This window comes from Camelus bactrianus, chromosome 3 (assembly GCF_048773025.1).
Source record: "Camelus bactrianus isolate YW-2024 breed Bactrian camel chromosome 3, ASM4877302v1, whole genome shotgun sequence".
Taxonomy (NCBI): Eukaryota; Metazoa; Chordata; class Mammalia; order Artiodactyla; family Camelidae; genus Camelus; species Camelus bactrianus.
This window is the reverse complement of record NC_133541.1, coordinates 140,035,422-140,097,535: the sequence shown is the minus strand read 5'-3', so window position 1 is coordinate 140,097,535 and position 62,114 is coordinate 140,035,422. Positions and strand designations below refer to the sequence as shown.

The 62,114-nt window shown below is 38.9% G+C and overlaps 1 pseudogene; it reads left to right on the top strand.

The window, feature by feature from the left end:
- The first annotated feature begins 10,840 nt into the window (after positions 1-10,840).
- Positions 10,841-39,905, top strand: LOC141577166 (large ribosomal subunit protein uL16-like; annotated as a pseudogene).
- Positions 39,906-62,114: the final 22,209 nt, after the last annotated feature.

Sequence of the window (62,114 nt, the reverse complement as noted above, 5' to 3'; positions counted from 1 at the left end):
ATCTTTTGAAGTGCACCGTGCTTTTCCCGATTAGGAGGGTCGGGCACATTCACACAAAGGAACCAGAGATTATCCAATCTGCAGCAACTTTGTAATCAAGCCCAGCCACTAGGCCCTCACCGAAGGCAGGGGAACATCAGCCCTCCTCAGGGCTCTGCGGGGAAGACAGTTTTGTGGCTCTGGGCTGCCCCTCCAGTGACACAATCACCACCGGATGGGGCAGCCGAGGCCTGAGCTGACAAAACCTGCCTCGGTCTTCAGGAACTTTCTCACTTACCAAACATCAGCCTCTCCCCCTCCTTTCTTGTCCTTCCATGGACCAGAGAGGACCGGTGGCAGGGCTGAGCCATCAAAAGACCACGAAGGGCGCCCATTCTTTCTCCCAGAAATGACCTCCTGGAACCTGCCCAGCTCTTATCCAGCTACTCCCTAGTGTTTCTGGTCCACCTGACCCCAGTAAAGTCCATGCAGATGCCCTCCAGGCCTTGAGAAACCCCCAACCCCCTCCTGTGTCCACCGCTGACCAAAGTGTGCACCTGAGACTGCAGACTGTTTTTTGGGGATTATATGTATATATATATATAACCCAGAGGTTTCAATCTTTAAAGACTAGAGAGCTTTTCAAAATAGAAAAGAAACCAAAAATAAAATAGCCTTTTGTTCTTGAAGAGTTGCCAGAACTCAAAATGTAAACTCCAGTTTTGCAGTATATTCTGGTTATATGATCCAGACCTTAGAAGACCGTTGGGACAGTTCGCAGAGCCGCCGTCCAGTGGGCAGCCCGTACCCCGAGCTATCCGCCTCCCCCCGCCCGCCAGCCCGAGGCCTCCCGAGCCCCGCCTGCGGCCCCAGCAGCAGCGCCGGGGAACACCTACATCCACAACCTGCTCGTGGACGGGACCTGTCAGGATGCGGCCATGGTGGGCTCTAAGGACTCGCCCCACATCTGGGCCGCCACCCCAGGAAAACCTTTGCTAGCATCACACCAGCTGAGGTTGGTGTCCTGATTGGCAAAGACTGGTCAAGATTTTTCATGAGTGGGCTAAGGCTTGGGGGCCAGAAATGTTCTGTGATCCGGGACTCACTGCTGCAGGATGGGGAATTTCCCATGGATCTTTGTACCAAGATCACAGGTGGCGCACTCACCTTCAACATCATGGTCACCGTGACTGCCAAGACGCTAGTCCTGCTGATGGGCAAAGAAGGTGCCCACGGTGGTATGATCAACGAGAAATGTTATAAAATGGCTCCCTCCTGTGGTGTTCCCAGTACTGACTTCATCTGTCCCTTCCCCTACTGCTCCCCACTGATTTTGCACCCCTCTCCTTCCCCCCCACATACACCATTTTTATTTTTGGGACCATTACCCCACACCCCTTTTTGCTGCCCAAACCACATGGTCAGAGGCCAGGGCTGGATGGACACCTCCCTCTTCTCATACCCTTCCTTTGTGTGGTTGGATAACTTTTTTGTTTTTTTGTGTATTTTTCCTGAATAAAAAAAGATTCTACCAAAAAAAAAAAAAAAAAAAAAAAAAGACTGCTGATCTGAGCCAAAAATATATAATTCTCTTTTAATGTCAGATGCTACCTTTTCAGTAGCCTTCCCCCAAGTTGCTTTCCATTCAATTGCCTGCTGACCCTGCCAGCTCTGCCTCCCCAGTCTTGTGATTCACTTACCTGTGGCTCTGCTGCACAGGACTGGGAGTTCTCAGACCATCCAAATTTCTCCTCCAGGATGACAGACATCTCTGGCCATTCAATTGCCATATTCCTTGATGTTTGGGTTCAAAGTATATTTGTGATGGTGGCGTTTCCAAGCTCTATATAGGGTCTACCGCCACGCTTAAAGTCATAGCTGGGTCTGCCATGAAAGTCCCCCTTATAAGCCTAAGGTTTCTTCTTAGATTTACACTAAATGTACATTTTTGTTAATATATGACTTTACTTCTTTATTTCTTGCAGTCTCCATGTTACATATTTTTAGATAAAAGACTCAATTTCAATTAAAATTAACTCAAATATATCTCTTTTATAATAGTATCAAGAGATCGGAAACAACCTTGAAATATGGCGGTCATAATCTCATGGGTTTTATTCTCTTTTTTTAAGCAAAATAAATCATTATCTCCTTTCTTCCCAGTGGGGACACGGGGAGGGGAGCATTAATCCTGAATGTTTACTTATGTTTAAAAAATAGCTTTTCAGAGTGGGTGAACAGCCTAAATGTGTTTATTTTTTATAAGAGGTAGGAAATTAAACTCCTGAAGACAGTTTCTTTACCTTGTTAATTTAATTTATAAAAAAAAAATGTGGTGAAAATTGCAAATCTTCTTCAGACTTCTCAAAGATATTGGGACAGGTACCTTATCACATAGGTCATCACCAATGGTCTTTCTGATTCTAGAGAAGGAACCCTATTGTGAAATAGTAAGCAATTAGTCAATATTATTAATTTATTCTGAACCTTTGAGAATTAAGACATAAAATGAGAACAATTTCCCTTTGGTGCGATATTTATCCATAATGAGAAGATACTCATCCATCCATTTACTAGACCCTGGGATGGCGGAGAAATGTGGGTTGACTCTGAGTAGCTGCTGAGCTGATGGAAATGATGCTACAGTTCCCACATGTCTCACTGTGCTCCCCCTAGACATTTGGTTTTCATGGCTCTCTCTGAAGTTAGAGAAAGTCATAATGGATCATCACCGCATTTAGATTGTGATTGTGATTCTTCCCACCTAGAAATAATGTGGCTTCCCAGGCTCAGGCCAAAGGACTCTCTCCCCAATACATAGTGGTAGGTTAGTGGGGGAGTGGGACACCATTACCCCATGCATAGAACAATCATTTAAGAAATGTTTTAACTTATAACTTAAACCATGAGATAATAAAGTGTAACTGAAACATTAAAGCCAATGGTTTCAACAACTAGCTATGTAACACTGACTAGTGCAAAACATGGGTCTTACACAGAAAACTGATAACACAACACCCACCCTGAAAGAATTTATGATCTAGTAGGAGAAAGAGAAAGAGCAGGTATTCAACAAGTAAGTAAGCATGTAAGTAAATACATAAATACTGAAAAAATGAATTCTCTACTAGAAAAAGAAACAAAGAAGAGCTGGCATTTCCAACTTACAGCATAAGAAGGCACTGAAGGCTTGGGGATATGAGCATGAAATAAAGTTGAATTGGATGTTCTTTTGTCCCTTTTGTAGTTTTCCCAAATGTAAATGGATTCCTTCCATAAGGCAGTGGTGTTACAGTACTAACGCTACTCTTAATGTCCCTAATTATCGAATGTGGAACAATGCAGATGGCAGGCTATTCAGGATTTTTCTTCCTTTGTCTTTCACCATGAGAACCAGCTCACTGCTCATTAAAACATCCTGCAGAGGGCAAACAAGGGAGGGGAGGGAGCTGAAATTACTTTTGGAAGTTTTTGGGAAGCATTGGTGAAAGTTTTGGTGGAATTGTAGAAACAGTCTCTTTATACTGTCTTCTTCTTTCAAAGAAATCTTGTTTCCCATCAGTGAGATTTATGTGGAGAGTAGAAAATGCCATGTGTGCTTTGACTTTCTGGATAATGGAGTCTTCAAAGAAGGACTTCAAGAAAATAAAGTTTTCTCCCAATTCATATCAAATATTAATTTATATTTTTCCTCTTGAAATTGATTTTATAACCTAAAACAAACCAAGATAAAATATTTCTCAACTAACAGAACACATCAGTATTCACAGAAGTAGCAGAATCTGTTTTTATGTTAAAATTGATGGACCTTAAATTTACTAAAGAAATAAACAAGTGAGAGAAACAAAAAAATCTAAAAGTAAAATTAAAACAACAACAACAACAACAACAAAGTATGACTTTAGAATAGTGACTCTTATCAAGAAAGGAGCATGAATTAAAGTGAAATCTGTGGTGAAAATTTCTGAAGTCCCAGATGCTAATCGGCCTCCTCATCCACTGCACCCCCACGGTCATTGCCTGTAACACGGAGAACAACTTCAGACAGAAGCAGGCTGCACATGTAAGCAGTATGGGTGCTGCCAGAACTTTATTTAAACCCAATAAGATAGAACTGATTCAATAAAAGAGGACAAGCAAGGGGAGGGACACCTGTACGGACATTAGTGAAGACTAAGTTTTGGCTGTTTAAACAAATAGCCCACAAAAATGAATTCTTCTTTGAGATAAAGACTTCTGTTTTTATTACTTTTAAGGCTTTTTGATGGTTTTGACGTCCCTGGGCTTCCAAGATACATACGAAAAGTGTCTTTTTATACACTAGATTGGAAAATAGAACAACTAATAATGATGATAATAATAGGTATTAAATCTGGGTACTAGGCGCAGCATACGAGGAAGTGTTTCACAACAACAACACGAGAGCTAACGGGCATTGAGCATTGTGATGTACAGTCACCGATGAGCAGTTTTAAATGTTTTAATTCATTTATTCCTCATGACAATATGGTGTGGATTCTTTTGTTACACTTGTTGGATCAATGAGGAATCTTGGGTAGATGGTGTCACATTTTAATCTAAATTTCTTGTGTAAGTCAAATACAATTTCCCCCTACCAGGATTTTGATTGTCTGATGTCAATTTATATGCACAGTATTTTTTATCTCCCATTTAAAAAAATAGTGGTAAAATACTCATAACATAAAATTCACTATCTTAACCATTTTAGGTGTACAGATTAGCAATGTTAAGAACAAGTACATTGTTGTAGAATCTTCAGAACTCTTCAAACCTTGCAAAACTGAAATCCAATACCCAGTAAATAATGCACAGACCCACCATTTTCCTTTCTGTCTCTATGACTCTGTCTACTCCAGATACCTCATACAAGTAAATTCACACAGCAGTTGTCTTCGTGTGACTTCCTTATTTAATGTGTCACAGAGTTTTTGAAAACATATGAAACTATGATAATGCAAACATATTATTTTCATTTTATAAGAAGGTTTTTAAAATTATTACTATCTCCCAAAAAGTGTCATGACAAGTGATGACTTCTGTGCTTTTTTTAAACTCAAATAATGATTTTAACTCACTGTTATTTTTTAATTTCTAATCATTTACTTAGAGCAAGAAAGGTTTTAAATCAACACATGCTACCAATAACAAAATATATATCAATACTAGACACTTATATTAAAATTTATTATCAATAAGATATTTGATACACTTTGCATTGTCAGTTTCTCAAATGAAAACTTTGAGACACACTTTATTATGCTTTATGAAGTGGATATTATTTTCACAAAGAAGTGTATTCCTAAATATTTCTAAGTATTCATTGTATTTATTTCCTTTCTTTTTTAATAAGTGGGATAATTTCCATCAATTACAGACCCACAAACCCAGCTGAAATAAATATTATATATTCCCAAGACAATCAGTCACCATTTTGCATTTACAATTTTATTCTTAAACTAAAATTTGAAAGAACCAAAGTCAAATAAGAACCTCATGTTTTTGTAATCTATCAGTTAAGTTTATTATTAAAAATTATTTTTCTTCCTTTACATATAAAATTAAGTAGACTGTGGCTCTTCCTTTGTAAAAAACAAACAAACAAACAAACAAAAAAACCAAAAAAAAACTAAGAATGTTACAGTTCAGATTTCAAACTTCAGCTTTTTCAACAAAGCTCAAATTTTCTTTTCACCATTTTTCTTTCATGACCTCTGATGGTGGAAATGTAAATTGACATTACAAATATCAACAGAAATAATGCCACAAATTCCATTTACCTTGTTACTGAAGATCATTTCCCTTCTTTTCATATTTATTTACCTTGAGAATGTAACGGTATTAATTATTCAACAATATAGAAAGAGTGTTGGACAATTTCATACTACTTCGAAGCATAAGAATTCCCTCTTATTCACAGTGTATAAATCTCAAAGTGTATGTGTGCACATTACATACAGTAAAATGAACATTTTATTGATATAACAACTTACTCCTGCAACTACTAACTTTCAAATGGAAATTGAATAAAGTTTGGCTAAGTTGAAACAATTATTTTAATTTACAAAACCATCATTTTTCCTAAATCCTGTACATATGAATAAGGCAGCAAAATTGTATATTAAGATCTGAATTATTTGAATTCATTACTTCAACTTAGTTAATAAGACTACTGTCTTGACATGAATTCCTCCCAAAAAGGCCTCCTCAAAGGGAATTTATCTGGGAATGTGACCCATAGAGTAGGAATAATGAACAAGGCGGTGAAAACAGGGAAGAAGGAAATGCTGAAGTATGGATATGTTATCACAATGACCATGGTCGACCTGTGCTGGAGTCCACAGGCTTTCTGGGAGGCCTCATGAAAGCCAGGAAATGAAGAGAAGGCTTTTCCCACAGGCTTCCACCTGCCATGGATTTAGTGGCCCTTGGACTTTGACTATCACATAAGCACTTGTAGGCTGCACATTCCGCATCCTGCATTTCTTGTCAGAAAGCTTCCAGGAAAGGAAAGGAGAGGCTCACGCCTTAGCCAGAGTAAGGGACTCCCCAGTTGCACCTGCAGGAAGCTGGTCAAAGTCTCCAAGAACTGGTAGTAGGACAGGTGCCTGCAGTAGGACACGGGGCCAGGAGGGTGCTAAGTGATGCTCAGAGTGGGTGCTGGTGCACTAGAGCCTTAGGACTCCTCAGACCCACCTTTTCTCTCCCTTAACTCTAATCTGCCCCTGAGTCTCCTTCCAGGTGCTGGCCAGCTGCAATCTCTATAAGAGGGTTTGTGGAATATCCTGGTGGCTACAGCTGCTCCCAAAGCCTTGCTGAGAGTCAGCATCTCTCCTCCCCACCACTAATTCTAAATTTCTCTCATCTTTGACCAGTGTCTCAGCTGATCTAAGGTTGCCTGCCTGGTAGAGTGAGCCAGACCTTCTTCATCTAGGTTTGATTTGCTTTACCTCCATGAGGACATAGTTGCTGTAAATGCCAAGATACCATTATCACTTGTCACAAAACACCAGGTGATGCATCAGTGAAGTTTGTGACTATTCCTTCCTGCCTCCACTATACAGCAGTGACCCAGGTTCTTCACGTTACTAAGGGCAAGTTAATCTTGAAAATATATTAACATATTAATTCTCTTTTGTCTGATGATCCAGGAATGAGAAGGCCAATCACTGGAATCAGGAGCCCAAAGTGGCTAGATGATAGTCAGTTCCTGTGGAATGCTTATGTTGTCCTCTGGTGGAAGTGTTTTCCTTCTTGGAAACCAAGATCTCCAATCCAGTAGAGCCTAAAGCTTCAGACACAGGAAGCATAAACTTTGAAATTGAGTCACTAGGAGTAATGGTAAATGGGGCCATTTGTACTCTCACCTCTTGGTTCCTGACAGGACAGCACCATATGTCAGCCATCGATACAGCACACATAGCACACACTTTCCCCAACCTGAAACTAGAGCTGAGCCATCAACAGCTCATCCAACCACTATATCAGATCAACTCCTTCTAGGTGATGAGACAGATGGTAATCCCAGTGGAATCTGTGCTCATGCACCCCTGGTTTCACAACTTTTGTCATAAATTAATCCCTCAAACACAGTGTTGTAGAGGATGTTGTGCCAATAAATAAGGCATTTTGTAAGCCCCAAATTCATGGTGCTGGTGGAGGCTTTGCTGGCAGAGAATTAAAATGCATTACCATTGTAGGTTTAAATTCTAGCAGGGATGAACTGTTGCCATCTCTAGAGTGGAAGGGATCCAATAAAGTTAATCTGACAGCAAATGGCTGGCTGGTCTCCTTGAAGGATAATATATCACAGACTCAGGACCAGGCTCTACTGTTGACAAGCTGGGCACTCAGAAAGGAGCAGGGTCTAGATCTGCATTAGGGAGAGGGATCCCAGTCTGCTGTACCCACGGCTCTTCCCAGCCATGGTGTCATATCTGTTCATGCACCAATCGTCCAAACAGGGGACCGCTAAAGGTTAAGGATGGAGTATAGTTCACACTCACAGAGCAAACTAAGCTGTCCAGTTGATTGCTGAGAGTCTTCTATTCAGAGAGTGCTCTTTGGTGGGCACTAACAAGAGACAATGATCTGCATGCTATATATCTGCCCCCAGAGATCCATCCACTTGCCTCTTTCCCCAGATTTCCTTGTCTCTGTTTTCTTTTTTTTTTTTTTTCTTGCTTTACCAAAGCCCCTGACAAAAAGTCATTTGCTACTTCCCAGTAGTCTATGCATATCCATAGCTCAGGCCACTTCTGCCTCCATATAATGTAATGTATGAATTGTTCTGTTTGGAGCTCTTCCCACTGGGAGGATGTCCCTTTAGGGATGCGTTCCTTTAGGGCGAGCTCTGAGTGCAGCTGTAGTGTGACAACTGTTCACTTATGGCTGCCATCAGTTTGCCACCTTAACCCACATGTGAACCAGGCCAATATTTTTTTTTTTCTCTTTAATCAGCACAGCTATTTCTAGCTACCATCAGATCTGCTGGTTCACATGGCCTGAGATTCCAGGAAACTTGCACAACAGCCTTGGCCTCCTGAAGACCTTTTTATTTATCTGGGCATCATTTAAGTCCAATAAGTATTTGGTACACTTTTCTCATAAGGCCCTTTGTAGAAGGGTAGGTAGAATGTTTATAATTATTCTTATGTCATTAAAGAGTCCTTTCTCACGGGCACTCACCCTCCATTTTAGCCAATGGTATCTGGGTCTGTTCAAATTAAATACATCCAGAAATTGGGTGCAGGCCCTGGGTTTTGCATTGTGACAGTTGATGTTAGGAATCTGCTCACCATGTATTTACTGGGGAAAAATCTGTGTATATATAGACCTTCACAGTTCAACCCCTGTTGTTCAAGAGTTCAGAGTATTGACAAAAGACCACTGGGAGGATGAGAGAATGGAAGTTGGATAAGCAAGGAAGTGAAAACAAACTTTGAATTCTGGTTCAGCCACCATGTCTTTGAGCAAGTTACTTAATTTCTGTGCTTCACTTTATCTGTCTGTAATATGGGGGGATAACAGAGACATTGTGCAACTTTGGGTTTTTCTCACTGAAAGTGGCCGGTTTCTCTTCATCAACCTTTGCTGCCTCATCCTTTAGGTGCTTTAGGTCAAATTTAGCCTTTGTTTCCTCTAGGAAGCTTTCTCCGTCCTCCCAGGGGTTGAGGTGGCCTCCAATGTCTTTCAGCCACATGTACCTCTCCTACAGTAGCTGTTGTCATACAGAATTGCAATTGTCAGATCACTTATCTATCTGCTCCACTAAGACCAAACACTTTACTGGGGCAGGGATTATGACTGTCCTAGCCCATTTAGCACATATTGGAAAAAGTTTATAAATTTCATTGAACTCTCTTGTAGATTGTAAGGGTTAAGTGAAGTAATGTGTGTACAGCTCCTCGCAACTTAAGTGTTCAGTAAATAGTAGGTTTTAAAAAGCTCCATTATTTTTCACATCTTTATCATACGGCACAGTTCCTGGCATGTACATATTTGTATCTCAGTAAACACTTGCTGAATGAAAAGTTCAGGACAGACATGATAAGGTCCTTAACTACGTCTGCCAACACTGATTTCAACTGCTGTCAATTTTCCTTTCAGTATCCTAAATGCTGTCCTCTGAAACTCCAGTGTGTATTAAGTTCTTATTTTTTTAGAGGAAGCAATGGCAAAAATAAAATAAAAATCCAAGAAAATAATTGTAAGATGCCACTGTAGAATGGAGGAAAAGGAGAGGTAGTGGGAAACCATAGAGGTGCTGTGAGGTAGTAGGGCTTGGGGTGTCTGTATTTTCTTTCTTCCTTTCTTCCTTCCTCCCTTCCTTCCACTATTTGTTTGTTTCTTTCTTTTTTTTTTAACTTTCACTTAATTTTATTTTGTTTCGGAGTTCTACTGAGTTGTCTTCAGACACCTTCCTTTCATATCTTAAAAATTGTATCATAAGGATGTTAGGAGAGAATTCAACAGCCTAGGGGGTCTCAATAAAATAAAGCACATAGTTCATATGATACGGAGTACTTTCTGAATTTAGAAGTTATCCCCCCGGGTGAATGGAGGAAAACTTACACTTGAGGGTCCCTTTGAATAAATGGAGTTCAAAACTTCTCAGTCCCTCCGTCTTTGTTCCTCTTTTCCTGGGTTCGGAGGCCACCTCTACCGCAGGGCGCACCTGCCACTCTCACCGCCGGCCAACCGGCGGCTCCAGCCCGCAGGCGGCTCCGCGGAAGGAAGAAGGGAGGGGCTCTCAGCTGCCAGTGGGCGGGGCGGGGCGGGGGTGCTGGGGGCGGGGCCAACGGGCGCGGGCGGCTGTGCGCGCTGCCGCCGCTACCGCGGCACCGGAGTGCGGCACGTGTCCGTGTTTACGTCCAAGTGGAGCCTATGTCAGCAGCCGACTGGCGACATTGTGACAATACTGAGGCACAAAGTTTAGGAGACGCGACCCTCCGTCAAGCCAGCTCCTGGCTGCCGGGAAGAGGAGGAGGGGGGGCGGGGAGATCGGCCTTGGTACTAGCGGTGGAGACACACACACGGTTCCCGACCACATGCCTGGCCCCACGGAACCGCGCCTCACCTCCGGAGCCCCGCAGGTGCAGCACCGCGGCCTCGCCCCAGGGGGTGGCTAGGGCTCGCGCCAGGCGCTGCGGCAGCTCGGGGCTTGTAAACAGATACCCCTTGCACGTGACCGTGTGAACTACATGCTCCTGGGGGCGTGTTCTCTTTCCCGCGAGCTGCGCCACAAAGAAGCGGGGCGGTCGGAAGGCAGAGAGGCGGGCGAGCAAGCAGGGAGAGCCCCTCAGCGTTTTAGGATGGCCGAAGGCGCCTGGCGAGGGTAAGCGGTGGAGGGCGGGGGTGCTGTTGGGCACGGCACAGCCAGCGGCTGAGTCCGTTGGCGGGCAGGGCTGGTGACCCTTTCCCCGGGGCCTGGCCCTGGAGCCACCATGTTTTTGGCGCTCAAGGAGAGACTCCAGTTGGACTGGGTGGCCTGGAGGCTGCATGTGTTCTACAAGCGGAAGAAGCACAAGTTCATCTTCATCATCTCCTGGAATGAGATTGAGGGCAAGTTTGCCATAACCTGCTAAAACCGGATGGCCCAGAGGCAGAGGAGCGGCACCAGCGGTCAGGTGGGTGCGGGATGGGGCGCCAAGCCTGGCACACCCATGTCCAACAGGACCTGCAGGCTGTGCAGCCCAGCAGGCAGGGGTTGGCCTGGGGCCACTGCCTCAGTGACCCAGGGCAGAAGCCCTGGGCCCCAGAAGCTCCCGTCCTGGACCGAGGGTGGCTTTCCATGGAGCATGTGCAGCCTTCGAGGGGACCTGCTGCCCTGAAGTTTGTCTGGAAAAGAGGTGGGAAGCCCTCTCTGGATCCCAGTGTGGGCCAAGTCCAGCCCGATCCTGAGCACATCTGCAGGTAGAGATGTGCCTCTGTGGCAGCCCCCTTGGCGCCTATGGAGGCCCAGGTGTCCTCAGTGTGGATAGTGAGCGCCTGCAGAGTGGTCACCTAGATTGAGGTGCTAGAAATGTTGAGGGAGGATGAGGCGGATCCGGCATACCCGGGACTCACAGTCACGGAGCAGCGGACGCCCGCTGTGGAGCTGGAGTCTCCGCCAGGGCGTGAAGCTGATCCGGGCGCTTCTTCCAGGATCTGCGCTCAGTGCACCAGCAGCCAAGCCCTGTGAACTCGCAGCTGGAGCCGTGCTTGCTGATATTCCCCGAGGAGATCTTGGGCATGTGGACAGTGCTGTTTGGGGGCGTCCCGGAGGTGACTGAGCAGGAGATCGCCACTGTTACTGTTACTGGGAAAAGGGAAATAAGAATTACCTCGTTTCTTAGTCATCCCTCAAAGAAAGAATTTTTAACGAGAGAAAGAAAGTGTGATATGTCAGATTTTTATTAGTAAAATGAAAAGGTAGTAAAAAATAGTACTTTCCCAAGAATTGGGAGCTGGCCAATCCAAGAGAGGAAAAATGGCGCTGCTCCTTTGTTTTTCTGTCTTATATCCTGTCTTAGGGGCATTTGTGTGTGTGTGTGTGTGTGTGTGTGTGTGTGTGTGTGTGTGTGTGTGATTGATTGATTAATGGCTCAGGTTCTTTGAGTTAACAAGCTGATTGACGACTCAAGTTCCTTTTGCTCTGGTTGATTGACAGCTCAGGTTCCTTGTGCTCTGGCATGCCCATCCCCTTTTGGGCAGGTTTTTACCCATGAAGCACATAGACAAACCAATGGGAGGGGGCTCAGACTGTAATGTTAATTACGTTACAATGAGCATTGATTCAAGTTACACCGGGTCCTTCTCTTATATGCAGCTGCAGCATTTTGATTTTAAGTGGCTTCTTTTGCTGGCCCTCATTTAGAGAAAGCGAAAATTTCTGGAGTCCCTTATCCTGAATGCATACATACTGTTATTTACTGGATTGTTCCTTCCCCCTTCCTCTCCCCCTGCCCAGTGCTCATTTCTATCTAACTACCTAACATCGTCGACTTCAGGTCTACTTGGGCCACGACCTGGACACCTGCGGATGGAAGATCCTCTCCCAAGAATTCTTCACGGAAACCCACGACTGGGAGTATTATGAACCCTTAGCGAGCTGCAGCAGAAGGACCAGGAAGCACATCCAGGAGGTAAAGACCTAGTCTGGGCTCCAGTCATAGCTTTTGGTTACTCACTGCCGAAGGCTGGAGCCTAGGCCTAGGCTGTGCGCTTCTGGGACACTTGTTTTTCTAGACAAGGGAAAAGGAAAACCTGCTTGTGTGTTTTCAATTTCTTGTCCACTAGATGGTGGATCACAGTCCCTTATCCTAACAACAGAGTTCTTTCTCACAGGTTTGCGTTTCTCTCACAAAGCCCACACTGGGCTTTACACGTGGAAAGTGCAAATTGGAAATCATCCAATAAGTTACTTTTTTTCCCCAGGCTTCCCCTTGTAAGACAGAAAGCTGAAAGGACATTAGAGGAGAAGGTTAGGGAGAGATGAGAAGTGAAGAAATACAAGGTTTAGGGGAGCTAACCTGCACTTCCCAGGAAGCCATGGGTGGGCCCACCACACCTGTCACTCCTGCTTTGGCTCTGGTGACCTTGTTGTCACTGCACTACTCCCAGGAGCACAGAGGAGAAGGCCACGGAGCCTCCACCAGGGCAGCGGCGACTGCTCCTACCCGCCAGGTTGCCCTGGGAAACCATGGCCACTCCAACCTGTGCTCAGAGAGGTGAAAAGACACTAACCACTGTCCCCGGTGTCCGTGAATCATGTGACCATAGTGGGTCATGTGACAGCCTGGGGGCTGAAGTCCACCCCTTAGACCTTCTGGGAAAGCACGAAATTCAGAGGCAAATGTAGGTGAGGCCTGGATGCTCGCTTCTTGCTCGGGACAGCAGGGCCAAGACTGTTCTCAGACCCGCTCCTCAGGGCTTTAAATTTGGGGTCACTCCCGTCTGCTGCCCCTGCTCTGCTGTGGGTGTGCCTTTTTCCTCCCTCCGAATTGAGAAACTGCACTTTCTGGGGCAGGGGACAGTTTGCATGAGTTCTGCCTTTGGCCCAGAATTTGGGGCCAAGACCTTAACTGCCCCCACCCAGAACAACAGAAATGCAAATGATGGGGGTTGTGGGGTGGGTAAGGAGTTATTGTGCAGATCGGGCGAGGTATAGTCCACGTCTCCACACCTCCCACCTCTGAGAAAGGGAGCTAGTGTTGGAGCTGCCTCAGGGAACTATAGTCAGGTTGGTAACTCAATCCCAAATGGGCGTTCAAGATTAAAAAAAAGTTCTTTATATTCTAGTTGCAGTTTTCTGTAAGTTTCAGATTGTTTTAAACTAAATAAAAATAATTTGTGGTTGTAAAAGGGAAATTAATCATCATTCTTACACATGGGTCTAAAAAAAGAGCTTAAAATGTCACTAATATGATGTGTTTTGCAATGATAATGTAAGAAATTAAAATCCAGTCATCTAGAGATCACAAATTAATTTATTAAAAATGATCCTGGAATTACATAGCTAGAAGTTTTAAACTTTAAGAAGCCAAAAAGAAAACTCTACATGTTACCAATATTTGCATACCAAATTTGTTTTAAATTGCTATTTAAAACAAAAACTATGGTAGAAATGTCTATGGTTTATAACACTGGCAATTCATCTCTGGGGTAGACCGGCTTCTTAAGAAAAACATCTTTAAGGGCGTTATGGACTGAATGTTCACACGTTGAAATTCTATTCTGCCCCTCCACCCCCCTTCCTTTTCATCCCTATGAGATGCTCAGATGTACTAAGAGGTGAGGCCTTCGGAAGGTGATTAGGATTAGACGAGGTCGTGAAGGTGGAGCCCTCCCGAATGGGATTAGTGTCCTTATAATTGTCATCAGTCTGCACCGCTTTCCCTCCTCCCCTCTCTCTGGAGTGAGGCCAGACCCAGGCACTGAGCGAGCAAGACTGCGAGCTGAGATTCTGGAGCTGCTGCCACCACCGCCAGCATGAGAGCGAGGGAGCACCCGAGGGACCCAGCCCCTGTGCGCTGGCCCAGCCGAGACCTGCGCCCAACCTGGGGCCAGCGGGAGCCACGGCCTCCCGTCTCCCCACTCCCCTCCCCGCCGGCAGCGGCAGCTGCACACGCCGGAGCCCGAGCCGGCGGCCGGGGGGGGCCGGGAGGCGGCTACCTCGGGCGGGGCTCGTCAGCGGCTCCGCGGTGAGAGGGCGCTGAGATGCGGCTGGAGCTTCTGTCTCATCCTGGGGCCTGGGGCAAGGGACCCCCATGGTGGAGGGAGGGGGTCCCAGCCTCAGCGACACCTGTGGGAGCCGGAAGCCAGGGTGGCGCCGAGCGGAGCTGGCTGGATCCCCCACCTCAGTGCCATCTCCGCCACCCTTCTGCGTCTATAGCATCTCCACCCTGAGTATATGAGCCGGGACCCCATGTTCGGCCACCACCCCCCAGCCAGGGGTGTGGGCGGGGACCTCAATATGAAGTAGTGGCCCGGGCAGCGGGATCAGCAGGACCGGCGCCGCCATCCTTTCCTTCTCTCGCCCTCCCTTCTGCCCCCTTGGGGGTCTTCTCCCTCAACCAGTCACTGGACCCTGGCTCCTCGGCAGGACTCCGGGAGGACGTCTTAGGGCCCCACCCCCCCCAGCCCCGAGGGCGGCGGGTTTGGGGGGACCTGGAGGGCCGACTGCAGCCTTCACCCAGAGGGAACTTTATTAAAATCAAAATACAGAGCATCCCAAACCTGACTGTCCATGTACAAGTGGACCAGGCCCGGCAGAAGACCCAGCCTGAAGAGGCCCAGAAAGAGAAGAGGAGGGAAGTGGGACCGTTGCCTCCTCTGCTCTGTTGGTGTTGAAAAGACCTGGGTGGCTGCCCCGCTTCTTCCTCAGTAAGGCGCGGGCCCTGCCGCAGCTGCCGCCTCCATCCCGAGGAGGAAGGGAACCAGCCCACCTACAGAGCTCTGGCTCTTCTGTAAAGTGTGAGTGGCTCTAGGAAGGGGAGTTGAGGGATGGGGAGGGCGAGGGTGCCTGTGCATCCTGCGGTGTTTTGCAGATGTTTTCCTGGAGTTTTGGGAGCATATAGATGAGCGGGGTACCTGAGTCCTCACTGTGGGCAGAAGGTATCAGGCAGTCCCGTGTTTTGTAACATTTTAGTTCTCTGTGTGTGTGATACGCAAGCCTGCAGGTTTCTTTTTGTGGAGTTCTGTCTTTCTGCAGAGTGGACACTTGCATGTTTCTGGCCATTAATTGGTAAAAGGAAACTGAGGAAGCCAGAGCATATGTGCGCACAGAGGACATCTCTGTGTATGTAGCTTTTCCTGGTACATCGGGTGGGAAACAGCGCTCTAGGTTTTGTTTCTGGGCAACTCTTATTTGGGTTCCCAAATGGAAGCCTCTGACTCTGTGAGGCCCTGAAATTAAAATTTATTTTCTTTTCTGCATTCTTCCTTGAGAGTTTTCATTTCGGCACAGGAACTTTTTACCTTCTCATTTCCTGGGTGCAGTTCCTGCGTATCAGCAGGACGTGGTAACAGAGATCAGTTACTCAGGAAACTTGGGGTTCTTAGGAATCATAACTGATTTGGGGGAGAGCATTTAGTACTTTAACCAGTTTATTAAAAAGGTATTTCATTTTTCCTTAGCCAATTTTTTTTTCCCCTGGGTAACATATGTCCTAATTGACAGCATTTTTTAATTGGTGGAATGACTTGTGACTTATTTCAGTTGTCTTCTCTATCAAATGAGGATGATTTTTTATCCCCCTTTGTTACTTTAAAGGAGAAGTCTATAGAATCTTTGATTTGTATTTTAAGTATCCTCTCAGAGTGGCAAATTAAGGTGCAGGAAGATAATGAATATTTTGTATATTTACGCAGACTTTAAGGGTTAGGCATAGGTGGAATTTTACATAACAATGCAGACAGTACCATACTGAGGATCACAGGCCCCTGGACAGCTGTGTGGGCTTAGTCCTGAAGCCACTGCTGAGAGAGGCTCTGTGGAGTGAATGTAAGCCTGGGTCATCTGTGTTAAATTTTCCATTCAGGACCTTGATCAAACTTATTTAAAACTTTCTCAAACACTTTTTAGCCTGTACTTTTTTCTTCTGAAGTGACAAATTCTACAAGTTTATTAGCCCTCATTTTTATTAGGAATTCATTTATTTATCCCAAACCTGTCTATTTAAAGTTCCAGGACAGATCCTGAGCGTGTGTTTTGAGAAATGCTAGAACGAGCTGGAGTTCATCTTTTCCTGGTTTTATAGATTTTCACTGTTCCTCTTTACCATCATATTTCCTGACTCTTTTTGTCTGTTTTACAATCACTTTGCCCTCCTCTGGAACTTCTGCAGCTGTTTTATCCTTATTTATATGCCTTGTTCTTGTTATGCCTTTGTTATGAACCTTAAATTCTGTCTATTTTAAATAGACACTGACATTAAATTATTGTGTAATGGTTGTAATATTAGATGTGAGATCGAAGACACCTGTTGCTTTATCTGTTATTTTGTGACCATGAGGAAGTCATGTATCCCATGTTTCACAAAGATAGGAAGAGAAATCTAGTCCTGCATAGGCTGCTTTTGGGAGGGAGGAAGGGAGGACAAACCAACAAAATAGTTTGAGTGTAAATTCTACTCCATCAGAGTTGCTTACTAAATTTAAGACTTTTATTGCTTTTACTATAGATTGGCTAAAATTCATGTCAGTGTTTTATTGCGTATTTATTTAGGAGCAAAGAAACAACAAAGTAATTGGGGGTCCCTGCCTTTGAGATGCTTTTACTTATGAATGGCAGAGACAATGATACACAGACTGCACAAAACTGTAGGGAAAGGGAAATGGACCAGTTTTTAATCTGTGACCTCTATATGACAGAAAGTGATTGGTACATTATAGATGTAAGTGTGTACATTTTTCATTGGGGAAATGTTGATATTGGACTACACAGAACATACTGGAGTGTCTGAGCCAGTGGAAGAAAAGAGCAGGTGGAGATGAAGTGTTAAGACTTTTGGAACTGGAGGATGTGGGAAACAAAAGTAATTAGGAAGTTGGTTGATGGGAAATCACAGGGAAGTTGTTGAGTAGCTTAGGGTCTGTTTGTGCTTGTGTGGGTATGTGTTTACAGCTCAAAGAATCAGTTGAGAACAATATTCCTGAGATGGTAGTTTTAAACCATAGAGGAGAAATTGTATTTTAAACCAAGGCATTATACCTGGATTCGGATTTTGTTTTTCTAGGGAACCAACATTTTTATACCATGGTCACTGAAGAGCGATAGAGATGGAGGAGTGAAAAAGTGCTCCCAATATATTAGCATGGTGCTAGTGGTTTCTGATACAAAGTAATTCAGAAATGGGGCAGTGGACTTTGTTTTGGACATTACATTTTCGAATTGAAGTTGGATACTGATGAAATCTCAAGACAGTAAAATTATGAGCAATATGCTGAAAATGTAGAATTGGGAGTCATTATCAAAGTATTAAAGTTTCTCAAGAGTGCTGATGGAGAGCAAAGAGCTGACAAATGGGTATTTTTACTTGGGAGAGGAGAATCTGTTGAAGTTAGCAAAGGTATAGTAAGAACAGAGATGGATGAGACTCTCCCTAAAATAGATGTTCTTAAAGTGAGTACAACTTGAAGTGGAAAAGGGAGGAACAGCCAGTCTCAGGACACATGATTATTTTTGAAACTACTGGCAAGCTTTTTGTAGGGTATGTCTCTTGAGGTTAAGTTCAGAAGAATATGTAGGATTTCACTGTTAAGGAACTTATACATAAAGGACAGATCTGTTTTACCAAATTCATGTTTTTAAAATGTGCCTTTCATTATCATACTGAGTTTAGTCCCCAACATGATGAAGTGGGGCTAAAATATTTGGCAAAGAAGGCTGCTTCTCCTGCTGGTAGGTGGTGTGTGTCTTTGTGTCCCACACAGTGGACGGGACAGCACTTTGCTGGCACAGCATTGCTGAAAATGCCTTTACAAAATCTTTTTATTAAAAAACTAACAAATATAACCAACTTGACACTTAAAAAACCCTGACATTTTTGAAGCATAAGATGCTGGAAGACTGATTTTTTAAAAATTTAAAACAATTTAAAAATTTTCGTTGTGAAGTGTGGAATTTACTGTTGATGCCAACAAGGATTGAGGATTGTGATTTAGGGACTCTATATAGCCACACTGTCTTGTGTTCCTTAGTTTGAATTCACCAATTCCTTTGTAGCTTCTTTGGCCTCTTCTTAGGAGTGACTGTTCCAATGGGAAAACATCCAGGGTAGATCAATTTAGATGGGGAGTTAGATCTAAGGTGGTTTCTGGAACAGATGCCATATGGGCAACTTCCTTCCTCATCCGCTATGTTCCACAACATTTTTATGCAAGTGAAATCATGGTTTGATGAACTTTAAAGGGCAGTCTTTTTGGGTTAACATAGTTTACTAGTAAAGGCAGTGGGAATGGTGGGACTCTGGTAGTTGGAAATGGTAACGTCATGTGCTTTGCCCAGGCAACTTTGGGATTGATATGAGATGATTAAAAAGACTTAAAAGTGTGCATTTTTGTTTGTGTGTTTGACACCAGATGAGCTAGCAGCCCATGCCTAGGCTAGCATCAGTCCAATGCTTGTAGATTGGAGATGGTACTTGGAGAAGTTTTGTGCTGCCGCTGACATCTCGTTGTGTAGAGGAGGGGTTGGCAAACTGTTTTTTTTTTTGTTTTGTTTTTTGTTTTTTGTTTTTTGTTTTGGTGAAGGACCAGTTAGTAAATATTTTAGATTTTGTGGACCACATGGTCCTGTCACAATGATTCATTTCTGCTCTTGTAGTGCAAATGCAGCCACAGACAATCTGTAGGTGAATGAAGGTGACTGTGTTCTAATAAAACCTTATGCATAAAAACTGGAGGTAGTATGGGTTTGGCTCATAGTTTATGGACCCCTGATGTAGACAACTGCCAAGTCCACCTGCATGCAGTCTGAGCATCCCTCTACTGCAAAGCTGAGATTGGCTATTTCAGGTGGCCTGTTTTCTAAGTGAGATATGTTCCTTGGGGGCTGTCTTAAAATGATTCTGCACAGAGTCTACTGTTCAAGTTACTTTTGCCTCCGTTGTAATGAAAACCATGGACTGAGGAACATGGGCAATGCCATCTATGAAGGGATGCAGCCAAAAAGTAGGGACACTTGCATTGCTTGTTCAAAGATACCATAATATAAAAGGTACCACATAGTGATATAATGGCTGTGCATCATGGCCAGAAGTGTCTTTGGAGTATCTGAAGAAACTTCTGGGTATAATTTTGAAAGATTCTGAAAATAAGTTGTAAAAAAGCACTTACTTTAGATGTGAAATTAGAAGTGCTTATGGTCTGTTTGAACCAGATGGGATTATTCATCAAACTGTAAGAACACTGAGGTTTGATACTTATGCGTCTTAGAGCCTTGACCTCCTGCAGCGCCCGGCGCGGCGTGCGGAGTCCCGCTCCGCCGTCCTGCTACCGGCGGCTGCTGTTTCCTAGGCGACCCCGCACGGCGTGTGCGCGTGCGCGTTAGAGCCCTGCCACAGCCTGTGGTGACGGCAGCGCGGGGCCTTTATTTCCTAAGTGACTGTATCTCACAAGTGTTGTTTAGAAAGGATAATTCACTTTGGTCAATTTTACATCATAGCTAGCACCACAACACTTTTTTCATATGTCAACGAATAGCTACGTTGGATGATGGTATATTTTTGCCTGGTTTCATAAATCTTATTTATCTTTGGGTTCCCAAGTTTCCGTCAGGGGAAAGGATTACTCTTCCAATAGTGACACTTGTTAGTTATTGTCAAGCCTGCTTTTACTTTACATAGTATTTCTACACATGTAATAGATACTTCAATTCTTCTTCCTTTAAGAAAGGTGCCTGACAGTTTTATATAAACTGACACTTTTAGTATACCTTTTAGAAAGAAGGTCACTGTAAAGTTACTTTCCTATTCATTAGGAGATGATTCTTTCCTTGCTCTTTTTGAAAAGCTTTCTTTCTTTTTTTTTTTTTTTGCCTTTTTAGGTAATTTGTCATTCTCAGGCTTAAGGATGGGTGGCAATTTAAAAGACACAAGGTGTTTCTCTCATATCTGCAAATATCCCAAATAGAAATGTTCCATATTGTTGACACTTTCAGTGGACCAGGGAAGAGTGGAACATTGGTTTATTTTTTCTTTTTAGTGTAGTTGAATTTTCATTACAAACAGATGAGTAAAGTTGTTTTCAAATAATGAACTCTTGCTTCTAAACCTTTCACCATTGAGACTTTTTCCCACTAAGTAGAAACCCAGCCCGTCTTATGCCTTCATGTAGTTGTAGGTTTTCCCTGCTTTCTCCTGACCCCTCCTGGGCACTTTCTCATGCTCCCTTTCACATGTGTTTAGAGTGTATTTCCTAAATCAACATGACATTTCCTGAACACTATGGGATATATATTTTCTAATAATTATACTTTTACCCACAAATATATTTAAAATTTCCTCCTACTTTACCTTCAGAATTTATGAATTATCATGAGGGAACATCTGTCCTTGATCTGGATCCTGAGAGAAAAACCAATGTATGACAGTTTTTCTAAAATATTCCCTTAAAAAGTTTTGAGTAACAATTGATTTCTCTAAAATTGTAAGTTGATACAAGTAAATACAAGATCCTATGTTTGTGTTGTGCTATCCTGCAATGCAGGCTTTTGAAAAATAATACAAATGCACAAGAGTCCTTACTGCTTGAGTATCTTATATTTTGCTTTTCCCCTATCACCTAAGGGACAGCTGCCAGATCAGTCAGATAGCATGAAGTGTCTGTTGCTTTGCTGTGTGGCCTCTGCCGCCTTTTTTTCCAGCTGAAGTTTGGCTACTGGAGACCTGGGTGGCTTCAGGCAGGAGGCAGCACGTTCTGAGCTTGTGTCTGTTGGAGCCTGAGTCATGCTGAATGCTCCTTTCTGCATGACGGCTATGAAATTAGGGAATATTAATGATGCAGAATATTTTCCTGTCACTTAGCCTTTCCTCTGAGCAGATCACCCTATGATAATACATTGAATGCATCAATATTTTGGGCCAAATGTGAAGTATCAAGACACATTGCTGGTTTATTTTTGGAAGAATGTATCTATCTTATGAGACTTTTAAAATGTCATGCTTTTTAGGTCAGTTAAGGGTCTAATAATAGACCTTTGCATGACATCCTGTATGCCTGAGAAGGACTTGCCTCACTAGTAGTAGTGGGTAATTTGCAACAATCTCGTGGTTGGAAGCACTATGCGTACCTGGAGCCAGCACCGTGTTGCTAGTTCACTTCTCATTTCCCTCATAAAATATATTCACACTGTGGAGGCAGAAGATTCATTAGTAAGGCAGTGTCATTTTTAGCCATGTGGCCTGAAATGAGTTACTTATCCTTTTTCACTATGGGCCTCATCACATGTGGATGTAAAAACCATGTCCTTCCCAGGGTTGTTAGGACTAAATGAGATAATATAAAGCACATGCAGAGCTCTCCCAGCGCCGCGCATAGGACAGCGTGGCCCCGCACTATTAATGTGAGTTAAAAGTCTTTTACAGTGCGACGCAGACAGAAGGCTAAAGTCAGGCTTTATGTTGCCCAACACTTAAACTCAGCCCTGGAGCTTGATAAATTAAACTGAAGTAATTCTGCAGTGTTTTCAAAAGCATCTGTGCTAGTGTGTGATTCATTAACATATTATTTAAAAATCTTAAAAAGTGGAGAAATGACAGAACTACTGTGCTTATTATTTACAGAAAAGAAAGACTGATTTGAACATAACTAGAGTTTGAATTCATCTCCAAAGACCTCAGTATGCTTAGATCAGAAAGGAGGCTTTTTGATGAATTCATTGATTAGCTCTGAAAGTGACTTTGATTTAAATTGTCCGTTTGGAAATATCAGGCTGTAATTGGGTTATCAAGTTTTTTAACATCCTTTGGTTTAATGCTTGGAAATGAAAAGCTTTAAAAAAATGAAGTTTAATAAGTTTATTTTGTATCATTACATCTCAAACTATGATTGATGAAATTTTATTCAGGTGATTTTGTTGTAACTGAATTTTGTTTTTTCTCCTTTTCCTAAAATGATGTGAAGGTGACATGGACATTCCCTTTTCATGCTTAATATTTATTAAATACAGGATCCGTTTTCAGAAATAACTTTCCTTTCCTTCCTTAGGTTTGGCATAATCAGTTTTCAGCTGACCAATTCAAGAAATAAATGCTTCTTGATTTTTTTTTTTTTTTTGTATTTGGGAAGTATTTCTATTTTGAGAGCAATATGACTTTGCTTTCATAGTCTGTTTATTTAATAGGGTTCTATATTTAAGATAAGTGTATGAAAAATATCCAAAGGCAGAAAGAAAAGATTGAGATATGTTTCTTAGTATTGTTTATCTTGCCAACTCTTGTCCTCATTCTCTGACTGCTTTTTTTTTTAACATTTTTCATTTTTTATTGATTTATAATAATTTTACAATGTTGTGTCAAATTCCAGTGTAGGGCACACTTTTTCAGTTAGACCTGAACATACATACGTTCATTGTCACATTTTTTCTCTGTGAGCTACCATAAGATCTTGTATATATTTCCCTGTGTTACACAGTATAGTCTTGTTTATCTATTCTACAATTTTGAAATCCCATCTATCTCTTCCCACCCCCCACGCCTTTGACAACCACAAGTTTGTATTCTATGTCTATGAGTCTATTTCTGTTCTGTATTTATACTTTGTTTGTTTTTTAAGATTCCACATATGAGAGAGCACATATGGTATTTTTCTTTCTCTTTCTGGCTTACTGTCTGTCTGCTTTTAAGGCACATTTGCTTTAGATTTTGGTGTAAGTGCAGAAGTTAAATTAGCTTATGTTTTAGTGCATCTCTAAGTAGTTAATTTAATGAATATTCTAGTTTTTTAAGGAAATTCAATATTTTAAATATTTTTGTTTGTTGGTAACGATTGCAATCATGCTTCTGGAGTTACACTTCTTTCCATTTTAGAGATTTTCAGAACTTTGCAGTCATGGATGTGTTACTGGACTGATGGGAGAAGAGCAGAGTCTGTCTAGTGGGTTTAATGTCCTCCTGTGTAGTTACTATTTGGGTAACACCAGAAGGCTACATAAATAAATATGTGGGATGTCAGTTTTAATTTGTTTGATTGGTGGTCTCTTTAGTGACTACTGTGTGAATTTGATAATGTGCCCTTTGGACTGATGCTGCAACATGCAGAGAACATTTTTCTACCTGTCTACAGGTAGACTTCTTTTCATTAGAGAAATATTACAAATTTAACTTACTAGATGAGAAATTTAGAGCAGGAAACAAAAATTTTCAGAGTGTTTGTGAAGGCCATATAATGGGAGAGAGGAGGTGCAGAGGTGGGGAGAGACACGCAGGGCATAGGAGGGAGGGAAGAGGCAGACATGGGGAGAAGGGCTTGGGAAGGTCTGAGGTCAGCCTTAGTCTGAGGTCACAGCCGTCATTTCTTTGGTCTGTGGCCCTGGGGCATTACCACTTGTTATCTACCGCTCTTTGAAATGTTGATTAGATGCTTGACTCTAGTTCCTGCTTTTCAGTATCTGGATTGTTTAAACCACTGAAGTTGTGCTGGGCATGGCGTAGTCAGGGTACCCAGGTGGGGAGATTCCACAGTAGCCGCTATAGGAGAGGGGCGGACCAACGGTTTTTGACTACATTGGAGTTTCTATTTTGTTTTGTTTTGTTTTGCTGTTTTCATTCCTCATTGGCCACTTTTCCATAGCTTTGCCTAAGAAGAATACTTGTAGTTCTGTGTATGTGATGTAGTAGTTGAGAGGCAAGCCTTGGAGTTGACAGACCCAGCTTCCTCCAGCTGCACTGCTTTGTGACCTTGGCCAGGTTATTTATTCTCTGTGTGAACCTGTAAACCTGGGATCATAATAATACTACCTACTTCTGTCACAGGGCAGCTAAGAGGATTGAGATAATGGATCACAGTGTCTTCTCAGAGTTAGTGCCCAGTAAATGTTAGTTGTTGCAATAAAGTTGAATAGGACAATAGTCTTCTTATTTCTGTGTGTGTGCTTGCTGGGTTTTTTGTTGTTGTTGTTTGTTTGTTTTTTGTTTTTTGAACGCTGAATACATTTGTGGCCTTAGTTTCTGAATAGGTGAACTGTTTTGAAAACTGCCTTTATTCAGCAGCAGACATTTACTGAGCACCTACTATGACAGACATTGATCTAAGTGAACAGGACATAAAGCCCCCTGCCCTCTGGAAACTTACATTCTGCTTGGGGAGACAAAATGCATAAAGCAAAGTAGATGACCCATCACCCATCTTATGAATTTTGGTGTTTGACTCCATATGTCTAAGCTTCCACTACCAACCATTAGTCTTCACCTTCAGCCCTTTTTTGTTCATTCCTGTAGTTATGCCTTAGAGTGTTTGTGGCAGGAGCGCCCTAAAAGCACAGAGCTAGTCTCATCTCCAGCTACTGCTCCATCTGAATTTTAAGGCACGTATCACTCCTCATCATTTCCCTGAGTTGCTGCTTGCATTGGCTATCACAAAGCTTACATTTCAGTCCCCACGCTTCTGTTTCTTGTTGTTTTCAGATGTGTTTCTCCTCCTCAGTTTCTTACAGTTTGCTCATGCATTTCCTTTCTTAAGAGAGGATACTAGAAACCCTTTTTAAGAACTATTCCCTGACTAATCTAACTGTATGCTTGTTGCCAAAAGATTGGCTCCCGGTCCCTGACAAGCCAAAGAATTCAGAGACTGGGTCTTGGAGCTTAGAATAAAAGAGGCAGCTTTAAAGCTTTGTCAGGCAAAGGGGATTCACAGCAGGCTAGTGCCTTCCAAACTGTGTACCCACCTTGGGGATGGAGTGGGTAGGGTGGTTCTAGAGCCATAGCTCAAACAATAAAGCATTGACAACCATCAACACAATCATTTTCTCATCAGAAAACTCAGAATGGTGTTATGATGCCTTCAGGTGATCAGTTCTATGGAGGGTAGTGGTTAGATTGCTTTATCTCAAGGTGTGGTCTTCTTGGTAATTCAGGGTATTTTATAAGGTGACAGTCCTGTGACTGGACCTTCTTCTTGGAGAAGGACTCAGAGACCCAGCATGATGATGACTTTCAATGACTGGAATAAGTTAGAAACAGTAAGATCAACAGCTTCAGTTTCAACAATGGGTCTGTAACCATGAGTAGCAACCGGTCAGTCAGGTCAGTTGACCATTTTAAGGGTGAGCATAAGAATAAGTAATCTGTTAGCCTAAGTGAGCCATTTTATTAATCCTCCTTCATACTTTCCTTCTGCTCATTTTTATTTCTCACCCTCTGTGTTGTTAACTGAGATACTTAACTTATTCTCTGTCTTTAAAAAAACATTTTTTTGTGTGTTTGTGTCTCTTCAATTGAATTGTAAGCCTTCTTAGGTCAGGGACTACCTTTCTATTCTGAGCCTTAGCTTCCTCATTTGAAAAAAGTAATGTTAGAGCAGGCAGATAGCTAGATATAAGCAGAGAAAGGGGAACACAGACCAAATGGCAGCAATTGGGCAGAAATGAGGGGCACAGGCCAAATGCAGGAAACCACATATCATGTAAGAACCAGGGGTCCATGGGCAGAGAAAGAAAAGCAGGAATCTTTAAGCTCATAAGTGGTCACACATTTAGGGGTGATCAGTGGCCTGGAGACCAATAAAGGCGAGAAAAGGCAGGAACTTCCAGTGTCTGAATGAAACTTTTTCTCATTATGCCTTCATTTCATTAATATTAGCCTTGCAGATTAGAAGTATCCATCATGCACTGATGCCATGACACTTCTGATCCAGACTAAATAAGGACAAAAATCTCTTTTCTCTTTTGGAATGTGGATTTGGGATGACAATCAGGGAATCTGACCCCAAACCCTTCCTTCCCTAATGAATAACCCACCCATTCACTTTTACAACCTATGTAACTAACTTGCCAGAGAAACACAAGGCAGCTGCTCATCTGAGCCTGCTAGCTCTCCCCTTGAGAGTGTACAATCCATCCCTTAATAAGTTCTCACTTTACCTTTTTTAAACACTACATCTTATCTCAGAATTCTTTCTGGGATGGGACAAGAACCTGGTACACTGTCTACATCCACCGACGATATTAATACCAACCTCACAGAGATGTTGTGAGACTTCAGAGAGGTAATGTGTGGAAAAGGTCTTGGGCCAAATCCTTAATAAATGTAGTTTTTTTTTCTTTGAATCACTCTAGTTCCTAAAGTTGGTACTGGGCATACATACAGTCAGTGCTTAAAAAATACTTGTTAGTTTATCCTGAATTTAGGTTGGGAGTCTTTTAATTTAAATTCCTCTTGTGTGGATAATTTTACTTTTTTATTTTCAGATAAGATTCAAAATATTACTTTTCAAGTGTCACATGAAAAATGCTGAGGTATTAAGAGACAACAGAACGGTGACTAGAGCAGGGACTGAAGCCCCGTTGTGTGGGTTCGGTACGGGCTGCCACACTTGTTGGTTACGTGACTCTTGGCAAGTTGTTTAATTTTCTTGGCTTTAGTTTCTTTATTTGTTAAGCTGGGGAAATAACAACTATTTCATGGACACTATGTTAGGTGAAGTGAGATAACCACTGAGAAGCGCAGCACGCTGCCCGCATGCAGCAGTGGCCGCAGGGGGGAATTTGGCAACATCTGCAGATGTTTCTGATGGTCGCAAGTAGGGGAGAGTTGTGTGTGAGGGTGCTGCTGGTGTCTAGTTGGTAGGGGCCAGGTGTAAACCTTGTACAGGACAGCACCCCATGATGAAGGATGATCTGGTCCAAAAGGTCAAATATACCAAGTTTGGGAAATCTTGCTCCATCATTAAATTCTCCGTTTCTCATTTGATTACTTCCTTTGTAGTATAAGGTACTTTACCAGTTATATTGTGTGTAAATACTGATTATTGATAAAGATAAAGCATAGACATGGATAAGCCTCTAACCCACATTTTAAAACATAGACATAAAGGAAAATTAACAGATTTCATGATTTTTTTTTACGATGATAAGGCAATTACTCAAAAAGTAAAAGTATTTATACTTAATATTCAGAAGCTAGGAAGGGTTTCCAGGAAGATTTTACTAATTTTTATACAATTAAAAAAAATTTATTCACCCCATCTGCCTGAATTTAATTTTTTTAAATGGCAAACTATTCACGTGAATGTATAGCAAGAGTTAGGGGGCTTACAGAATGTGAGTACCATGATATGTAAATATGTGTAAAGTCAAGTACACACTAATGGAAAAAGCAAGTATCAATGTTAATAGAATGATCATTGGGAGAAACCTTGCATCATGTCTGATTTCCCTTTCTTCCTTCAAGTTTTATTACTCTCTGAGGAATTAATTTTTTTCCTACTGTTTAAAATTGAACCCTGTCCATTTAAGGAGCTTCTAATTTGATACCCTTGCTATTTTCCTTTATTTTCCAACCTGAATTGATGCTTTGCTTAAGGGAGAGCCTTTTCTAGTCCAGATTTAACCTAGCATTCAAACCTCCCTTTATTTCAGGGAGAGAATTAAGTGCTAATGCTCTAAGGCTGGAATTGGAAGGAACTAACTTTTCCCTTATATATATATTATTAGCTGTGTACCATCTTTGGGAGAATTGGAAAAGTAGGCAATTGCATCATTTTCTGTGTTGTAATTCAAATGACTGCTTCCATCTAAAAACTGACTGTATCTCCATTTGTATGTAACATGTATATATTTAATGCAGTTTGTGTGTGTGTATGTGTGTGTGCATGTATATAGTTTCATGTATGTATCTGCACCTGGCTATTTCCTCTGTCTGGAGTACTGTTTTCCTTTCTTCTGTGAAACATTTATCCCTTAAAACTCTATTTAAATACCATCTTCTTTAGAAAGACTTTCCTGGTTAATGTGAGTAGAGTTAGTTGTTTTTCCTCCTGATTATGCACAGTATCTATGTGGCTTCATAGCACTTAACATAGGTATTTGTATTTTTCTCTTCTACTAGCCTGTCAGTTCTTTGACGACAGTGGTTCTATCTTATTTATCTTTTTAGTGAATCTCTCCTCCCCTAAATGCCTAACATTTGCTGCCACATAGTGGCATATAGTAAGTCAACCAATGAATGAGAGAGAAAAAAAAAGGGAACGATTTTCTAATAGGCTCTGCAAGAGGAGAATATTATTATCTTGTCACTTTTGTATCCAAGTGCTTAGTGTAGTGTCAGTCCAAAGGTTTTCAAAAAATATTTATTAAATGAATTAGAAGACAGTCACAAAAGTTGATAGAGATTTCATGTGAACGTTTCCCTTCATTTCTAGAAAGTATAAAACAGCCTATTCTTTTGGTACATGTGATGCATTAAGGTGACCTTCTTCTTGACTCAGCAATGAGACTTTTGATCCAACAGGTACTTCCTGAAAGATGCTTTTGGTTGATTTCTTTTCCACCTAAGTCCCCATTCTCATGTTGAATGTGTTGGAAAAATGAGTATATGGTATCAGCCTTACACCGTGGGTGAGCTATCATTAAGTACAGGTGTTAAATATGGCCTCTGATCTCCTCTGCCCAGTGTGAGCAGGTCTTTATACTCAAGTTTGGATAATGACTAAGGCTGTTGAAACATGGGAGAGAACAAGGGTGAGGAAGGTGCCTGCTACGTCTCTTTCTTATGATGATTGATTTTATACCTCAGAGCTGCCCCTAGTTATTTATAAAGAATTAACTAGGAGAGGGCTGAGAATCTACAGGATAAAAGTGTAGATTTGATCATTTGATAAATTAATAATTTGATCATTATTTGTTTTGATTATCATTGTTACCACTTATTGAATGTTTGCAATATATCAGACCCTCTGCTAAGGATATATACATACGTTATTTATTTCTCACAGCAGTCCCTATGAAATAGATACTAACAAGCCTTTTTTATGGGAGAAGAGCTGATTCAGAGAATTTTCTAAGAATGTATAGCTAGGAATTTGAATTCACAGAACTAGGATTCAAATCCAGATCATCTGACTGTGGTTTATGCTTTTAGTCACCGTGCTGCTGCCTCTTGTTTCAGTGGAGGAGGGTTTTTTTTTATTTGTGTTTGTATTTATTTATTTTGGGGGAGATAATTAAATTTATTTATTTATTCATTTATTTAAGGAGGTACTGGGGATTGAACCCAGGAACATGTGCATGCTAGGCACACACTCTATCACTGAGCTATGCCCTCCCCGTTCAGTGAAAAGTTTTATATTGAAAATTGCAGTACGGAAATAGGAGGGGAAAATAATCAGATTTAATCCTATACAGATATTAGAAGATAAACAGACTCTTGAAAAGCATTTTCCACGTTTATTTTCTTATACGAAATAATTATGAAATTAAACCTGTAATTTAACCAACTTGCAGTAATTTGCATTTTTTAAATTAAATTCAGTCTTGCCCTTGGTATCATCAACAGGACAGGCATCCCAGATACATCTTTAGCAGTAGAAGAAGCCTGTCTAGGTCAAATCTAAAGGCTTAGGGAGCAAAGTGATGTTTATAAATAATTATTTTCTATGTGTAAAATGTGTTTTGTCATTAGAGGTAAATCTTTTGAAAGAGATTCTTATTTACGGGACAAGCCTCAGAAATATATTATTTAGATTTGGAAATGTACGGTTTGTCATGCTGGGAAGGGGTAGCAGAAAATTTGGGAAGGAGCACTTGTTAGTCTCTAAGATATACAGTAAGTCAGTGGGTACAAGCAGAGTGTTTTTATTATGTGGTTTTTTAAACTATTTTTGTTTGCTGAGATAGTGTTTGTCATTAGAATAAAATTCATTTTTCCTTCTTCCCCATACTTTGTATAGGACTATTCCTTAATTAGTTTATTTATAGTTGTTTCACATTTAATAAATATAGTGAGAACATAGTTTTGACGTCTGTGCCCTGTTATTTTTATTTGTTCATTAGGAGATTTAAATAGTTTTGAATTTTATTTTGTTACCTTAAAAAGAGCTAAACCTGGATATTGGTCTTTAAAAATGTCTTATAGAAGATTTTCTCTTTCTTCTTGGTTGTGTTTTAAATACTGTATTTCTAACTGTAGTTATATACACTTGAACTTTGCTCCTTCCAGAATTATAATTCAAAGCCTTTGTAAAATTTTATCAAAAGTTACATGCAGACACTAAAAGCAGTGTGCTGAATGATGGTCTATTAAAGATTAAAAGTACTTGAATAACTCACAATGAAAAAGAATGCAACAATGAATATATGTATGTTCATGTATAACTGAAAAATTGTGCTCTACATTGGAAATTGACACAACATTGTAAACTAACTATAACTCAATTAAAAAAAAAAAAAGAAGAAAATGCCTGAATGAAATAAATTGTGGTAAATAGGAATTTATGGTTGGTGTAGAGGGAGACAGATAATCCTGTCAAGACCTAAGGATCCTGTCTTAGGGAACTTACTGTTTTTTCACATTATCTATCTTTATTTTCTCCCCCCCACCCCCGTCAACGAATCAGGTTTTATTTCTACCTTGTAAGCTTGCATACTTATATTTTTGTAAAAAGTTTAAGGTTATAGAAAATTTATAAATAATTCTGCAAACATACATAGTAGACAATCAAGTAAATGTGCAGTGACTTTGAATTACATCAGCTTTAATTCACATAATTCTTTATAATTTGTCATAGATGCACTTATTTGCAGGCATACATGTTGGGTTTCCTTATTTTTGTGTCCTATTCCAACATTCATACATTTTCACACTTGACCAGGCAGAATTAAATTCAAACTAGTGATGAAAACTCGGCATAAATGTACTGTGCCTAAACCACTATTCCAGTAGTTCCCACAATTTAGCAATCATCAGGATCATCTGGGGGCTTGTAGGACCATAGATGCTGGTCCCCAAACCTGGTATTTGATTCAGCAGGTCTGGAGAGAAACCCAGGAGTATAAGTCTTACATGTTCACAAGTGATACTGATGATTAGGGGACGAGAATTTGAGAACCAATGTACTGTAGTAATGAGGTGACGCAAACCACTTATTTCAGAAATTCAAGTACTTGTGTATAAAGATTAAGGCTTTGAACTTGTAACCTTAATTAGCAATACCCAATCTTAGATATCAGTTTTTCATGTTGCATTGGTTACCTACTCCTCCCTCTTGGCTTGCACTGTTTTGTGCTATAAAGCAACAACATGAGCTTTAAAGCAACCTTTATTTGGATTTGAGTATTGTCTCCTAGTATCTGATTTGCATAAAAGTACATTTGTAAAAGGCTTCTATGGCCTAGATAATGTTATTTGATTTTTGAAAAATTTTGAAAACTAGTGTTGCACCTTCTATAAATAGACTGAATAGCATCCAGGAGCCTTACAGGCACAGAAAAGGAAGTACTGAGTATTAAAAGAAGAAGAGAAAAGCCTGAGAAACTATCCCTCCCATGGAAAAGAAACATAAAGTATATTGGCCAAATGTACTGTGTATTCTGGGATTGTTCATTTTTAACAAGCAGCTGGCGGATGCTGAATTGGTGGTCCTCAAAATTCTATTTTGCATAGCAAAGCCCTAGAATGTCAGTGTCTAATGTTTCCACATATGTTTCAATTAGATTTTTAACACAGAAATAGATACATTACTTGAACCTATAAACATTTCACTAAGGTAAAAAACACAGTAACAAATTTTAACAGTGCCCTGGCAAATTCATACAATAAAATTAAAAGCCATCCCAGGGGGACAGTCCGTTAGTATCCTCCATAGATGCACAGTTTGCCTTTCTTAGAAGTGAATATTAATATGGCACTATTATGTAAACAATATTGATGTCAGCATTTGAGTGCTTAATATGTGCTCTTCTGTGTGCTTTGTATGTATTAACTCATTCAATCCTCACCATAGCCCTCGGAGATAAATATTGTCCATGTCCCTGTCTTACAGCTGAAGGTTTGGCACAGGGGGTGCTAGACATGCCAAAGACCTCGCCTTCAGTCAGCGGTGGGCCCGGGGCTGCAGCCAGGAATTCTGGGGCTGTGGCTGGAAACCCTCACCACTATTCTATATGGTAGTCCTTGTCTGTACACTTCATATATCATTTATAGATGAGTGTCTGGCACACAAGGGCTATTGAAGTGCAGGCCATTTGCAATGGCATTTAATTATACACTCTATAAGGTTGGCAGAGCATGTCATTATCCATTTGTGTCTGTATATATGTCTGTATATTTTTCTGCTATGAATTAGGCTCCAGTCTTGATTTAAATTTCCACTAGTCCTTCTTTTAATAGCTGAGTTCCCTGAAGTTCTTAGAAACTAGATGATTGCCTCAAATTATATGGCCTTGCTAGATCTCAAAATTAGCTTTTCTTACCACACATTCAACTTTATTTTCATTCCTTTTGAAATGGATAAGGACTAAGATTTTTACTTATTTATTTATTTTTGGAATGATACTGGTTTAGAAAGACAGAGGCAAATATGCTAAATCGAATGCCCAGTTGCTGGAGGAAACAAATTATTATGTGTTCTAAAGTTTTTTACCTGTAAAATTTTGAGAGTAGTATTACCTCATCCTGCTGCCTTGTGAAATTGAATCACATCACTCATAATAATGTGAAGTGTGAGAAATTGTACTGATGATGGAGCATATCAGCAGCCTTTAAGAGAAATAATATAAACCATATTTCCTCAAATCTAAGAAGCCTTCTGTGTTAGTTTTGCATTGCTGCTTTAGCAGCTCACCTCACAGTCACTGTCCATCAGGAGTCTGGGCGTGGTTAGCAGGGTCCTGTCCTCTGAGTCTTAGCAGACAGAAATCAAAGGGTCAGCCAGTGCTGCGAGCTAATCTGAGGCTCACAGTCCTCTCCCAGGCTCACTTGGTAGTTCACAGAATTCAATTCTTTGCCTTTGTAGGAATGGCATTCCTGTTTGCTTGCTGGCTGGGAGTAACAGACACTCCCCTAGAGGCTCCTGGAGGCCACGCTTAGGTTCCCACATGGCCTTCTGTATGCACAGTTCACAGCATGGCTGTTTGCTATTTAAGGACAGTGTTCTCATAAGAACTGATTTTTTCAGGTCAGGCCAACCTACAGTAATCTCAGTAATTTAAAGTCAGCTTATTAGAGATTTTAATTACATTGATAGAATCCTTTCACAGCAGAATTTAGATTACTATTTGGTTGAATAACTTTGAGAAGGTGTGTAAAACAGGGTGTTAAAATCTTGGGAGCCATCTTAGAATTCTGCCCACCACATGATCAATTATAAGACAAATTGTTATTTTATTTGTCAGTAAGGAAGAAAAATGCTGGCTTAAAGTATGATAGAGTGCATTATAAGTACTGGATATTGCTTTGTCCAAAAAAACCCCCCAAAAATAAAAAAAAAAACAAAAATAGAACTGTGGTCATTCATCTAATCACAAATATTTGCTTCATGAATATCAAACTTAGTCCCCACCGCTGCCTTTCTGTGCTTTTTTGCAAGCATCAATTTTTTTTTAATGCTGAATCATAGTGTAATCTTTTAGAGGATATTAAAAATTGGGTCATAAATGTGACATGTGTGTACACAAAGTACACATAATTCAGCAAAGCTTACAATGATATAAACTGTCAGTGACCAAATTTGCACATGCCCAGGGAATGACAGCTACATTGTGACCACCACAGGGCAAATGGTGATTGCTTTTGTTTGTTTCCTACTTATTTGCAATCAGCTTTATTGAGATATAATATATACAGTAAACTGCACCCATGTAGGGTTTCATTTGATAAGTTTTGACAACTGTATTCATGGAAACGCTACCACAATGAAGACATTTCCATCAGCCTCAAAAGAGTCAGTTCCTTCACCCCGGGCAATTATAGATGTTGTTGTTGTTGTTGTTGTTGTCATTGTAGATTAGTTAGCATTTTCTGGTATTTAAGTGAGAATAAATGGTTATGGGGACAGTATTCTTAATTTTGGGGTTTTCTCCAGACCTCCTCATTCTTAGAGAAATAATTTCCTTTTTAGGTCTTAGGCTTATTCCTTCAGCGTGGGGGTAAAATGATTCTCCGTGAAGCTTTCTGGCCACTACCGTGGGCTACCGCTGGCTTCTACTTTGCCTGGGCATTGTTCACCACCTCTCGGAGTTGGCTGTCCTGCCCCACACATGTGCGTGCGTGGCTCCCTGGCCCACTGCTCTGTTTGCTGTCTGTGTGAGGCCCAGCAACGGTGGCGGCTTTCAGCTGGGAGTTTCAAGCTCCTAAAACATTTCACATCATTGCTGTCTGAGGCTGTTCTACTGTTACTTAAGACAGTCTTACCCCCCAAGAGAATCTCCATTTTTCTTGTTCAGATTCATAGTACAGTGTGAATCTTAGGAACTGTAAGAGATTTCCCTCCTAGTCACATCTTAGGGTTATTGCTTGTTTCATGTTGCTTGCTGTGTGCAGCGGTTTCCAGTGCAGGAAACACTCTGGGAAAAGTCTTACTTCCTGGAGCACAAGAAAAAGGGAACCAAGGGAGGACTCATGAAGCTCTCAGAAAGCTCTTTTAGCTGCCACTTAACACAACATTGTCCAATAGAAGTATAATACAAGCCGGATATCTAGTAGCCATATGAAAAAAACTAAAGAGAAACAGGTGACATTAATTTTTAATATATTTTATTTAATATATCACAATATTATTATTTCAACATGTAATCAATATGAAACTATGAAAACTTATTAAGGAGATATTTTAGATTCTTTTTCTAGTACTAACTGCGAGATCTGGAGTATATTTTATACTTACACCACGTCTCAGTGTAGACTTAGCCACATGTCAAGTGCTTACTAGCTTTTGGCTGGTATATTGGACAGTGAAGATGTAGGTTATGAACTTTACCTTTCCCATTAAGACAGTAGTGTATGGATTCCACAAGAAATTGGCTTTAACAATGCTTGACTCTCTAATAGGTTAGGTCTTGCGTATTTCAGAATGGTTTCTATGGTTGAGATATAAAATACTTTGTTAATAAAGACAAATTCATTTTTATACATTTTCCTCCTTATACAGGTAAGCTTAGTGTTGAAAATTTGAAAAAGTCTGGGTAAGAGACTACAGATTGCCTTTATTTCTTAATCCAAAGATGGCAAGTATTGAATTCTGTTGAATTTCCTCTTTGTGAATGTTTCATTTTCAATTAAAGAGAAAAGAGATTTATTTTGTCTTATTTCCTTGCTCCTCATATTCATATATTTATTGTTATTGACAGTCCTCTTGCCCCTTTGCTTACACTTATTCAGAGTCCCAGGCTATATTCCACCATGGGGACCCTGTGAGAGGTCCTCTGTGGAGTCTGGTTATCTGAATGGTGCTCCCTAGATGGGCTTAACAATAGAAGCCCTGATGGCCTTTACGTATTCATTGCTAAACCAATATGGTTGCTTTCTATTTTTCTTACCTGTAGTATTTTACACACACACACACACGCACACACCTTTTTTGTGTTGTTGAGATATAATTCACATGCCAGAAAATTTACCCTTTCAGAGTATACATTTTAGTGGGGTTTAGTTTATCCATGAAGTTTTGCACCCATCACTACTATTGAATGCTTTATCATTCTCATCACCTCAGGAAGAAACCCCAAGCCCATTAACAGTCCCTTCCCATCGCCCCTCTTCCCAGTTCCATGGCAACCACAAATCTACTTCCTATTTCTATGAATTTGCCTATTTTGGACGTTTCATATAAGTGGAATCATACAATATATGGCCTTTTATATTTGGCCTTTTTCACTTAGCATAATGTTCAAGATTCTTCTATGTTGTATTGTGTATCAGTACTTCATTCTTTTAGGTCTGAGTAATATTCCATTGTATGCTGATACCACATTTTGTTTATTCATTCTTCAGTTGATGGTCATTTTTATTTTCTCCAATTTTTGGCTATTATGAATAATCTAGTTTTTGTGATTACATTCATTCTTCAAGAACATTTCTTTCTTCATATTATGTCCCATTCTTGTCAAAACTTTCAGGGGCTCCCTATTGCTTGTACAACAAAATAGAAGATGCCTAGTTCGCATTAAAAGTCTTTGCTACTTTCCTTTCCACCCTTCTTTTCCATTGTGTTGTAGTTTGTTATTTCTAAAATATGTGCTACATATGAATATAGATTATGTAAATGATATATATAATTTCATCAATTTAATTCATTTTTAAATGATCTAAATTTTTAAGAATAAAGACTTTATTTACAAACCAAAGAGTAGATTGAAGGTAGATATTTAGTCTGTAGAATTAGAAAAGAATAAAGTGAAACATTATAGAAAAACAAAGAAAAAACTTTTCTGGATTTGACCATAATGTCAAACAGAGACATTCATTTTCATATAATGTGAAAAAGCACCTCATTTGAGTCAGCCTTTGATATGTGGAACTCATTCAAACCATTCATTTTCTGGTTAGCACGGTTATTTTTTTCTGGGGCCACAGTTTTTCTGTTTGTTTTTTTTTTTTAAATCCAGATAGAGTCAATCTTTTTCCCCTTTTGACATGTCTGAAATTGTTAAAAAGGAAATATTTTTATATAAACTTAAAAATTATTTCCCGACTATTTTTTGCATATACACACACAGATATAAATGTACAGTGGCATTTTTCTCCCATTATATGAAAAAATAGAACACAGTATATAGACTTAAAAAATTACAGTATATCTTAGAAATCTTTTCATAATAGTACATTGAGAACATTCTCATTTTTTTTCCTGCAGGATAATTTCTCTAAGATGTGTATCCACTTGAAATGTGATTACCTATACTTAGAAAAAGAGAGAAGGGGATATAAATGGGAAAAAGGAAACAATGTGCAGATGTTTGGACTTTGTTTATAGGTGAAAACAATGGAAGATAAGAAAATTTAAGTAATTGCCCAGGATCATGCAACCAGAGCAAGGTCCTGATGCTAATCTAGGTGTTTCCAAGCTCCTGGCCTCCCTGCTGTATCCATGTTGCATTTGATGTAAAAAAGGAGAGAGAAATCATGCCAACTTCTTTTTCAACAGAAATAATAGAATTCCAGACTTTATTTTCTGGATTAGCCCTTTAAGAAGCTTTGCATTCTGAAGCCTCTAGGTGTGCTTTTCAATCTTCAAAAGGACTATTTCTGATATAAAAAAGTATCATGAAATGATAGTAAATAAAACACTTTAGCTCTTTCCCTTCTGTGCGCCACTGAAGATCCTGGTGTCACCATGGGCCGCCACCCCGCCTGGTGTTACCAGTGCTGTAAGAACAAGCCACACCCAAAGCCATGCTTCTGCCGAGGTGTCCCTGATGCTAAGATCCGCATCTTTGACCTGGGGCGGAAGAAGGCAAAAGTGGATGAGCTCCACTCTGTGGCCAAATGGTGTCAGATGAATATGAACAGCTTTCCTCTGAATGCTCCAGACAGGTATGCGGGGTGACTTTGGAAAGCCCCAGGGCATGGTGGCCAGGGTCCACATTGGCCAAGTCATCATGTCCATTGGCACCAAGCTGCAGAACAAGGAGCATGTGATTGAGGCCGTGCACAGGGCCAAGTTCAAGTTCCCTGGTCACCAGAAGATCCACATCTCAAAGAAGTAGGGATTTACCAAGTTTAACACAAATGAATTTGAAAACATGGTGGCAGAAAAGTGGCTCATCCCGGATGGCTGCGGGGTCCACTACATCCCAAATCGTGGCCCCCTGGACAAATGGCAGGCCCTGCACTCATGAGAGCCTTGGTGCTGTCCCCTCCTTCCACACAACCACCAATAAATCCTACTTTCCTGTCAAAACAACAACAACAACAACAACAACAACAACACTTTAGGATGAATTGAGTAAAGTGCTGAAAAAGAGACCCCAATATACATAGGTATTTATCGCAGGCAGCATTTCAGATTGGTGAGGGAGAAGATGGATGATATGATGATTTTTTAAAAATTTATTTATTTATTATTGGTTTACAGAAGTATTTTTTATTTTGGTGGGAAGAGGTAACTAGGTTTCCTCATTTTTAGAGGCGGCACTGGGGGTTGCACTCTACTACTTGAGCTGTACCCTCCCCAGTGATTTGGTGACTTACGTTGCAACAAATTTCTAATTTGTCAAAACAACAACAACAACACCTGTTCATTGCTTCAGTCTTTACATAAAAATAATTTACAAATTAAACAAAAGATAATATAAAAGGACTTTGTGAGGTTAGATTTCTTACTAGACTGAACTGAGTGAGTACAGCCATGAAAATTTCATTTTTTTCTTGATCACTATATTTTTGTGTGAGTTCTGTTTGTCATGGGTTTTCTCCAGCAAAAGTCCCACTGTAGAAGAGTGAATTTTCTCAAGACTTTATCAGGTAAAGAGAGTGAGAGGGAGCCAGAGACCAACTCCCAAGCTGTTCCAAAACTCATATTTATTGAGAATAGTCAAAAAATAAATCACAGTGAAATACATCATAGGAATGTGTAAGGGGTATGGTGTATGTGCAGGGATGCCGGTCAGCAGTTTCAGTTCATGAAAAACAAAAACATTATAATCTTAATTTATACTTAGAAGGTTACAATATTGATAATACAAATGGTTATTTTAAGCCTCAAACAATCATGAGCAAGGCTGCAGTTTTCTGAATAATTGATAATGAAACCCCAGGCCACCACAGAGTCTCCATACTATGAACAGAAATCATCTAAGCACGCGAAGCAGCCCAGCTGCCCCCAGCTGAGGGCTAGGTCAGTTTTCTGTGAGCAGGAGTGACCTACACTATCCACCTGCGCCTGGTAAGCCAAGCACGTCCTGCCGGTTAGGGCGAGGGATGAGCTATGGTTTTCCATAAGCAGAAGCAGCCCTGAGTCTGTGACCTTGAACTAAGCAAAGTGAGCAAAGCATGTCTCTGCTTTTCACGGCGAGGAGACAGTTAGCGGGTCCCTGCTAGCACAGCAGCTTCAAGGCAGCTGAGCGAAATCCCTCAGTTAAGGAGGTGACTGGCACTGAGAGTTCAGTCTTTTGTGCTTTTGGACATTTTGCTTTGAAGGAGCAGTATAATGACAAACACAGAAAGCATGGGTTTTGATTATACATTTCTTATGTGTTTACATAAAGGTGAGAATATGATTTCGTTAAACAATCATTACAATATCAAAGTTTGTTAACCCAAGTTTGTGCTCCCACAGTTTTGTATTTTCTGTAATTGCTCCTTAACACCAACTTGGGGCAGGCTCACAGATTTCCTGATGTGTTTTAGTTACAAAAGCTGTAGTTGTGCTCTCGTCCCTTATTGGGCGTGACCAGTGACAGGAGGGACCTGTCTTTCTCTGTGCTCCTTCACTCCCCTCTCCCCATTGCTGGGAGTTGTACATTTATGCAGCCTTTTTTGGATTCTCTGTTGAAATAAGGTGCCGATGCCCTGTGACTCAGGAGCTGTACCTCCAGGAGCTGAGCGCTACAGATATGCTCATACAACCTTATCTGAAAGGTGAGTCCTTTAGAGATGAAAATTCTTTGTTCTGATAGAAATTCAGCACATCTGCAGCCTGTGACTTAGTGTTTACTAACAAGAGAGCTGCTAAACCTACCCCAGCTCTCCTGGCACAGTGGTGAGGTATGTTATAGCCTACTTACTGGATGTTTAACTTGTTCCCAGTGCTTTTTAGTATAAAAAATGCTGCAGTGAGTATCTTGGTGTACATGCTACACACCCATGAGTGCTGAAAAAGTGTCTTACCTGCTGTAGCTAGGAAAGTCTTCTGCTTTACATTTTCCCTCCTCGTACTTCAAGGAGCACAGGAGAGCTCAGTTTAAAGTCACAGCTGATTGCCTGCAGGGGTGTGTGACTGATGACAAGCCCTTGGCCCTTCCTGAGCAGGAGTTTCTGCAGATCTGGGCCTCTCAGACTGACCTGGGACAGTGGTAACAAATCACTCTTCACTGTTGCCCGCGATCAACTTCTCCACCTTCCTCTAGGGGTGTGTGTCAGTCAGGGTGCCATTAGTATTTGTTTTGGACAAGACAACCCATTGGTGAGAGAGCCCCGTGCTTTTCTGGTCCCCTACCCCACTGTGATGCCATTGTGCTACAGTCGTGTTTAGTTACTGACTCACAAAGCCTCTTCAACTGTCATTAAGGGGGTAATACTGCAGCCAGTTGAAAACTATTATTAAAATATTGGCAGAAATTATATAAGATTTTTTTCTGATTTTCTTGGCTTCTCTTTATCTTCTCATTCCTTTAGCAAGAAGCAATGGTAGTTTAAGTTACTTAACTTGAATATCTGCCCTAGCACATGTCATTTTTTTATTATCCCCATGAACGTCTGGGTCAACAGTAACAGTTTCTTCACAGGTACAGAAATAACTTGATATGATATAAAAGCAAGACTTTATTCTGATTTATTAGCTTTGTTTTTTCTTTGGTGGTTTTACTTTTTTTTTTGTCAAACTCAGGAAAAACTACCAAAATATTGCAAAGATTTCCCATGTAGTCTTCATTGAGGTTCCCCAAATGTTAACAACTTACACAGTGACAGTGTAGTTATCAAAATCAGGAAACTTACACTGATATAGTACTGTTACCTAGTCTCCAGCCTGTATTCAGTTTTCACCGGTTGTCTCAGTAATGTCCTCCCTCTGTCCAGGATCTGATGCAATTGCATTTTAATTGTCATGTCCCCTCTTAGTTTTCTGTAATCTGAAACAATTCCAAAATCTTTCTTTGTCTTTCAAGACTCTTATACTTTGAAGAGTACTGGTCAGTAATTTTGTAGAATGCCCAACAATTTGGATTTGTGTGGTTTCCCCATGATTCAATGAATGTTAAACATTTTTGGTTAAGAGAACTCTACAAGTGACGTTATTAAGCTTACTAGGAGGCACGTGCTACTGACTTGTACAATTACCAGTGATGCTAATTTGTTCACTTGGTTTAGGTGATACAATTGGGGTTGTCTGCTGTAGTTGTGCTTTTCCTTTGTAATTAATAAGTGTTCTGTAGGCAAACACTTTGTGACCAGGTAATTATCTTATTTTTCATCATACTCTCTAATTTTTATTTTCATTGGTGATTCTTACCTGAAATGATATTATTACTGTGGTGTTTGCCAAATGGTGATTTTCTGTTTCCATCATTCCTTCTGCATTTATTGGTTGGATCTCCTACAAAGAAAAGCTTTCACCACCAAGCCCATAAAAACCAGCAACACGGGGCATTTGAGGCCACCCCCCCCCCTTTTGGAGACAGCCCGAATTCTGTCTATGGAGTATGTACCTACTTTTAATCTGAGCACCCAACCCCCACACCTCGTGGCCTTTCTCTTGCCTTTCAATGTATCTCTCTGGATAAATCTACTTTCAATCAAAAAAAGAAAAAAAAGGAAAAAAAAGAAAAGCTTTCCTTTCTTAGTTATGTGTTCAATTATTAAATCTATATCAGAATAGCCTTGAGGATTTTTATTTTACTTATATCAAATATACTAAGAGATTCTTAGTCTATGGATTCAATCTATTAGCATCATTACTTTTTGTGCTGTAATTACTCTAGTTTTGGCTCTAGGGAACCCCTTCAAGAAGGCTTCTGGCTCATCATTTTTTGAGGATTGACTGTCTTTCTAGTACCACAGGATGTCCCAGGCTCATCTTGTGCATTCTCTGCTCTAGCCCTGGAATTAACAATTTCACCAAGGAAGATTAGCTGTCTTTATTGAAGATTGGAATTCTTCCATACTCTTTCCCTGATAATTGTATCTCAGCATCTTTTAAAAATCTTTCCAATATAAAACTACTTTGGAGGTTATGGGTATGTAACTCTGCTGTAGAGAAGTTAGTTTGTATCCAGTAATTCCCTTTGTAATAGATTCTGTATAGTTCCCAGCAGATTCATCTTGCACTTATTAAAGTGGGAGGATTTCTGCACAGGTTCCACTGTGCCAAATATGTTATTTCATGGAAACATGATTGAAGATTTATTATTTACAAGCCATTCGTTCCTAGACACTTGAACTTAAAACTAAGGGAGGCATTAGTACCCCATGTTCTTAGAATGAGTTGTTTTGGCACCACAGATTTCATTCATACTCTTCATTAATTTTTCTTGTATACATCTGTAAATTAACTTTACTAGTGGTTCTCAAAGTGTGGTCCCCTACCACTAGTAGTGCCAGCCTCCTGTGGGAACTAGTTATAAGTGTAGCCTTCTCGGGTAACACCCAGAGGAGGTAGTGTGGGTTATCAAGCCCTCAGGTGATCCTGATGCAGGAGAAACATTGCTGTGTCCATTTCCTGTAAATTGTTTCCAATTACTGGTGGAGGTACACAGTGCCAGTTTATCCGTTTGCTGTTTTATATTATCTGTTTTACCTAGCTTGTAGGGGTAGTGAGTTATTTTGAAGATTAACTCTCTGTTCTCTCCTCCCCTTGAATCTGGTAGCCTCAAATTTACTTTCTGTCTCTATGAATTTGTTCATTTTAGGTATTTCATACAAGTGGAGACTCATACAATATTTGTCCCTTTTGCCTTGTTTATTTCACTTAACATAAAGTTTTCCAGGTCCATCCATGTTGTAGAATGTGTGTCAGAATTTCATTCCTTTTCATAGTTGAATAACAGTCCATTGCATGTATATATCATATTTTGTTTATCGATTCATTTGTTAATGAACACAGGTTATTTTCACTTTTTGGCTATTGTGAATAAGGCTTGCAATGAATGTTGGTGTATAAATATTTTTTAGAGATTTTTTTCAAATCTTGTGTATATATCTAGGAATGGAATTTGAGGGTCATATGGTAATTCTGTTTTTAACTTTTTTAGAAAATACCAAACTATTTCCACAGTGTATGTATTGTTTTTATTACCACCAACAATCTACAGTTTCTTCATATCCTTGCCAGTGCTTATATTTTGTTTTAAAAAAAGTATTAAATTTTTAAAATAATTATGGCTATCCCAGTAGGTGCAAAATGGTGTTTCAGTGTGATTTTCATTTGCATTTCTCTAATGGCTGATGATGTTAAGCATTTTTTCATGTGCTTTCTGGTCATTTATATATCTCCTTTGAAGAAATGTCTATTCCAGACCTTTGCCCATTTTAAAATTAATTTGTTTGTCTTTTTGTTGTTGTGTTATAGAAATTCTTTATATATTTTAGATATTAAACCCTTATCAGATATATGGCTTACAAATATTTTCACCCATTAGGTAGGTTATCTTTTTATTTATTGATAATATCTTGATGTACAAAAGTTTTATTTATTTATTTATTTTAAAGTTTTACATTTGATGAAGTCCAATTTATCTATTTTTTCTTTTGTTGCTTGTACTTTGGTGTCATATCTAAGAGCTACTGCCGTGATAATGGCAATCCACGATCATGAAGATTTACCCCTGTGTTTTTGCATAACAGTTTTGTGATTTTAGCTTTTATATGTAGATTGTTGATCCATGTTGAGTTAACTTTTGTATATGGTGTGACACAGGGGTCATCTTCATTCTTTTATGTGTGGAAATCCAGTTGCTCCAGCACAATTGGTTGAGGAGACCTTTCTTTCTCCATTGAATGAACTTGGCACCCTAATCAAAATCACTTGAAAATAGATTTATGGCTTAAAGTCTGGACTTTCAGTACTGTTTCATTGGTGTATATGTCTATTCTTATGTACTATGTTGTTTTGAAGATACATTTCTCATGCTGTTTTATATACTTTTAAAAAAACTTCTTTAGGCACTTTAAGTGTTATTTTAACTTTCTGTTCTTGATAAGAGTAAAATTATGAATAACTTTAAACATTTAAAATATTGCACTTAGTAAATTATAAAGAAGTAACTTTAGTATTATTTGATATGTACACTCCTGGGCTTCTGAGGGAAGCATGAAAATGCACAAGACTTGTTTCTGTTCTCTAACAACTTGCAACTCCATTCATTTACTTTAAAAGTACTATACTTTTGCTTTGCCATTCTATGTTTTCATGTGAGTCCACCCTTATGATGTCGTTAGTATAGTATGAGATGCTTATCCCTGTTGCAGCAAAGATGTAAAATTTAGATATAGTTTTTTTTTTTTGCTGTTGTATAGTTTGTATCTTTACGTTAAGCACCTAATTTTATTACTCTTGTTATGTTTTTATAATTCATTTCTGTTATATTCTGCAACTAGTTTCCTAGAGTATGGGTCTTTCATGTTTTAGTTTTTTATGAAAGACACTTTAAGCCAATATACTACTGAAGTTTGCCCCCTTCTGTATGTTTTTACCCATCCATCTGCAAACACGGAATCTGTCTTGGGCAAATTTATATTCTGGTTCTGAGACTTGTTCACTGTGTGTTGTGCAGATAGTGAGATGGGCTATTGTAATGTGAACTTCCAGGGTAAATTTCTAGTAGTTGATAGCGATGTTCTCAAGCATGCGCTCCTCTTGCAAGAACTTAATTATGTTTATCTTTAGTTACTCTTGCCTAGAATAGCACTGTGTGATAGAAATATAATTTGAGCCACATATGTTATTTAAATATTTCTAGTACCCTCATTTAAAAGAGTTAAAAAGGGCTAGATATAATTTTAATGTATTTTAATTAATCTGACATATCCAGGATATTATCATTCTAACATTTAAATAATATGACAAGATTGAGATATTTTACTTTTTTTAAAAACTTTTTCAAGTTTTTGGAACTATGTGTTCACTTTATATTTATTAAATAAATTTTGTAATTTTTTTTTAAATTGAGGTATAGTCAGTTTACAATGTTATGTCGATCTCTGGTGTACGGCACAATTCTTCAGTCATACATGAATATATATATATATAAATATATATATATATATATTCATTTTCTTATTCTTTTTTACCATGAGCTACTATAAGTAATTGAGTGTATTTCCCTGTGCTATACAGTATAAACTTCTTTATCTATTTTACTTTTTTAAACCAATCCCTTGAAAACTAGTAGGTCTTTTACATATTGATTGGATCACCAAATTTTCATCAAAAATATTTGATCTTAGTTGAGACTTCAAACAATTTATGGTTGAAAATGTAGATTCACATGACTAAGTTGTTCCAAAGAAACTTATACTTTTCAATATCTGAATTAAGTGCCAAAAATTTTTCTTTTACTAATTTTATTTATAATGATAAAACTTGTTCATGCTTTTTTTGAATTTGAAGCAAAAGTTTAACAGTTTCAGATCTGTGCTAATTAAGCAAATTCACTAATTCTTGTGTCAACTTAGTGTTATTAACATCATTTCCTAAGGATATTGCATAAGTTGAACAACAAGTTTAAACTCGATCAAAACAACAAAGTGTTCAACTATTTCTGATTATTTTTGCAGCCAATTTTTACAACATTCTGTATTGTAAATAAAATATTCTGTACATTGATTCATGTTAGGGAAAAGTGTAAAATCTTTATTATCAAATCATATTATTGTAGATTCATCACCAGTTGTGGGTTCTGGCCAGCAGAAGTCCCACCGAGATGGAATAACTATTCAAGACTCTGTGGAATATTCAAGAGAGCGAGAGGGAGTTGGGAGCCTCGAGCCTCTCCAATCTCCCACATTTATTGAGTACAGTCAAAGGAGGAATGCAGGGATTTAGGGAAGGATAGGGTGGGATCACAATGAGTACAAAGGCTTTGTTTATTGTTGGTGTTTGGCTCAAGGTCAGAAGACCCATTTTGGTGAATCATGTTTGTGGGTGTTGAGACTTTCAGCTCATCAGGGCGGAACGTATGAGAATCAGCTGCTTAACAACTTGGACTCAGTCGGCTGTGCCTGTCTTAGGTTGCCCCCCTCAGGGGATCTTACTTGTCATTGGCTACCCAGCCTTCTCACCTCAGATTCTGCAGATTTTTACCATTCCAGCCCAAGGCTGTTTTGGGGATAGAAGACTAACAGCAGGCACGCCCAGCTTTTATAGCCATGGACCTGGGTCATTGCTAAAACTTCAAGGCAGTTACTAAGCAAGTCTTCTTTAAGGAGATAAGCGGCTGGGATCTGTTACAATTTGTTAACCCAATCATGGGCTCCCACAATTATAAGAACTTTCAATTTCAACATAAATGTCTGTACCTGTGTAACTAGGTCATAGGTACAATTTCTCTTTCTTTGGTACTTCAGGCCATGGTTGTTTACCTGTACTGAGATACCATTGAGAAAACATGAGCACTGCCATTTTTGTCTTTGATTATTGAATATTGAAAAAAATACTTTCTTAATCAGCGTCAATAATACAGTAAATCTTTGTGAAATTCTTCCTCTACTCAACCATTGAGCAAGGAACACAAGATTCTTAAATGTATTGTTTTCTATTTTTTCAAAAGTTTTGCAAGCTGTCTAGGATTCTTATTATTTTCAAGCACATACTTATCAGTTTTAACAATTTAATACATGCTACGTTTCATAGCTTTAGAATGCTGAGCACAAACATTTTCTCATTCTATTTTTTGAGAGGGAGGTAATTAGGTTTAGTTGTATGTTTATTTTTGATGATGGCACTGGGGATTGAACCCAGGACCTTGTGCATGCTAGGCACACACTCTATCGCTGAGCTATACTCACCCCCTCACAAATCTACTCTATGTATGTCATATAATGGAGCAGAGCAATAAAAGGAGTATCAGTTTCTTCTTTTAAAAATCCAATAAGTGTAGCTTTTTAACCTAACATGGCTGGAGCTGTCTATTGAGACAGAGACTAATATTTTAATATATAGCTGAAATTCTTTGGCTGTGTAAAAGATGAAAAATAATCCATGCTAAAATTTTGATTTTTTTAAGGTACATATTGACATTTCTTCTTAAGTTTGGAAGTTCTTTCAAACAAAATGTGTCTAAAGTTGTACTTTGGTAGTGTCTCTTGTATCACATGGCTTATCTAAAGCTAAAAGAAAACTAATTTCTCATATTTTGAATCTACTGATTTTTGATACAGGTCTTCCATATGATGGACAGTTGTTTGGTGGCTTAATTGAAGGCCTTCTACTTTTTCTATAATATCTGTTTTAGTATTCCTCATAATTTTCTAATAAGATATCTATAATTGAAATAATTTATTTACCATCTCTCTACTTAAATGTGGTTTCTTCCCTCTTTCCTTCCTTCCATCCTTCCTTCCTACCATCCTTCCTTTCTTTCTTACATCTCTCTCTCCCTCCCTCCCTTTCTTTTTGCAAGAATCCATGTCATTTCATAGCTTACTAGAGTAATAAGCCCAGATTCTTTAAAAATCTTTTAAAAATGTTTTTTGGACATTTACTTCTGATCTCAGGTGAATAAGTTTTTTGCTTCTCTTTTGACTTAGGAAAATTCTTATGAAAATTTACTATGTGTTTCCTGAAAATGTCTCTTAATATTGTCTACTATTTTGTTTAAAATATTTTTATATAAGTAATAGCTTTTAAATTTTGCTTTACCAGAGATACTTGTGATTACTATTCATGTTAAAATTGGTGCATTGTTTTCTTCCAGTCTCACTTCACTGTGCCGGTGGCAGTGCTATCACAGCATCTGCTCACTTCATGTCTTTGTGTTACATTTTAGTAATTCTTGCAATATTTCATAATCTTTCATTATTATTATACTTGGTGTGGTAATCTGTGATCAGTAATCCTTGATGTTACTATGGCAATTGTTTCGGGGTGCCAAAAACCACACCCATTTAAGATGGCAAACACAATCGGTAAAGGTTGTGTGTTCTGGCTGCTCCACCAACTGGTCATTCCCTCATCTCTCTCCCTCTCTACAGGCCTGCCTATTACTTAATACACAAAAATATTGTAATCAGGGTGATTAATATCCCTACAGTGGTCCCAGTGTTCAAGTGAAAGTAAGAGTTGCATGTCTCTCACTTTAAATCAAAAACTAGAAACAAGTGCAGTGAGGAAGACATACTAAAGCTGAGATAGGCTGAAAACTAGGCCTCTTGTGCAAATGAGCCAAATTGTGAGCAAAGGAAAGCTCTTGAAGGAAATTAACAGTGCTACTCCAGTGAATACACAAATAATAAGAAAGTGAAACAGGCTAATTGCTGATACGGAGAAAGCTTTATTGTTCTAGATAAAAATCTAATCAGCCACAGCATTCCCTTAATCCAAAACCTAATCTAGAGAAAGGCCCTAATTCTCTTTAATTCTCTGAAGGCTGAGAGAGGTGAGGAAACTGCAGAAGAGAAGGCTGAAGTTATCAGAGGTTGGCTGATGAGGTTTAAGGAAAGACACAATCTCCATAACACAAAAGTACAAGGGGAAACAATAAAGGCTGATGGAGAAAGTGCAGCAAGTCAGCCTCAATATCTCAATAAGAGAATTCATTTCGGTGTCTATACTAAATGACATATTTTCAGTGTAGATGGAACAGCATTATATTGGAAGATGCCATCTAGGTCTTTCATTCGGGTCTAACATTGCTGGTGACTTTAAGTTGAAGCGAGTACTTATCCAGCATTCTGAAAACCATCAGGCCCTGAAGAATTATGTTCAGTCTGCTCTCCTGTGCTCTATGAATGGAACAACAAAGCCTAGATGAGAGCACATGTATTGACAACATGGTTTATTGAATATTTTAAGCTCACATTTGAGACCTCAGAAAAAAAAAAAGATTCCTTTCAAAATATTTTTGCTCATTGGCAAGGTAACTGATCACCCAAGAGCTCTGATGGAGATTAATGTTATGTGCCTGCTAACAAAACATGTTCTGCAGCCCATGGACAGAGTGACTACAACTCTCAAGTCTTATTATTTAAGATATATTTTGCAAGGCTAGAGCTGCCATAGGTAGAGATTCCTCTGATGAATCTGTGCCAAGTACAGTGAAAACCTTCTGGACAGGGTTCCCCATTCTAGATGCCATTAAGAAAATTTGTGACTTGTGGGAAGAGGTCAAAGTATCAACATTAACAAGAGTTTGAAAGACATTGATTCCAATCCTCCTGGATGACTTTTTGAGGAGTTCAAACCTTCAGTGGAGGAATGAATTACAGATGTGGTGGAAATAGCAAGAGAATGAGAATCAGAAGTGGAGCAAGGAGATGTGACTGAATTAGCTGCAATCTCAGAATAAAATGTGAATGGGTGAAGAGTTGCTCCTTATGGATGAACAAAGAAGTTGATTATTGAGATGAAATCTACTCCTGGTGAAGATGTTATGAAGATTGTTGAAATGACCAAAAAGGATTTAGAATATTACACAAACTTGATAAAGTGACAGTAGGGTTTGAGAGAATTGAGTCCAGATTTGAAAGCAGTTTTACTGTGGATAGAGTGCTATCAAACAGCATTACACATTAGAGGGAAATCACTTGTAAACGCAAGAGCCAATTGATGCAGCAAACTTCACTGCTTAATTTTTAGAAATTACCACAGCCACCCCAGCTTCCAGCAACCACCGCCCTGGTCAGTCAGCAGCCACCAACATGGAGGCAAGACCCTCCACCAGCAGAAAGATTACAGCTCACTGTCAGCTCAGTGGATGATTAGCATTTTTTAACAATAAAGTATTTTTTGATTAAGGTATGTATATTTTTCGTCATAATGCTATTGTGTACTTATCAGGCTATAGTATATTGCAACTATAAATTTATATGTACTAGGAAACCCCAAAACTCCTGTGACTTGCTTTGTTGTGACATTGGCTTCATAGCAATAGTCTGGAATTTAGCCTGTAGTGTTTCCAAGGTATGCCTGTACTTGCATTTTCTTTGTGGCGTACCTCATAGTCATGCAAAATTAAAAAGAGAAAAAACATTTCAAACATTGTTTATGGATAAATACTATTTAGTAATCAAACATTTGGACACATGTATTATATTTGAAGTCATGGCTCATCCCCCATTATTCTCCAAGTATTCTGCAGGAGTACTTGGGGAGTGGGGGCATGTCTATATTTTAAACCTGCTTTCATCATTTCAGTGAAAGACCAAATGACAACAAAAGAGGGGAGTAATTTTGTTTAAGAACTCTCACACAAGTTAAAATTTAAGAACATTTCATCTATAGAAGTCTATAGAGGTCTCATCAGGCTTACAACATATCTTTAAATTAGGAAATTTAATTTCAGTCGACATGGACTGTGGAAAGAGGTTAATGGAGTTCAAGTATTTAATATTCTGAGTTTGGGTATGTATGAACATGTTTTATTATGCATACCTCAACTGCTTTGTGGTTTTTAAAGCTAGGGGTCTCTCAACTAGTTATAGCACCAGCCTTTCTCTCTCTCTCTCTTTCTTTCCTGTTTTTTCTTTTATCTTCTTTTCTTTCTTTCGTTGTTGTCCTTTGAGCAAGTCAAGCAGTAAGTTCTCCATGTTTCTGATTTCCCCAAAATAAATGTAAATAGTAATTCCATTCTCAGTCATGATCTGTGAATAGAGGGGGATGTCTAAAGACCTGTTTTAAAAATCATATGAGCAAGTCTATGAATAAAAAAAGGAATTGAAACTTGTCAACTAGAGAATTTCTCTACCAGATTGTTTCCAAATGCATTCTGTAGGAGTAGTCACTAGATATGGTCCTTGAAGAAAGTTTTCTGTGATTAAGTTTGAAGAAACACTGAGTACCATAATAGTGGCCTATTGATGAGTCATAATGCACAATAGTATGTTAAAGATTCTGAGACATTTTACAAGAAAGAAACTTGTAAAAGCTTGTTTATGTTTTGTTTCTTAAACTTCTTGGACAGTGGAATTCTTTTTTTATTTGTCATATCTGATGTATGAGGAATGCTGCCCTCTAGAGGCATATATATATATATATTTTTATTTTTGGTTGGGGGAGAAAACTTTCTTATATATTATCTGTCTAACATGAGAAAAAGGACAAATCTCATAGACTAAATTCCAGAAATTTAATGTAATTGTATATTTTTCATTTTTTAATGTTTTCTTTTAAAAAATCTGAGACAAGATACTATATAAAGCAACGGTGAGAAGAGAAAGCAGTGAGACCTACTGGTACCATCTATGTAAGAGCTGGTTAACATTTTCAAATCAGTAGTTCTTAGAAAAAAATAAATAGAGCTCTATCTCTAATGTCCATATGTCTTTAGTTGGTTCTCCCAATTTTCAAGAAATACATTATTTTTCTACACATATTTTCCTTTACTGCAAGTTTACTTAAATGATTTTTATAAAGCTAATACTACACAGATGCCAAAATTGGAGAGACGGTACTCACACAAACTTCACACATTACTTTTATTTTACAAACACTTACATAGAGCTTACATACTACAGTGTGATAATGGCACAGAACAGAGGTAGAAATTAACAAAACAGAACAGTGTCTAGGAAAGGATCCATATAAAATGGAGTTTTGCATGCAACACAATTGGCAATTGAAATAGTGAGGAATGGCAGATTATGCAATATATTTTGAGATAAATGATTAGGAATAGCCCATAAATATGAAAATATTAATTTAAAACAAGTACGATTTCTAAAATAAAGGAATTACAAGACAAAAGAGAGCAAGAAGATGAGCACAAGACTGTAAAGAAATGGAAATGGTGCAAGCATAAAAATATGCTCAGTTGCAGTCACCAGAGACACTGCAAATTAACCCAACCAGATACCAGCATCCTATCAAATTAGTAAGTAAGTAAATAAATAAATAAATAAATAAATAAAGTGATAATCAATGCTCAGAAAGTTGAAAAGAAACAGGTAATTTAATCTCTGCTGGAGGGACTACTGGTACAGCTTTACAGGAGGACAATCTATTAATATAAAAATAAAATACTACAAACTGGTGATTCCATTTCTCAGTGTCTACCCTAGAGAAATAATTTGTTCTTTTACAAATTGCACTGCAGCAATTTGTAAGAGAAAAATTTAAAAATCTAAATATATATCACCAACAAATATATATATAGTCTTGGATATATATCCCTCCACTGTGGAATATTTTGCAATGATTCAAAGGAGATATACATGCATAATATATATAGAGAAAGACAAGGAAACACAATCAAGACATTAATTGGGGAAAAATAAGTTCAAGAACATACATTCTTCCTATTACTCATGTAAAAGTGGAAAAGAAAAAGATTCCTACATATTCCACATAGACCCATCTATACACACACACATACAGACATACAGACAGACGTACATAAATGTGTTGGAAAATCACTGGTAGGAAAACTGACAAGCAATCATTACCTGCAGGAAATAATCCGTGACTGGTAGAAGGCAGTCAAGGAAAATATCAATGTATTTGTTTATTATTTTCTCTGCAACATTTAATTAGAAATATTTGCAAATACATAGAAAGGTTAGGAGAAATGTAAGTGAACATCCATAAACCCACCTAGATTGTACAGTAGTCTATTATATTTATTTTATATCTATTCACCATCTGTTTTTAATGAATTTCATGTTGCAGATGTCCATACAATTTACCCCTAAACACTCCATGCATATTAACTAAAATTGAGAAAGCAAATTATATTCAGTGAAATACACAAACATCCAATGTACCATTACTTGAGTTCAGCCTATATGATCCAAGCCACTATCAAGATAGAGAACATTACCATCACCTATAAATCTCTCTCATGTCCCTATCCAGTCAATCCCCACACCCACCATCCTAGAGGCAGAGATAATTTTGAGCTTTTTTTCAAGCACAGATAAGTATTGCTTGTTTTATAATTTCATAAAAATGAAACTATATAGTAATGTTCTCATAAATAAAATACTGAAATGCTAGTTTACATATTGTTTATGGCCACTTTCAAGCTACTAATAGCAGAGTCGAGAAGATGAAACACTCCATTGCTAGCAAAGCCTAAAATACTATCTGGTCTTTTAAAGAAAAAAGTTGCATTTATATAGGCTTTTTCGTTCCAAACTGACAGTTGAAACTATCTTATGCAACTTTTCCCTTATAGAGGAAACTAAGACCAAGAGATTTTAAATGACTTATCTAAGCTTAGGTGGAAATGTAGAACTCAAATTTAGGTCTGTATTCTGAGTCCTAGTCTGATCATCTTTTCTCAATATACCGGTAAATTTCTACAACTTATCAAGCAAAAATATATATGCCCACAGGCTCACTTTGACTCACATGCCCTATCTGTAAACTTCAAAATGAGTTAGAAGTTTAGTGGAACAGAATCATGGTGAGCTAAGGGAAATTAAACCTTTATGAACAAGTTTTTCCACAAAGAAGACTTTCATAGTGTGGAGCTAAACTAATGAATCCACAGTACTCTCAACTTACAAACAGGTGGATCACAGGTGGAAACTGATTAAGTGACAATTTCTTCATCAAAAAAATAGCAAGTGCCTATTATGTGCTGGGTGCTGTAGGGATATAAAGTCCTGCTGTGAGAACATCCAGTGAGTAGGAGCAGTGCATAGAAAAAACTATCATCCAATTTACAAAGTTTTAGGTGTTAGAGGTGATAAGTGTGGTATTATTTTCATCTGGGCATGCCAGAGAAGGCTTATGATGGAGCTGGAACTGAAGAGTTTATGACGTAGAGGATGAAGGGTGTGGGAGAGGGAATGAACAGGGCACCCCAGACCAGCAGGCCTCAGATACACCTATCTGGCTGTGACAGGAGGTATACCAGGAATATGGTGTAAAATGGCAGGTTATGAGGTTGGAAACATAGTTCTAAGCCAATATGTAATACACTCAGAATGCCAGGCTATCTGGAACTTATGTAAACATTCTGAAAGTAGCGGGAATCCAAATAGTTTTGGGGTACCGGGAAGTAGCATTAGCAAAACTACAGCCTTAGAAATAATTTGAGAAATACTGGGTTAGGTCTGTCAGCCGCGGGAGGCTGGAGAGGGATGCGAGGAGGTGAGCTGCCCAACTGGAAAAAATGCACAAGGAGCTGACATGATGCGTGAGGAGCTCACATGGAGCAGAACAGCAGTTTATTGCAGTACAAGCGGGTGAAGCACGTCCTCGGGCATATGCGCTTGTCTTTTTAATATGCCCGCGCATGCGTATTGTTCATAATACTTTCTCATGCTATTGGCACATGCATACATTTACTTCCCACCTCACACACATGCAAGTTATTGTGAACTTTGACCTCGGTCCCATGGCCTACTCACTTAAGACTGTCGACAAGGTCACGACAATTCCAAATGATTCTTGGATCTTTCTAGAGGTGCACCAGTATTTAAGAGCCCACGGTCTCCAGTCAAAAAACACTGCACTGTTTTTTAACAGCAGATAATAGCTAAAAGCCAAGGGTCTATTTAAACTTGGAACAATTTTGAAAGAAAGTTACAAAAGATCTTCATCTGGTGCTTAAGTTTTACAATCAGAGAATTTACATGAAAAGGCACTGCCAGGCCCTGATAAAGAGGGGCAGAACTGGTAGGAATGTTAAGGGCTATGCAATTTGCAACAGGTGGTTAGCATTGCAGAGCTAGGAAAGTCAAGCCCCCGAGGGTCCCTGTGAATGTGCACCTTCACAAGGCATTGGAGGATGAGGCCAGATGGAAGAGTGGTGAGCAGGTCAGAGACAATTCATTCCTGAACTGACGGTGGTAGGGTGTGCCTCATAGAGGTATTCAGGAGATGTTATGGGAAATAAAACTGGCATGATCTGGCCGGGTTCAGAGCCCAGATGACAGCAGTGATAGTCACAGTCTTCAAAAACTACAAATACAGGAGCAATTCAGAACTTCAGTGAAGGAAGGGGGAAGAGCCCCGCTTAATCAGTTGACGTATAAGGTACCTGAGTTATCTAAGCCTCACTCTCAGGTTTATCGGATATGTAAGAAGCAACTGCAATCTGAGATGATAACCAAGAAGTAAAATTTGTCAGTAATTTTTGCAATTGTTTTAAGATGAAGATGAAGAGAAGACAAGGCCCAAAAGAGCACCTGGGAGATACATATTCAGGAAACAAGAGAACCAAGAAAGGAATGGCTAGAGAAGTGTGGAGTGGGGGTAAGGGCCGCTTTTTATGGGCCACATACTGCCAGCCGGTCAGAAACCACCAAAAGAAAAGTACCTCATTCTGTACACAAGGGCCAATTCCTTACCATGGTAATAGCAAAATACTAAGAGGAAATCATAAATAAGAGCCAGCTCCACAAATGTCTCAACAACAAAATTTAAACAGATATGGGGAGGTTGTTAGGTTAGAGAATTCTTTTCAAACATATTATTAGCTAACAGCACCGTTTAGGGAGAGGATGAGACTGTTAAATTAACCTCCATTGAGTCTGAGGGTAGGTAAGTTAAAAAATAATCAGAAGCCTCTATGAAGTTCTCATAAGAGCCATATAAGCAGCTGAATAGGGCAATAAAGCCAGACACAGCAGAGCTGGGTAATAGCTCTGGTTCTGTTATCCTAATCAGGTGCACCACCCAGGCATGTTAAGCTCAGCTGAGTCTCCCATGAGAAAGTAAAGGGGGGGCTTCTTCTGAACACTGAACTATGAAAACCCATTCGTGCTGTACTCAAAAGAAAAAAAGAAAGGAAAATGCCCAAACACTGGGTGAACCTTTATGCTATTAAATGCCAATACCATCAAAGATATTAAAAATAATTTTGTAGAAGACTAATTACAGCTAATTAGACTGGGGACATTTCATAATACTGCTCACTTATCCAACCAATTTTTATTACGTCCCTACTAAGTGCCAGGCCCCAAACTAGGTGTTAGGAAGTTGTACATAAGAAGTTTATGTCTAGTAAACAGGCGACAATAATACTATATGAAGTGACAAATGCTATGGTGGAAAAAGGTATCAGAGGGTACATTGAAGCACTTGACCCAGTCTTAAGGAGGTCAAAGAGGAGTTCAAAAACATTTCCCAGAGATCAGGCTCTGAAAGCTGATGTCGGAGTAGCCAGGCCAAGGTGAAGGAAGGAGATGCTCTGAAGCTAGGAAACCAGCCCAGAAGTGGTGGGAGAGAACTATGTAGGAAAGTAAGGTGACAAGAGAGAAATACACCAACGTGATTGCAAAAAGTTTGTAGGTCACGCTAAAAGCCCCAGGGGAGAGTAAAGATTTACATGAAGAGGTGCCTATAAAACATCCAGTTGAAAATTTCTGACAGGCATTTAGAAGAATATAAAAGAGCCTTAGGGACTAGAGATGCAGATTTGGATCCCAACATAGAGACAGTAACTAAAGCCACAAGAACACCAAAGTTCTAGTGGGAAGTGCGGACAGTCTCCACACTGAGAGGTGATGGAGAGGCCCAGGGAGACTCCCAACGCATCAACCTGTAAGAAGGTGGCAGAGGGAAAAAAAAATCATTCCCTTTACACATTAAGTGATAAGACTAGGAATCTAGATGAATATACATACATATATATATATATATATTTTTCTTCTCCTTGACTTTTATTTTTTTGGTCAATTAAGCTTTTCTAAAATTATACTGTTACAATTTGTCAATTTCTAGTGATCAGCATAATGTTTCAGTCATATATATACACAAATATATTCATTTCACACTTTTTTCATTATAGATTACTACAAGATATTGAGTATATTTCCCTGTGCTATACAGAAGAAATTTGTTTTTTTAATCTATTTTTATATATAGTAGTTAATGTTTGCATATCTCAAACTCTCAATTTCTCCCTCCCCATCCCCTTTCCCCCAGTATCCATAAGATTGTTTATTATGTCTGCAAGTCTCTTTCTGTCTTGTAGATGAGTCCATCAGTGTCTATTTTTAGATTCCACATATGAGTGATATTATATGGTATTTTTCTTTCTCATTCTGACTTCCTTTACTTAGACTGATGATCTCCAAATCCACCCATGTTGCTGCAAATGACATTATTTTATTCTTTTATATGGCTGAGTAGTATTTCATTATATAAATATACCACAGCTTGTTTATCCAGTTATCTTTTGATGGACATTTTAGGTTGGTTATAGTAAATAGTGCTGCTATGAAAATTGGGGTGCGTGTGTCTTTTTGAATTAGATTTCCCTCCAGATGTATGCCCAGGAGTGGGATTGTTGGGTCATAGTTTAGGTCTATTTTTTTGTTTTTTAAGGAATCTCCATACTGCTTTTCATAATAGTTGCAACAAACTACACTCCCACCAGCACTGTAGGAGGGTTACCTTTTTTCCACACTCTCTCCAGCATTTATCATTTGTGGACTTTTGAATTATGACCATTCTGATTGGTGTGAGTTGATACCTCATTGTAGTTTTAATTTGCATTTCTCTGATAATTAGCGATACTGAGCATTTCTTCATTTGCCTATTGGCCATTTGTTCGTCTTCATAGGAGAATTACTAGTTTAGGTCTTCTGTCCATTATTGGATAGGACTGTTTGTTTTTTCGTTATTAAGTTGTATCAGCTTTTTTTTTTTTAACATTCTGGGAATTTAGCCCTTGTCAGTTTCAACATTTGCAAATATTTTCTCCCATTCTATAGGTTGTCATTTTGTTTTGTGTATTGTTTTCTTTCTGTGCAAAGATTATAAGTTCAATTAGGTCTCATTTGTTTATTTTTGCTTTTATTTCTATTGCCTGGGTTTACTGCCCTAGGAGAATATTGCTAAGATTTATTTCAGAGAATGTTTTGGCTATGTTTTCTTCTAGGAGATTTTTTTTTTAATTGAAGTACAGTTAGTTTACAATGTTGTGTCAATTTCTGGTATACAGCATATTGCTTCAGTCTAGCTGTATATTTAAAAATTTATTTATACATTAAAAAATTGCACATAGGAAAATGTTAACAGTGATTACTCTAAGTGATTAAAGATTACAAGTTTTACTTCAAAATAAATGTAATAAATGCATAATTAGAAAATAATAAATTTATTTTTGAAAGTTAAAATATTTTATCTTCTATTACAAAAACAATGTTAAATGGTCCTTAAACAAACATGATGATAAATCATGATAAATTTGTTACTAAAGATAGGAGGGTTTTTAAACTTCTTTGAATACAGCTGATTTAATTCTGTAGATCTTTATTCAAAACTGAATTTCAAAGAAATCAAATTATTTCAAGAGTGAAGGGAGGAGCTCTTTAACATAGTAAAGCACATACTACAGTTATTGCAAAGGTACTGGAAGGCCCCCCCCACACTCTCTCCTTCCCTTCCACCAGCAGTAAAGGAAGTGCTGCCCCCTGGTGGAGGACGGCTCAGTAAGCCTATGCGGCTGCCACTGCCAAGCCCACCACTGACCTTCATTTCCAGCCTGCGCACAGGGTAAGGCAAGTCCTGTTACTTTCCCAACAGCACACAGTTTTGTAAAGTGTCTCCAATATGTCACCCCACAGGACAAAGATCATCCTAGAAAACTGGGAAAATACACACATTTGCCTTCTCCTCTACAGTCAGACACCCAAGATAGGATGGAGTCTGATCTCCAAGGTAGACAGCATTATCTGAGGTATGACCTAGAAAGGGAGAAGGTAACTGAAAAAAAAAGGCACTTCATGGACTTTCAATAAAAGAGATGCACATGAACAAAATGGAGATGTTAATAGTTTTGGTCCAGAATTCTAACCTTGCTTGGAAACAGTAACTTGAGTTTTCAGTTAATATTAACATAAAGCATCTATTGACAGATAACCTTAAGATAATGACAAGTGGTCGTCACTAAATGACACCATGTCATGACATAGTTTGAAAAGTAAAGAAAAGCTCTGTCCATACAGAGAATTGAAAGGCCAAGGATTCTATTACTGAGTGAGTGAATTTTGATAGATCAGGTCTGTGGGTTCAATGTTCACATCTATGAAATGAAGGCACAAGATTAGTTTATTAACTTTCAAGCTTTTTTTTTTTTTTAACTGTGAGTCATAGTAAGAGGTACATTTTACAGCAGGGTATCTGAATACACAAAACACAGGCTAGTTTCATGGAACAACATTATCTCTTAAACTTAGGAAGAATATTGTTCATGGAAAGAGAGACAAATGAGATTAAAGCAATTGAACTTTTAAGCAGGAGTGAGATGATTAAAAGAACAAGTTTCTGGAGGAGATATGGGGTAGACAAAATCAAAAGGACTGATATTAGTCTTGGAAATGATAGGGATCACTCTTTTCTTCACAGACAGGAAGGAAGGAAAGAGGAATCAAGAAACAAAAGCCTTCTAGTTTGAGAGGTAGCAAATTGACAGAAGCCTAGATCTGAAATCTTCAATTATCTCGATGAGGAGAGTAAAACACTTACTGAGCAGTGTAAGCTCTAGTTGTTAAATAAACATTTTATTTTATGTAGGACTGTTCAATTTTGATTCCTATTTTGTTTTATCACAGTGGAAATTTAATAACTTTCAATATTGATAAATTTTAGTAACTTACTTTACCAGAGTTAAAATTTGATTAGGGTTTGACATTCTTAAAGTATTAGTGATGTCTTAGACACATTACAGAGGGAGATTTAAATGAAGAAGCCAACTTAGTAATGTGTATTTTCTGTGACCAGTATTGGTAAATATTGTTTTCTCCTTAATAATTTGACATTTTCATAAGGAAAATAATCTCAAGTATGCTGTCTGTAGACTAATTCTAAGGAAAAAACCTATGTTATTATTGTAATGAATGTCATCTTCCTTGTGGAATTAAAAAATTTTTTTTAACTGACTCAAAATATTTTTAATGCATAGTATATATTAGAATTTACATTTAATTTAGCATAATTTGGAGAATTTTGTGATCATATATTCTACTTCTGTTAATATAATCTGTATTTTAAAACGTTATCTTCTATTTTTTGTTTATTTCAAATATTTCACTCCAACTCTTTTTATTTCTTAAAGTAAAAAAGGAAATGGGCAATGATTTGGTTTGACAAAGTAATTCTTAATTGTTTAGCAGCATTAAAGTTTATTTAACCTCTCAGTGTAGATTGGTTTTACTCTGTAACAGCAAATACTGAAGAACTTAGACTAGATCTGAATAAAGCTGGTGGTGAAACTAGGTTTTCTTCAATACCATAGTACAGGCAGTTCTCTTGTAAAGCAATATATGTGTCTCTGGAAAAAAATTAAAGTTCTGCAAAATTATACCCTAAAATTATGGACAAGCAACTCAGAACTATGCAGCCTTGTAATCTCTGTACTAGCAAAACTGGTAACAGTTCTCATAAAATGCAAGTATATTTGAACATTTGCACCCAATATCAGTTAGTCTTCTTTGAAATGTAATTCCATGAGGGCATTCAATTCTGTTAAAGATAAATTGTCAAAATTAAAAATTCTGATCCAGGATATAGACTTTCTTCTTTAGATGCTCCCCTCTTATTTTTCTTTTAAGTAAACATGTGAAAATATTTTCATGGCTTATTTGTATTCACAGCTCAGCCAGATAGTCTAACATTGTAGAAATCCTAGCAGTTCTTGAAGCCATTAACTGGCCTCTGTTCACCCTCTTCCAAAGGATGGTCATGTGTTTTCCTTAAGGTCATCATATATTGCTAAGACTCTGTGAGAAAGCTCATCCCTCACGGGTTTAAAACATTACTCTGCTGGAAATAATTCTTTCTGGACCAATGTGACTCACATTATACTGACCTCATCACTTAATGATGAATAATTGAACTAATTCTCCATGCAGAATTGTGTTATGTAGAAAAAATTAGACAGTAGTCTCTAGCTGTCCCATTGCTATGTCATGATTCATGTAGTGGAATGTATTTGTGCACATTCATGTTTATATATACATAGTACCATGTAGTAAAGGAAAAGGGCTTTGGAGTTTGGCTGACTTGGCCAATGGAATCAAATTTAGGTGACTGAGTTTTGGTTATGTGAAGTAAATTCTAATTATCTGGTAGGATTCTTTTGGAGATTGAGATAATTTACATAAAACATCTAGTACAGTGATTGGCATATTGCAGAAACTCAACAAGTGCTATTTCATTTTCTAGTGATGAATCTTAAGGCTAAAAATACTAAGTGACTAGTTACCCCTGTACATAGCAAAAGTCACATTCACTATGTAATTCTTATGAGAAATTCCTATACAGACATACATACCTGTAGGTGCATAGATAAATGCAGATTCTCCTAAAGATTTAAGGTTTATTCTTCCCTTAATTGATTAATGTTTCACTAGTTCATATCCTTTTCTATTCAGATATTGAGGCTGATAATGATAAAAAAAAATTGGTAGGGAAGCTCTTTCCTTGACGTAACTTCCTATACTAATTAGACTAGGATTCTGTACTAAGGTTGTGCCAGCAGTTTAATTCATGCCTGTTTGCACTTTTCCAGTAGACTATAAAATGTTTCCCTAGCTGCCTGATATTAGTCAGACATTGGCAAATTCATTGCTTCCTTTTTTTTTTTTTTAAAAAATGGCATCTCCCCCAGTCAAAATAAAATATAGCAGGTTGCTTGTTTTATGTTACTGCATTATGTTGATTGTGTGAGTTTTCCTTTAGAGTAATTTATAAATGAATATGAAATTCATTAATATGAAGTTAACACCTTTCTATTTCTTTTTCAGTAAAACTTCTACATGTTAAGATGGTCAGTATTTTATCTTTTATTTATAGATAAAATTATAGCAACAAAAATTATTTTCTTTTCCCCAGCTTTCCACCTTTTAGTGTATAATGGGAAGAATATCTTCCAGATTTCTATAACAGGTTTGTTTACAGTATCTGCAGTTATTTAACTCACAGCACCGTTT